This window comes from Castanea sativa, chromosome 5, assembly GCF_040712315.1.
Source record: "Castanea sativa cultivar Marrone di Chiusa Pesio chromosome 5, ASM4071231v1".
NCBI classification, from domain to species: Eukaryota; Viridiplantae; Streptophyta; class Magnoliopsida; order Fagales; family Fagaceae; genus Castanea; species Castanea sativa.
The window spans coordinates 70,205,126-70,277,214 of record NC_134017.1 but is presented as its reverse complement, the minus strand read 5'-3'; the positions used below and the strand labels follow the sequence as shown (position 1 = coordinate 70,277,214).

Genomic DNA, 72,089 nt, shown 5'->3' with positions numbered 1-72,089 from the left:
TTTCTGGGTTTCTTCTCGATAGAATCTCGACAGCTTCTCGATCCATCGAGATTTTTGGGTTCCTACTCGACAGCTTCTTCAATCCATCGAGCCAAATTTCTGTGCTCTCTATCTGCTCGATAGATTCTTGACAAATTCTCGATCCATCGAGACACTCCTTTTGCCGTTGATAGATTAGCGATAGCACCTCGACAGATTCTTTTTTGTTGAGATTTAAAGCTTAACAAATTCTCGATAGAAACCTCTATTCATCGAGCTGCGTTTTCTATTTAAAGTTGAGGCGCGATTTCATTTTTCATTCCTCGATAGATTTTCTCTCTCTCGATCGAAACACTTTTCTAACACTTAAATCTCCTCACCCATGTGATTTTTGGCCTACATCAAGCTCAAATCACTTGGTAAGCATCCTAAATCCCTTCTTTTACATGCATTCATGCATTTTAGACCTAGGTTTTGGGTTTTTGCTATATTTTTGGGGGGTTTTTGGGATTTGTTTTGTGAAATTAATGGGTTCAGGTTTGTCAAATTGATATCACATGCTCATGCATTACACTCTACATGTTTTATAACAATGTTTCATGCATTTTCTAGATGTGTGTGATTGATTACTATTGTTGAGTGCTGTTAGGTTTGGATTGGGTGTTCCCCATGATGCATTTATTTTTTCAAGTCACATGTTCATGCACTTTTCATGCAGTGCTTCTCTTTTTCTCTTTTTATGGTCTGCGATTATGTTTCTGTTCTCTCTCTCTCTCTCTCTCTCTCTCTCTCTCTCTCTCTCTCTCACAAATAGAACCTCTCTATGGCACCCAAACAGAGAAAATCCATTCTAGCACAGAACCCTCTTCAAGGTTCTGGGTCATCCTCTTCGTCTCTTCCTTTTGTTCCATCTCACATCTGGTTCCTTGATGAGAAGGCCAAGAGGGACATCTTTGAGAACTTTTAGGCATGTGGCATTCATTTGGAACGCCAGGTCATTCTGTTGGATTTCTCCGACACTACGCGACCCGATGTCATTCGGACTCAAGGATGGGAATCTCTATGTGAGAGACTCGTGCATTGTCTCGTTATGTTTATACAAGAGTTCTACTCCAACATACATGACAACAATACCTCTGTGCCTCAGTTCGCTATGCGGTTCAAGGATACACGTATTGTAGTAACCCCGGATCTTGTTGCTGAGGTACTACGAGTCCCTAGGGTAGTGCATCCTGACTACCCTGGCTGTGATCGTCTCTAGACTATGTCTATAGACGAACTCATCTCCCTTTTCTGTGGGACTCCTTCTGTTTGGGGTGGTAAGCTCAACACCCCATGCTTGGGTTTTGTAAAAGGCCAAAGATTCCTTAACATGGTGATGACATTCACTCTCACACCATTGTCTCACTATAACTCCATCATCGAGCCTTATGCTTATTTTCTTCTTTCTTTGATGGAGGATCTTACCATCGACTTTCCCTTTCACTTCATCACATCTATCATAGATGTGTATCAAGACACTACTACCCGTGATAAGCTCATCTTTCCCTCGGCTATCACGTGGACCCTTCAACACTTCTCCATTCATATTCCTCTCTTTCCTCTTTTCACCATCATGGGTGCCATCAGCACTGGTTCTATCCGGCAAAATGAGGCTCAACTTCAGTTGAAGTGGCCACAAGTAGAGACGATCGATCCTGTAGCTCCTGCAACTCCACCCTCTTCGGCTCCGTCCTCTTCCACTCCCTCTTCCTTCGCGGCTGGTGGTGTGACCCTTGAGGCCATCATGGAGCAGCTTTAGCGGATGCATGCTGACTTTAATGGTCGTTTGGACACTCTTATTGATGAGATGTGTCAAATGAACACTAGAGTAGGACACATTGCTCGTCGACAGGCTCGCATGGCTAGTCTTGCTCCTTCTCCCTCTCCTTCTCCGAAGGCCTCTCTTGATGATGAGGATGATGCTGACTCTTCCAGTGATGACGAGATAATGACCTCTCAGTGACTTGCCCTTTATCATTCGTGACAAAAAAGGGGAGTAGTTTTGGGTTTTTAAGAGTAATCTTGTACTTAGGAGGACAGTTAGTATAGGACATTTTGTTAGGGGGAGTGTATATAGCATTAAGGGATATAGTGAGGTTTATGTGTACTTTTCCTTCTTTTAATTACATTAGCCTCCTGTACCTTCGGTCTTGTGACCATTTATTTACATACAGTGTACTTTATTTTCATATATGATAATGATGTATGTTTTTCTTCACCTACCTCTACATGTGATGTTTCTTTTCTATCTTTATACACATGTTTCTTTATTTACACAATCCTTATTTATGTTTCACACATAATGCCTTGATGAGTTTTGTTTAAGTGTTTCAGAAAGATAGGTTGTGAAAGTCTATCTTGCCATGAACTCTCTTTTTGCAAAGTTTTTCAAGAGTTTGTTGTAGGGATAGATTTACTTTGTAATACAACAAGTGGTTATAAGTTTAGTGATTTGAGACTTCTCTCATGATTATTTGTTTTGTTGTGATTTTGTCACGAATTGCCAAAGGAGGAGATTGTTATGGACATATTTTATGTAATTGGTTAATCGTTTGACAAAATGCATTTTACTTGTAATTGGGTAGATTTAGGATGAGTTTAAGGCTTCAAGAAACATGTTGTTCAAGTCAAGTGTTAAAAGCCATGAAGATTTTACCAAAAAACAAGTGAAGAAGAGTTGTTCATTAAAGCTCGACAAAAATCTCAGCAGAAAGACTTCTATCAAGATTTAAAGTCGAAACTTGACAGAAGCTCGACACAAGCCGTTTTTGTCGAGACTTACGAAATCAGAAATTCCAAATCTGATTTTCGACTCATGCTTGTATATTTGTATAGAGTTTCTTTTCTCACAACCCTAGACATATATAAGGATTATTTTAAAGGCCGTCTTACATGTAGAAAGTGACCTAGTGCCTTGTTCTCTCAAAAAGAGGCGAATGCGTCTTTGCGCCATTGGGTTTTGTAACCAAGGAGCTTCTTGATCTTCATCGTTGATGAGCTGAAGAATTTTACAGCCAACATCTTCTTCAAGTTGCTAGTGTCAGTCACGTACTTGGATCCATACATCATTGGTTAGTCACGTACTGGGATTCGTGCATTGAACTGGAAGATTGCCACTAAGGTACAAGTCCAATTAGGTATTGGAGTAAGGGTTCAACTGTAAGTTGGTATTTCGGGATGGGCCAAAGGGTTTGATAAGATTTCTTATACTTGTAACCGCTTGTGATTGATAATAGTGGATTCTTGAGAGTGGTAACTTGAAAATCACCCAATGGAGTTTTTGCCTTGGATATTTTCCCCATTCATAAACAAATCACCAAGTCAAATTTGATTTCTGCTACATTTAGTTTTGTTTGTGCTACCACGTCATTGCGTGTAATTGAACCTAATCAATTAACTTGGGTAATTAATTAATTTGCAAGGAATCATACATTTCTGCCCTATCAGTATTGTTGGATCCCTTGAGTTTATACCTGGCTTCTTCAACTTCCTTATCAAAAATAATTTCTGTAGTATATGAATAATCAGGTAAAAGTCTTGGAGCAAAAGCCACCAAATAGGCACAGCATTTAGACAACTTAGTTGCCACAATGAAGTCGTTACTTTCCCTTCATTGGTTGACTAGTTCCCCTATGACAATTACTTGTGATGATAAATTGAGCTCACAAAGACCGGTAGTTATATGCCATACCATGATAAAGTGCATATGTGTCTAAAGTCTACATGCCCAAGAGAGTTCATTCTCAATCCCGTTTCGCTACAAAGAAGCTACCCCATTTGTCAATTGCTGGCCATTGGCCTTTATTGAATGAATAATTGCTTTCTTCACTTCCACAGGCCTTTGAGCTCATTTTTTTTTCTACCTTTTCTCTGCTTATCTATATAGGCTGAGGTCCAACAATTGTAGAGCAATACGCAAGGGTTATAATTAAAAGATTCAAGAAGAGAATATTGTCCAAGTTTTCTATCCGAAGGTTTTAAATAATGGTTTCCTATGGCATATGACTTGTATCATGATGATCTCTACGCATATGACTTGTTTCAAGGTATTTACTTTGAGAAACTTTGTGTTTCATTATTTAATCATTCTTGTCATATAATATTATTGTTATTGAAAATGAAATTTACATTTCTCCCACCCCCATTAATTATGCTACTTATTGGGATTTAGCTCATCCCACTCTCCAACAATGTTTTAGATAAATTTGCTATACCTTGGGCATGGAGCTTGTTTTATTGGTAGTGATTGGAGCGTTATGCTAATTGAGAGATTTATGCTATGATTGGTTGGTGACTCAATCTTGCAAAGTTTAACGAGATCATAATTAATTCTATTAGAGGTTGGATACTTGAGGTTTGTTAGCCTTAGGCTTTGTAGGCCTAACTTCAATGTTGAGGTTGCGTATTCTAGAAGGGATTGTGGTTTTGTGTTATCCATTTGGAGCTTTGAAATATATTCATGCATTATTTGGAGGCACATGACTTGAGTTATTATTTGTAAATGTGTTATAGAGCTCTGACTTGTAATATGAAGATTTTAGTATGGTTATTTATTCTTATCATGTGTTGAGGAGAGGAAAAGAAGAGAAAAAAAATCTCCTACATTCTCGCTCTTAATGGTTCTTCTCTCATGCTTTGGATCCTTTTGGGTTTGGGGCATGACACCCATCTTGGCAAGCAATGTTCTAAACTAATTTACACCTAAAGTCTTTGTCAATAAATCTGTCAATTGAGACTGTTCTAACACGAAGGAGTGAGATGATTCTAGCTTGTACATTTTCTCTTGCCACATGACAATCAATCTCTATATTCTTGGTATGCTCATAAAACACTGGGTTAGCACCAATGTGATTAGCCGCTGGGCTATCAGTGAATAATATATAGAGTTGATTGACTATGAGAAACACCTAAATCTCAGAGTAGAGCTAAAAGCCATGTGACTTCACAAACTGCAATTGCCATGGATCTATACTTTGCCTTGGCTAAAGATCTGGAAATAGTTAGTTGTTTCTTACACTTCAATGAAATCAACGAACCACCTAAGAAGGTGCAATATCTAGTGACTGAGATCTTCATGAATCTGGACACGATGCCCAATCGAAGTCTACAAAATATTTGATATGTAACGAAGAATTGACTGAAAAGAACAACCCTTGTCCAAGAACTTCTTTGATGTATTGCAAGATTCTATAAGCTACCTTGAGGTGAGGTTTCCTTGGCTGAGACATATATTGACTAAGCTTATGAATTATAAAAGTGAGGTCAGGACTTGTAATCGTCAAAGGGAAAACTTTATTTCACACACTAAAATACACACATTCAGTTTTTTGAACTAAAATCTTGACTTCATGTCACCATTTTTGTGCAAAATTGATAAGTATGTGTACTGTGTGTGTGTGTGAGTGTGAAATAGACATTGTCCATACATGCCTAGTTGCCTACATACTCATGTAACTCTCCTTTATCCTTGCTTAGCTTCAAGTTGATTTCCATGGGGGGTTTTCACAACCAGTCATTCTCGTATCAATAATGACCGCTAGTGCCAGGGATGGAGCCAAGCTTGGAGTATGGGGTGCAATGCATCCCCCCCCCCCCCTCCTCCCCATAAAAAAATTGCTTTATAAGAAAATATTAGCGTGTGTATATATATTAATTTTAGCAATTTTATTTTATTAAATTGCACTTTATTCCCTTATTATTAATTCTTTTAAGGTAATGCTATAGTCACAAACTTTTCTATCATATTTTTACAAATTGTTGAGATAGCAAAAATTCTTATTGGTTCGCATTTGAGTCCACTACTTGAATCACTTTTTTTCTTGTCAATAACTACTCACCACATCAGCAATTCATAAAAAAGTTTGTAACTCTAATATTTTCGTCATTTTAAAGGCCATAAAAAATTTATAGATCTAAAATCTAAAACAAAATATACAAGCCCAAAAACAATTAGCCTAATAACAAAAATTACTAATAGCAAAAGTAAAAAAAAAAAAAAAAAAAATTAAGGCCAACCAACAAATTTTATCCAAACAAACAACCCAGCCCTTTAAAAAATTCTAAACAAAATAATTTTATATTTATCCAATAGTAAACACACGCATCAAAGACACAAAAAAATAAATATAAAAATTCTCAGCGGCTAAGCAGCAACAAAGCTACCCCTTAATTCTAGGTCCAAGTTCCATCCCTAGCTAGTGCATACATGTTCCTTTGACAAATAAAAATCCCCTTCTCTGACTTTCCAATCCCAAGAAAAGTTATATATATTTGATTGATAACACACTAATTTATAAGACTTATATAGTAAAATTGGTAATATTCCAAACATCTAAATATAAAAATCTTTTCTTACCCAAATCTCAAGTTGGAGTACATGGGACATCTACCAACAATTGTTTTTAACACTCTTTTCTTCTCTTCCCTTCATTCTTACATTTTGTAGCCCACCTATTGAATCATACAAAAGTTGTAACACCCCAAGCCTTATTTTAAAGAAATTTTACATATGAATAATATCTCAAGTGAATTTTATTTTTTCATTAAGGGTGTTAATTATTTTGTAGAGGTCTTTGGAATATTCAAAGCACGTTATGGCATTTATGTGATTTGTGGGTGTGGGATAAGTGAAAATTAAGGAAGTGAAGAAACTTAAGGTTAAAATGGTAAATGCCTTCTCAAGATATTTGTAATTAGTGATCTAAAATCAGTACAACCCTCCTTGGATCCATACGGTTCTCTCCCTCTTTTTAATGGTTCTTCTCTCATGCTTTGGACTCATTTGGATTTGGGGCGTGACAAAAGTAGAAACTATCATAATGCTTTCCCTACCGAAATCGGTATATAGATAGACTATAAACAAGTTAAGGAAGTAATGACAAGGTTAAAGAAAGCAAATTAAGGAAATGCCAGAACATCAAACACAAATCAAACAAAATACACAACTTTTTACATATTTTTGCTAGTAAATACACACCACGTTAAGATACAACCATACTGACACACTTCTATTATACAAACGCAAATGGAAATGGTCGTTTGAGAAAACACACAGTATCATACATACATGCATGCGTAGAGAAAACACACAGGGATCAATGCAATATTAGTCAGACATCTTGAGCTGGGTCTTGTTTGAGTATGCCTGCATGAGAGAGTAATGCCCACAAGTGAGTCACAAACTCTCCTCCTATAGCTAGGTGCTCTGCATAGGCAGTTTCATCATTGGAGGGAGCCACAAATAACATCAACTCTGCCCAGAACTCTGCCAAAATTTTCCATTTCAACCTATTATCTTCTATTCTATCTGCTTTGCAAGAACAACACCCCTTTCAATAATTTCTTCAGTTCCCTCATGATCATCTTTGCCTAAACTAAACATCTTTTCGCAAATTCTTTTCATGTGATTGTCTTTGCAAGTCAACATCTTTTGGCAAATATTGTTGTTGGATCCCTTGAGTTTATACCTGGCTTCTTCAACTACCTTATCAAAAATAATTTTTGTGGTATATACATGATCAGGTAAAAGTCTTCGAGCAAAAGCTACCAAATAGGCACAATATTTAGACAACATAGTTGCCACAATGAAGTCGTTGCTTTCCCTTCGTTGGTTGACTTATTCCCCTATGGCAGTTACTTGTGATGATAAATAAAGCTCACAAAAAGTGGTAGCTATATGCCAGACCATGATAACATGCGTATGTGTGTCTCAAGTCTACATGCCCAAGAGAGTTGGTTCTCAACCTCGTTTCACTGCAGAGAAGTTATCCCATTTGCCCTCGTTTCACTGCGTATGAATAATGGCTTTCTTCACTTCCACAGGCAATGTGCTTCAAGCACTTTGTTTTTGACCCTTTCTTTGCATATCTATAAAAGCAGAGGCCCAACAATTGTAGAGCAATACGAAAGGGTTATGATGAAAAGTTTCAAGAAGAGAATATTGGCCATGTTTTCTATCCCAAGGTTTTAACAGTTTCCCATGGCATATAACTTGTATGATGATCTCTATGCATTTATTATTCTGCCACGAGGGTTTTATAGCATAATAGCAAAGCCACTGTACCTTAGCCTGAAAAGCATGGTCTTGTCTCGGAGAAGTTGTGAACTAATATGTGCAAAAGTTCCATGAAAAGCATAGCAACTCTAACTATACCTGACACAAGAACTAAAACGTCATGGTCTTGTCTCATATGTTTGTATCTTAGAGTGGGTAATACAAAATAACTACCAATGATGAGAACAAGGATCTCAAGATTTCTTAACCACGGAAATCCATTGGCAAAGAAGACGGGATATATATGTTGTGTAGAAGAGATCCTAAAGAAATGAAAGCTCCAGCTCAATGACTCTGAATGCTCTCTCATGATCATCACCTTGGAAAGCAGCCCATATCTAACAAAATTCCATGCCTTCAACTGGGAGCTTCAAAGAAGGGATATTTTGCAAATCTGCGATAAAGAAGCCTATATAATGCATACGAAAGGCAAATATCCTTTGTAAAGATACTAAGAGCAAGGTTAGAGCAGTGGATCATAGTGAAGTAAGAAGCAATTGATGCAACAAGTGAAGTGGTGCTGCAACAGTGAAGTGCTAGTGTATGAAGCAAGTGACAATGCAATGTATAAACGACATAAGAAGCTATGCTACCTGTAGTTTAGACTGTATTAGCTATTTATGTAATTCACACGTGGGTGATACATGCTATAACTGATGTAACTACCTTGCGCATAGTTTGGAAAATTAGTTTTTCTTCTGTTAGTATATATGTAGGATCTTAGTATAGTTACAATCAATTCAATTCCAGTAATAACAAAAAATTTCTAGAAGCTCTCACTCTCTCTCTCTCTCAGCTTTCGTAGCACTCTGTTCTTCTTTCTATTACTCTCTGTTTTCCACTCTTTCATGGTATCAAAGCTTGAATCGCTTTCAATGGCATCCAATTCTCAACAAGCTTCATCTTCAACCTCACAGCGTGAGCTTTCACCAATGCAGGATCCTCGTAGCCCGTTCTTTCTACATCACGGTGAATCACCTAGTGCGATCTTGGTTTCACAACCATTAACAGAGGATAATTATCCTAACTGGGCACGTGCTTGAAGATGGAATTGGATGCCAAAAGCAAACTCGGTTTTGTTAATGGATCAATTACTGCTTCAATGGTAGTTACTCCTCTAGAGAAGTAGGCATGGTCTAAGTGCAATTCAATGATTTCCTCTTGGATCTTGAATTATGTCTCGCCTCACATTAATGCTAGTGTGATCTATAGGAACACAACTCTTGAGGTTTGGAATGCACTCAAGAATTGTTTCTCTCAGGCTAATGGACCATGAATTTCATAGTTACAGAAGAAAATTTCTACTGTGATGCAAGGTGGTTCAACAATCACTTCTTATTTCACAGGGCTTCTAGCTTCGTGGGATCAATTGCTCAATTTTAGACCTTTGCCTAGCTAATCTTGTGGTGTGAATGATAAGATTACCACTCTTCAGCATCAAGATTCAATGATGCGGTTTCTCAATGGATTCAATAATGCTTATTCCCAAGTGCAAACTCAAATTCTCATGATGGAACTTGCTCCTTCTATAGACAAGGCTTTCTCTTTGGTGATTCAAGAAGAGAGGCAAAGATCCTTAGGTTTCAATCTGGGCTCATCAATTGAAACAACTACTCTTGCTATTAAAAATCAAAGCTTTACTCATGGCTCTGGTTTTGCAAGCATTCTAGCAAGAACTTCAAAGGCAATGCTGGGAAAGGAAGGCCTATGTGCAGTTATTGTGGCAAACTTGGTCACATCAAGGAGAAGTGTTACAAATTGGTTGGTTTTTCACCAGGTTATAAGCAAAAAGGCAAGGCTCCAATGGCCAATCCGATCACTCTTGAGGGAGATCAATCTCAGACTGGAGAAGCACAGCTAAGCAGTGGCAATTTTCCATTTATTTCCGACCGATGCCAATAGTTGATTTCTTTACTCAACACTCATGCCTTCTCATCTGATTCATGTGAAGGTGTTCATTCAGCCAATTCTGCAATCACTCCTATTGCTGCTTCAAGTAACTTATCATTTGTTTCAAGATTGTATGTCTTTAAGAATGCAACATTCTATATTTGCTGTCAATCTTGCGCACAAAACAGCTTTCAATGGTGAGACTTGGGTTATTAATACTGGTGCTACATATCACATAATTCATTCTATCATTTTATTCACCAAAATCAGTAGTTCCATATCCACCTTTGTTCAATTGCCTAATGGTGAGAAAGTTACTATCACTCACATAGGAACAATTCAAATCACATCTACCTTAACTCTTGAAAATGTTCTTTGTGTTCCCTCTTTTTCTTTTAACCTAATCTTTGTTAGCAAATTAACAAAATGTCTATCTTGTTGTCTTGTTTTCCTTTCAAACTTTTGTTTCATACAGGACCTGTCATGTTGGAAAACAATTGTAGTAGGTAAATTGCACAACAATCTTTACTTGCTACAAGTTTCACCAGATTGCACATCCATATCAGGAGCTTCTTCCATTTTGCAATCTGTTTTTCATTCACTTGTACATTTTGTTTCCACTATTCTTGTTGTTTCTAAGCCATATCTTTGGCATCTTAGACTTGGGCATGTATCTAATAATAAGCTCAATACTTTGCACAATCATCTTCCTAATGTAATTCAATTTCAAAGTAATAAAGATTGTGTTCTATGTCCTATTGCTAAGCAGAAAAAGCTACCATTTCCATCTTTTAATCATATTTCTCCCAATGCTTTTGATATTGTCCATTGTGATGTTTGGGGTCCTTTTGTTAAATCTAAATAAGAAGGTTACAAATACTTTCTTACTCTTATTGATGATGCTACTAGATCTACAGGGGTCTATCTAATGAAACACAAGTCAGATACTAGGCCTTTGCTTGTTTCTTTTTACAACATGATATGTACTCAATTTCACACTAAAATCAAAGTGGTTAGGACTAACAATGCTCCTGAATTTTTCTTGAAAGAATTCTTTTCTGCAAATGGTATTATACACCAGCATTCTTGTGTTGCCACTCCACAAAAAAATTCAGTTGTGGAGAGGAAACACCAACATATCTTGAGCATGGCTAGGGCCTTGAAATTTCAGTCTAATGTACCTCTTTATCTTTGGGTTGAGTGTGTGTTAATTGCTGTACATATCATTAACAGGCTGCCTTCTCCTATTTTGAACAATAAGTCTCCTTTTGAGAAATTATATGGCAAACTCCCTTCTTATGAGCATCTCAAGGTCTTTGGGTGTCTTTGTTTTGCTTCAACTCTAGTTCATCATAGGTCTAAGTTTGATCCTAGGTTTGTCCTTTGTGTTTTTCTTGGATACCCCTTTGGTGTTAAAGGTTACAAGCTTCTTAACTTGTTTTCTAAAAGGATTTTCATTTCAAGGGATGTGACCTTTCATGAAACAATTTTTCCTTTTGTGTTAGATCCTTATTCTTCTTCCCATTCCAACATTCCTCTACCTCATTTGTTTCCTTCAGTGGCTTCACCTCATGATCCTTTGATTTCTTTTCCATCTTCTGATCTTATCACAGATACTATTCCTGCACAGGTTCAGGTCAATCCATCTACATTTGAACCTATTTCTACTACTCCAATTCTTGATCCTATTTCTTCCCATTCTTCCTCTCTTCCTGTCCTAGAACAATCACCAACTGAGGTTGTTTCTATACCTACTTTTGATCATGTTATTGGTACTCTTCCTTTTCCAATTGCTATTGCTGATATTGCTCCACACTAAGATATTGTTCCTCCATCTCCATCTTTAAGAAGGTCACAAAGGGTTTCTAAGCCTCCTGCCTATATGCAATCCTACAAATGCAGCTCAGTTCATTGTTATAAATCTTCTCACTCCACTTCATCCATCAAGTCAGGTTCCTTATCTTCCCCTTTAGGTATCAAATACCCTTTATCTTCTTATCTGTCTACTTCTAAATTGTCACCATCTTATGCCAATTTTTGTTCCCTTATTACTAACATTCCTGAACCCAAGTCATACTTTGAGGCTGTCCAAAATCCTAAGTGGCAAGAGGCAATGGATGCAGAAATTGCTGCTTTAGAGTCTAACAACATCTGGACTCTCACTCCTTTACCTCCTCATAAGAAGGCTGTGGGTTGTAAATGGGTCTATAGAGTCAAATATAGGTCAAATGGCAATGTTGAGAGGTAAAAGGCTCATATGGTTGCAAAGGGGTTTACACAACAAGAGGGTCTTGACTTTACTGAGACTTTCTCTCCTGTTGCCAAAATGACTACAGTCAAGACTTTGTTAGCTATTTCTACTGTTAGGGGTTGGCATTTGACTCAACTTGATGTCAATAATGCCTTACTCCATGGTGATTTACATAAAGATGTATATATGCATCTTCCACAAGGGTTTCACTGCAAGGGGGGCATGGTATGTAAGCTCAATAAGTCATTATATGGACTTAAAGCAAGCTTCCAGACAATGGTACTCCAAGTTTTCATCCACAATCTTGCAGTATGGTTTCAAACAATCCAAATTAGACTACTCTTTGTTTACTAAGAAGTCTCACAAGTCTTTTTTGGCCTTATTAGTTTATGTTGATGACATTCTCATTGCCAACAATGATGTTAAGGCAGTGGAAGATCTTAAAGTGTTTTTAGATCAAAAGTTCAAGCTTAAAGATCTTCGAAGTTTGAAATATTTTCTTGGTCTTGAAGTATCTAGATAAGAAAAAGGAATAACCTTGTGCCAAAGAAAGTATGCCCTTGAGATACTTAAAAATGCAGGGATGACAGCTTGTAAGCCTTGCAAGATTCCAATGGACCAAAATTTGAAGTTAAGTAAGTATCATGGAAAATTACTAGCTGATCCTGGAGTCTATAGAAGATTAGTTGGTAGATTACTATATCTCACTATTACCAGACCAGATTTGGCATATTCAGTACATAAGCTTAGCCAATTCATTTCTAAGCATAGAAAACCTCATTTGGATGCAGCCTATAAGGTGTTGCAGTACATCAAGGGCTGTCCTGGTCAAGGGATTCTATTGTCCTCAAGGTTTGATTTCCATTTAAAAAGGTATATTGATGCAGATTGGGTTGCATGTGTGGACACTAGAAGATCAACAACTGGATATTGCATCTTCCTAGGTGATTCTTTGGTGTCATGGAAGTCTAAAAAGTAGTCCATTGTGTCCAGATCTTCTGCAGAGGCAGAGTATAGGGCAATGGCTGTGACAGTATGTGAGATAACCTAGTTGCTAGCATTGTTGAAGGATCTTGAGGTCTATCATCCACAACCAGCTTTGCTTTTCTGTGATAATCAAGCTGCTATATACATAGGGGAGAATCCTGTGTTCCATGAATGTACGAAACACATTGAAATAGACTATCACTTGGTTAGAGACAAAGTGCAAGATCAAGTGATCAAGTTATTTTATACTCCAACTCATACACAGTTAGCAGACTTATTGACAAAGGCACTTAATGCTCAACAATTGCTTTCTTTACTTGTCAAAATGAGCATAATCAATATTCATGTACCTGAAGCTAACCTTGAGGGGGGCTATAAAGATACTAAGAGCAAGGTTAGAGCATTGGATCAAAGTGAAGTAAGAAGCAATTGATGCAACAAGTGAAGTGCAGTGCTAGTGTATGAAGCAAGTGACAATGTAATGTATAAACAACATAAGAAGCTATGCTACCTGTAGTTTAGTTTGTATAAGTTATTTATGTTCACACGTGGGTGATACACGTGCTATAACTGATGTAACTACCTTGCACATAGTTTGGAAAATTAGTTTTTCTTCTGTTAGTATATATGTAGGATCTTTGTACAATTACAATCAATTCAATTCCAGTAATAACAAAAAATTTCTAGAAGCTCTCTCTCTCTCTCTCTCTCAGCTTTCGTAGCACTCTGTTCTTCTTTCTGTTACTCTATGTTTTCCACTCTTTCATCCATTAGTCATCCATCTGGATCTCCAATGGAGCTTAAGAGTCTCCCTTTGCATTGCCAGATCATATCAATGGTAACGACTTCATTATCATTTGTAGTCTCCAACTGCATTTGGTAGTGTGGCATTTAACTGCTTCTACTGTTTACATTTGCCTTCTTTTCTCCTTTCACCAAATACTTGTAGCCTTTCTAGGATCTACTTTATCTTCTTTGCTCTCATTTTCCATTATATCTGCAATCAGTTTGGTGTTTCTCACCAAACCATATGATCTGCTAGCCATGGTCCAAGATTTGCTTCTTTCTCGTGTCCTGAAGATAGACAAAGCAAGGAGGACAATGAGTGATGCCAGTAATCTACTTTCAAGAAAAGTAGTACCTACAGTGGTGGAGCCAAAATTTTGGTTAGGGGGCAAAATTAAGATAAAACTATTGACAAAATTAATTTAAAAAATTATTAATATAAGAAAAAAATTAATTTAGTAAACAAAATATTTGACTAACATAGAAAATTTAATGTAAATTAATTAAAGTTTTAATTTGTTCTTTAATTTCACACTTGGTGTTATTTTATATTTTGACCCTAGTATATATGAGTTAATATGGTACATTGTTATGCTTAAGCTACTTGATAAATTAAACTGACTATAAATGTATATTTCAAAAAAGTAAAAAATAAAAATAAAAATCAATAAATAGTCATTAATATATAGCTTTAAATGATTAATCTAAATATAAGATATTCAAACAAATATTATGAGTAAAATGAAAAATTAGAATAACTTTAAAATATTAACAAAATAATCATATACTCAAAACTTTTAAATATTCTATGTATGGCTTGATTTGTTAAAGATGTTGTGATGTTTTTATTCTGAGTTTATTTAAAAGTATCAATATTTTTTTGGCTAATTTGCAAATTACATTCTTGAAGTTTGGAGTTATTTGGATTTTACACCCCAACATTTCAAAATTTTGATTTTACACCCTAAAATTTGGTTCCGTTAGCAATTTACTCCTCACAATTAGTTTTTACCGTTAAATGACATATGTGCATGCTGATGTATTTTATTTTTGCCAAATCAGCACTAAACAGTATTGTTTTAGTGAAGATCAAGAGCAGACTTATCACTATCCAAACAATAATGTTTTGCCCAATGTTAAAGCACAAGACTCCAATCCTAAACAACACCGTTTCAGCCAAATTCTTAAATCAAAATAACTTGTATTAGCTACTTCCAAATTGCAAAGCAGGAACTCAATGTGAACCCGTCCTCCTGAAAACTTCTGGCTCATCATGAACCCATTAGCCCGGCAGTAGCCAAGGCCACAACCACTGATATGGAGAGCAACGTCAAAGAAGCCCAAAGAAGGAAGATTATGGAAAGAGGATAGACTGTTTAATAATGACTTAAAAATTAGACCTAATCAGTAAAATCGATTAAATAATTAAAGAAAAGAACGAACACCGAAGGAAGAACTGCTTCACTAGAATGAATACAGCTTCAATTTCACCTGATTCTTATCACCACTTGGTCCACTTCCACTTCCACTTCCACTTTTCTAATCCATAATAAAAAAATAAAAATAAAATTCACAATTAATTTTACAAAACAAAAACACGATATATACAGTGATTGGGAGTGGTAGGCTAGCATACCATTAAATCCATCCAACAGTGTTTTGGTTTTGTGAATTTGAATTTTATTACAGCACTTGCAAATCAGCGCGCCGTTAGTTTGGATTGATAGATAGATAAAGATAAACGGTCATATCCTCTTTCCATAATCTTCCATCTTCGAGTTTCTCTATTGTAGCTCGCCATATCTGTGGCCATTGTTGGGCTAGCTGATGGGTTCACATCATGATGAGCGTTTTCAAGCGGATGGGTTCACAAATGATTTTGATTTTAGAATTTGGCTGAAACGGTATAGTTTAGGTATAGTTTAGGATTTGAGTTTTGTATTTTTACACTGCAAAACGTTACTGTTTGGATAGTGCTAAGTCTGGTCTTGGTCTTCACTAAAACGGTACTGTTTGTTGATGATTTGGCAAAAACAAAACATGTCAGCATGCATATGTGTTACTTAATGGCAAAAACTAACCGTAGGGTGTAAATTGCTAACGGAGCCAAACTTCAAGGTGTAAAATCAAATTTCTAAAACGTCGGTGTAAAATCCAAACAACACCAAACTTCAGGTATGTAATTTGCAATTTCTCCTTTTTTTTTTCTTTTTTTTTTTTCTATTTTAGTTTTCATTTCCCTAATATTAAGGAGTGAGTTGATTGTAAAATACCTTAAAAAAGTATATTGCATTGCATTTAGAAAAACAAAAACCATATAAAATTTGGCATATTGGTTAGAAGATATTGCAATAATATACTATTTTAAGAATTTCTTCATCTTTGACTAGAGTAATTAAGAGATATTTTCAAGGAGAAGTTTTTTTTTTTTTTGAAGTCGGAATCAAATGACTTTCATTAAATCAAAAGACTGGAATCCAAATACAAAGCATCCACTGTTGGGAGAGGATCCTCCCCCATCCATACAATTTCATTATCAAATAACCTAGCAAATCTTGTCAAAGCATGAGCAACACTATTGGCACTACGCCTAACACAGCTAACTGAGATGGCTCTAAAACCTGCAGCCAAGCACCAAATATCTTCATAGATTAATCCAAGTCGAGAGAAATTTGGTTGAGCCTGTGACACTGTCTTCATCACCAGAGCATTATCACCTTCTAGAATCACCTCCATAAAACCAGTGTCTATAGCAAATTCTAGAGCTTTGTGACAAGCCATCACTTCCACCTCTTCACTATCCCTCACAGCACCACCCTTGGCAGATATAGCAGCCATAACCTCACCATTCCCATTAGGAATGACAGCACCATAGCTTGAAGTTGCACCATTATCAAAACAAGCTCGATCAAAATTCAGCTTAAAGAACTCTCCTTGCAGAGGTTGCCATACTTGACTTGCTGGGACATGGACAGAAACAGGTACACTTAGATGGTCCTATGCATCAACAAACTCTCTCAAATAATCTGAAGCCCGTTGGTAAGACCGTGATGGATGTTGGAAGGCACCCCCATACAAAACTGTGTTCCTCTGTAACCAAATTTGTCAACAGATCACCCAAAATAAATCCCTCTCCTCTAATGACAACTTTGGTATGAGACTAGCTACCAATTGCCTAAAATCCACTTGCTCAGTCCCAAAATTTTGAAATCTAATAGCACTACCCGCCCACACATCCTGTGCAGCCCCACGCTCCTAAAGCACATGCAATACCGATTCTGTAGCTCTATGACAGAAGCAACAACTCGCATCATCCATCACCCTTTTTTGAACCAAATTATCTCGTGTAGGCAGAATGTTTTGACATGCTCTCTAGGAAAAGATTTTCACCTTATTGGGAACCCCTGCTTTCCAAACACATGACCATAAGGAAGTGCTTGCTCTATGCCCCGAAGCCTCTCCAGAAGAATTCTCCACCATCCTCCATTGCTTAGCTACATGGTACCCGGACTTCACACTATATCTGCCATTCTTTGTAAACAACCATACCAAGGAGTCCTGCACAACTCGCCTGCTCAAAGGAACCTGAAGAATAGCTTCAGCATCAAACTGATGGAAAAGTGCCTGAACTCGTACTCTATCCCACTGGTGGTTCTGCCAATCAATCAAGTCAAAAACCCTCCACTCCCAAACTTCCTCTTTGGGTTGGAACAAAATTCTTCCAATGAGAAGTTTTAAGTTTGACATTTATTTAAATTTCTGGAATTTTGAATATTAATATAGTTATTAAAGATGGACCGAAAACTGTTCACTCGACACCTAAATGGCTAGACCGGTCTAAGTATTTAATTGGACTATTTCTAAATAAGAGCCAATCAAACCCAATTGGTACGAACTAACCAACCCGGATGGGTTTTAAACACTAGGTTGGGTTTATAAAATTTGTAAAATTATATCTGTATGTACATTTTATTAACTTCTTTAATATATGATAATATAATAATTTAAAGTAGAAAAAAAAAACTTAAATAATTTGTTTTTTAAAATGCACGCCTGTGCATCATTTTCTTTGCTCCTGGCCTAACCCCTTTTCACTTTCAATCATAGCATTTAGGTGTGTATTACTATATTAGTCTATATTTCACAACTCCCCATTTTTTAGGCTTCAAGTTTAAGGCTTTAGCTTTTTCTCCTTTTTGTATTTTTGGGTTTTGTTTTTGTTTTTGTTTTTATGTTTTTGTCTTATAGTGTGACCCTTGTTTCTTCTTTTGAATATTTTTTTATGTTTAACTTTACTACTTTTTATGTATAAAATAAAGCTATAATCATTTTTGTGCTATTTTATTTAGTAAAGATTTGTTGCAATCTTATGACATCCTTTCATTTTGTTTGTGAATGTTAAAGAATTTTTAGTGCTATTATTTGTAAAACTTTAATTTTGAATTATAATAGCCAATTTAATTTACGTTTTTTTTTTTAATTTACATATGTTATAATTTCTCAAAATTCTTCTTGTTGTTGTTGTTTTTTTTTTTTTTTTGACTCTGCAATCTGACCTCATGACCTAGTTTATAGACATAGTCAATATCCAAGCCAAGTTTAATAACTAGAAATTTAATATATATATATATATATATATATATATATATATAAAATGTATAATCTTTTTGTTTTCTTAAATCCCCTCGACCCCATTGCTCCGCTCTTCCGTACCTAGAAGCTGCCAGACCACAGCACCACATTGAAACAAAACTCGCAAGTAGTATCTAAGGCCGTAGCTAGCTTTAGACTAGGGGTGACAATGGCCCCCTAAATTGTTTAATAAAAATAAATAAATAAAAAAATTATTATTATTATTTATTTATTTTTTATTATTATATGTGTGTATTAATTTTAGCAATTTTATTTTATAAAATTACATTTTTTTTCCTTACACAACATTATTGATTCTTTTAAAAGTAATATCATATTCACAAACTTTTTACATGATATTTTTACAAATTTTTTTAGTAACAAATTCTTATTGGTTCGCACATGGATCCACTACTCATATTATTTTTTTTACTTACTAGTAAGCACTTATTATATTAACAATTTATATTAAAAAGATAGTTTGTAGCGCTAGTATTTTTCTCATTTTAGTGACTATAAAAAAAATTTATAAATCTAAAATTTAAAACAAAATATACAAGTCCAAAAAAAAAAAATTTAACAACAAAAATTACCAATAATAAAACTTAAAAAAAAAAAAAAGCTCAATGAACCAATTTTATTTAAAATAAATAACCTTATCATTTAAAAAATTATAAACAAAAATAATTTTGTCCTTATAGACACCAAAAAAAAAAAATTGAGCAATTAAGTAGCAGCAGAGTCAAATATTAAAACTGCTGCACAAATTCAATAGTAAAGTCACCCCTTAATTCAAACCTCTTGGCTCCGTCCTGGTTGTATCTCTTCCGAGTCGCATTATCTTCAAGGCTTTAGGCGGAGATGGAATCAGCACTTTCAAGGGAAATGAGCAAAAACGTCGCCCTAATCGCAAACAATTCATCATGGCAACTTCCCGACTCCACCAGACCCGTGCCGTAGTTCATAATGAACGTAGACAAAAGATAAGATGCCCATATTGAATATTTGAGCATCAAACTGTGGCTTCGACGCCTCCATGATCCGAACACTATAAGAAAGGCTATTTGGACTGTTGTGTAACAGACACATGCTATCGTTCCCATACTTTTTCTGTCCATTATTAAGAACCAGAGTAGCATTTTCCACTTGGCTTCCACAGTGTCTAGTACTCCTAATACCACAATTTATGAATGAATACTTTTAGAAAACACTACATTCTTCTTGAATTAGAAAGCTGAAGAGCTAGAGAGCTAGAGTGATATATAAATATTAGAGCATCCAGAGTTCATCCTACTGAAAAAAATATGGAGATAAAGCCTAGTCTGACGTCTGAATGAAGAGATCGTGGCGCAGTAGAATAAAGAAAGGGGTGATAAAGAGAGGAGAACGCGTGCAAGGAGAAAAAACGATATTAAGTGGAGACTGCCATTATCAAAATGGCTGCATGCGCAGAAGCACTAAAGCGAAATCCACAAATTTATATTTGATGGGTGAAAAATGAAAGCTTGTACTATAATTGATCGCTATATATGGAAAAAAGGAATGAGCTACAACAGTGGTTAAATAGACATACAAATTATTTGTGCCACTTTTTGTATATAAGCCTTTATTGTTTGCCTATAAATGAGCCTTCAAAATAGTAATCATGATTAACATTTGACCCGTTATCAAAAGAAGAATTATACTAGCTAAATTAAAACTACAATCCTGAACTTGTCTTTTAAACAGAATAAAAATAAATAAAAAAAAAATTCTTCTGTGTGAGAAAAAGTAGAAAGACCTATTGCCAAAATAAAAAGATATTTTTTGTTTTTTTTTTTTTTTTTTTTACAATTAAAAGTAAAAATTAAAGAGAGACCGGAAGAGTTATCTTTGTGTGTGTATGCACGAGCTCACATGGAAGTTGGAAGACTAACTCACTAAATTGAGAGAGAGAGAGAGGAACGAGAGATGGAAGAATGAAAGAATAAGCTAGGGTTGTTAATTAATGAACTGAATCAACCTATTAAAGGTGGGGGCTTGTTTATTTTCTTTTATTTTGAATACGAGTTAAGCTCAAGCTTGTTCACGAGCTACTTGATTAATTTTTTTTTTTTCATACATAGTAAAATCATGACTAAATTTTTTACCTTTACATAAATCTATAATTTTTTATTAGAAATTGACTGTTTATATGTTAAATAAACTACAAATAATAATTTTATATCATATGCTTTTTTTTTTTTTTTTTTGCAAATTTATACCGTCAAATTTCAAGTTTATATAAGAAATTTTGTAGACATATAAAAGTATAATATTATATACAATTAAATTGAACCTCATGTTCATAAGTTTGGTCGCAAACCTCAAGCTACTTATAAACAACTTGGTTCAACTACAACCTAAGCTAACAATACTAAAAGAGTAATAATGAATTTTACTACATAACCTTAACAAATTGATTTAGCACCAATAAGTAGGAAATAAAAAGTAATTTTGAAATTCATTTATTATGTTTTTAAATCCACCAATCATATTTATTACTAAGTCATTTTGTAAAAAAAGATTATACATAAAGATTTGTGTGAATAATGAAAGTTGTTGCTAGACATGGCAAAACGGGCAAGTCAAGTCGGGTTCGGGTCGAGTCAATCAGGTTGCGGGTTGGGTCGGGTTGACCCGTATTTTTCACATGATTTTAAAAATAAAAATAAAACAACATGTATTTGTCATTTGGAAAGTTATGCAACAAATTATTTGATGTAAAATGCATTATTTTGACTTCACCACTTATATCAAGAATGAATTCAGTTAAACTTATTAATACTTATTCAATAATTTTAAAATTATACAAATCCTAACATTGCTATCTAAAACAAAATAGCACAAACATAAGTAAAACAAATACACTTGTTTTATTTCTACACCATATCAACATTCCAAAATATAAAACAAAATTGCAAATGAATTATTGGATAACTCATTTGATAAAGAATAAAAACATATAAGAAATTTACAATCTTAAAAATTAATTTTATAATCTATTATCAATTGTGGTTGGCACTCTATTTTAATTTGAGATATACATTAAAATTTGATTGCTTACTTATTTTTACATGGTCTCTTTTATGAATATCATATCATTGTTAAGTAACACACACTCTAAGAAATATCATAATTTATTTTGAAAAGCTGTTTATTTTGGACATAAATTGTTAAAAAATAAATATAAGCATTCATAATTTATGCTAATTTGATACTTTGGCTTCACTATTTTTACACTTGTAAATGTTTCTCACACATATCTACAATTTTAAATCTAAATTTTTAACTCTACTGTAACCATATTATCTTGGCATGTACTTTGTTATTTGATTTTTAAAAATCTTTACTCATTACAAAATGCTCAACCTTTTATCTTTCAATTAATTTGCATATGTAAATGTATCAATTGTTTCCTTAAAACTCACAATAAACAATTAAACTACTATTGTCTTAATTTTACTTTTTTTTTTCTTTTACTAAAAAAAAAAAGTTTTAAAAAAGTGATTTGGGTTCGGGTCGGGTTGACCCGCAAAAAACTCGAAAAACTCGGGTCGGGTCACGGGTCAACCCATTTTTATTTTGGGTCAAAAAATCAGGTTCGGGTCAAGTATTTTTCGAGTCGGGTCAGAAAATTTTGACCCGTTTTGCCATGTCTAGTTGTTGCCATAGTGAGTCACTAGATATGAGTGAGAGTGTATCGAATACATATGGTGAGCTACAAAAATGGTTAAAGATGACATTGTTAGGATCTCAAATAGACATTTAATTATGACCCTAACCTATAAATGGGCCTTTATAAGTCTTTATAAAAATTTATACCATCACCAATGGCCTAGTTGATCCTATACATGTGACCCATTATCAGGAAAAATTATTGCAGTAGCTAAATGAAAACTATTATCCTAGACTTGTCTTTTAAACAGAACCCAAAAAAAGAAGATTAACGTTTTTTTGTCTAAAACGGAACCATCCTTCAGTCAAAATATGAAAAAGTAAACTATTCTCATGCATGATCAAGTTATGTCTTAAAGACATGGTAAGGACAAAGCCTGTTTGGACGAATCTGGAATGGGATATGCAACATTGCAAGGATTGCATGGGCTCTACCTCTACATGTTGTGCTTGTTCTCTTGTTTGGTTGTTCAGTTGTTAGGTGATGAAATTTATCAATATTAATAAGATTCCTAGGACTAGATTGAAATTTTATCGGTTGTTAATAACAACGAATGACTATCCATTTTAGAAAATGTATAGAACACTCATTTGTTCTTATTTTTCACTTAAATATCTTTTTTAATTATATCATGTTCTTAAAACTCTTTCTAGGTGATATACATTTTCATTTATTTTTATAAATTTACATGTATCTATTTTTCTATTTATATAAATTTGCATACATGGATGTATGTAAATATTTATATTTATGTTTATATATATGTAAGAACATGTATAAGTTAGTTTATTAAGATTTCATGAAACGACACACACTCTTTGTATAAATGTAAATACAATTCAATTCCTTTTGCTCTTTGATTTTTTCCCTATAGAATATGCGATTTTCAAAAAATGACACGCCTTCTTGTGGTTTGTATACATAAGTAATAATTTTTGTTAAGAAAAAGAAAGAATGATAGGCCAAAAACGTATTGACCCTTTGTGATGGATTAATTGATTAATTAGTCAAGTTTAATTAATTAATTAATTTAACATGCAATGTATGTAGCAACACAAACAAATTACCAACTAAGTAAATATGTGGCGGAAAATAAATTGACACGGTGATTTGTTTATGAATGGAGAAAACCTCTGAGGCAAAAACCCCACCAAGTGATTTTAAGGTCACCACTCCCAAAAATTCACTATTATCAAAACAAGTGATTATAAGTAAAGGAATCCTAGTATCTTATACCAACTTACAGTTGAACCATTCCCCCAATATTCAATTGGACTTCTTCAGTAGTGACAATCTTTCATTGTATTGCACGGCTCCTAGTATGTAACTAACCAATAGATGCGTAGATCCCAGTATGCGACTTGATCACCAACCTAAGAGAGCTGTTGGCTACAAATTTTTTTTGTTCATCACACGAGGTACTGGGATAAGGTATAAGGTACTGGAATTCTTTTACTTATAACCGCTTGTTGTAATAATAGTGGATTCTCGAGAGTGGTGACCTTAAAATCACCTAGTGGAGTTTTTGCCGTATAGGTTTTCCCCATTTGAAAACTAATCACCGTGTCAACTTTATTTTCCACTGCATATTAACTTAGTTGAGATTTGTTTGTCCTACCACGCAAATTGCATATAATTAAACCTAATTAATTCACTTGGTTAATTAATTGGTTAAATCATCACAAGGGGTCAATACATTCTTGGCCTATCAGTTTGTCAACGGATACAAATAATGATTTGATTTTATACTTAAGAAGTGAAGAAGAACATTCTTTTGATTTTTAAAACAAGGATTTTAATGAGAATATTTTCCATGATAGCAAGATTGATTTTTAGATTATTATGCAGTAGTTGGGAAAAAATAATGATCATAAATATATGCTGATATGACTTACAAGGCGGATTTGAAAACCTGAATTCCTTTCTCTAGATTGTTTTCATCTCTTTACTACTTTATATTATATCTTTGCTTAGTTTAATTATTTGCTTAGTATATTTAATTGCAAACAATCAATTTTTATTAAACTTGATTAGGATTAGTTTGGTTAAGGTTTAAGTAATTTTCCTATGTTCATTCAAGTCCTTGTGGGTTCGACCTTATTCTTGCCAAACTATATTTCAGTACAGTTCGTACACTTGTGAGTACTTTAAAATTTCAAAATTATCTGCTTTCTCTTGTGATTAATATATAATTTATAAGATTTATTTTCAATTGCACAATGTCATCTGAGTCAAGTTTCAAGTGGTGGATATATGATGCCATATTTTGGCACTCCTTTCTTTCCTGAAAACCAAATGCAGGTATATTTTATCATTTATAATTCATTCTATACTATTCATTTGTTTTTTTTTTTGTTAATATATGTAATTTGATTGCAGGATCTTCCTAATCAGAGAGCAGTAACTAGTATTAACCCAACATATTTTGGCACTCCGGGAAGCAATATACACCAACTATCAGTAATTCCTTAACTTTTATTCAATGTTATGCTTAGTATATTAATTGCTTAGTATATTCAATTTTATGCTTAGTATTTTTAATGAAATTTGTATTGTAGGGTCATCCAAATAAATTTTGGGGAAATGGATGTCAAGTGCCAAATGCTGACTAGCTTAGTGTTTATGGAACACAACAACATCATATAATCAACTTTAATCATTTGGATATGCTACAAGTATTGTTACTACATTGTATATTTAATTATGTCAATTATAAGCACATTGATTTCTAAATAATTTAATGCATTTTCTTTTGTTCTTTATGTAGGCTCAACATCATGAGCATCAGTTTAAGGATCAAGAGGCTGGCAAGTTCAGTAAAAATTAAGTTTGACTTGATCAAGATGACAAACTTTTTGTTTTCCTTTTTATGTTAAACACAACATGGTTCTTCATTTATAATGGATATTATGGTATTATTTGTGTGGGGAAAAGCTTATATGTTTTTAAGCACAAATGGTGACTTACAACAAGAGGTTATTTTTATTATTATTCAACATTATTTGAGCTTTACAACTGTGGATATCTTTGTTCTTTATTTATTTGAGCTTTTTGGTTTTCTGATGTATGCAGGATGAAAAGGATGGAAATGTGAATATAATATTATTGGCTTGATTATTATTGGTTTGGTTGCTGAGAAAGTTGAGGGAAAGAGATGGAAAGTCAAAGAATTGAATTGAATTGAATCTTACTGTTTGAGTTGTTTGGTTTTGTATGTATGTGAACTAAAAAGGAGAATAAGTTTATATATTGATTAGCTAAATGATTAGAATAGGCTCACTAATCACTATATTGAATTTTCATTTGGATTGCAGTGGGGTTGCTCATATTTATCACTATTTAGTTTATTTAAAATTCATGTCCATTGGTCTTAAACAATGGTTGATCCCCAAGTACAATACTTGGATTGAAAATCCTTTAGCATATAAGTTTTGTAGCTAAAAAAATATGGAGGAATATATATAATATACAAATTTGAATCTTAGAATCTTATTTTAGCTGTTTTTGTTTCCTAAAGACTAAAAAATAACTAAATACATAAATTAAGTGCTTAATGTGGAACCACCAAAAGCTTATGTTATGTAACATAGCAAAAATTCACTACTGTGACTCTCTTATGCATAGCATCTGCAATGACTCTCTTATGCAGTGACTCTCTTAGCAGTGACTCTCTTATGCGCGGCATATATAACCACTAGCGTTCTCCAACTTCCATGCATTTGTGGTCTTCAATCATTACAACACTTTGCCAAGGAACATTAAAAGATGTCTCTTCTCTAGTTTTTGTTGAGGTAAGTCTGCAAAAATCAAGTTGTATAGCCTCAGCTAATGCCTTTTGCACAGTCAAGCATCCAGCTGCATGCCATTTGGTTGCATATGGAAGAATTGCAACAACCTGTCATCGCATGATTTTATTTTATAGCCAAAACCAACCCATCCACACCATCTCTGCTACTGTCCCTCAATTGTCAACAACATCCACAACCCTCCACAACTTGTCAAACTTTCCTTGGTACTTTCCTACAGTTACTCTGCCTGTTATGCAATACAGACTTGTGCATACTTGCAAAACAAAGCATTATCACTTCTTAAGCAAACTCTTTTTTTCAACCTTAAACATCAATCTATAAAAATTTGGATCCTCCATCCATTGAGCCAACCACTGCTTCAAAGAGCAAGGAGAAATTAACTCCGTTCCAAGGCTCAAATGTAATCCAAAGATTCCAAACAAAATAGCCTGAGCATTGCAAGGGTAAAAGACTTGTTTATATAATCTATTGGACTACCTAAACACAGAAAAAGACATGTTTACATAAAAATTCTTTGGACTGCCTAAACACAGAAAATCTCCCCATTCCATCCACATGTTTATATTATCCATTGGATTGCCTCAAGGCCATAAATAATACTCTACATCAAATTTTCATATGAATAAATTAAATAAAAAAAGAAATTTTAAGAGTGAAACAGAGTATATGTCGTTTGTCGTTACAAGGAGGGAGGCAGATGGCTTGGAAAATCCATGCTCTTGGCAGCACCGACAGCGATGTGATTGCAACACTTTTCTCAGCCATGGTTCTGGCAGCTTCTGCAACGATTCTGGCAAGTGGTGTAGCGGCGGCGTTAGTCGGCAAGAGGAAGCAGATTTCTTAAGCTTGAGTGTAAGACCGAAAAGGTAGAGGAGATGCAGTGCCGTCATGAAGCAAAGAAGCTTGAGCCCAGGGTTTTTTGCCAGATCGTTTTGTGTTTAGGATGTTGTTGGCACCGATGAGGCAAGGAGGGAGGGAGGCGCGCCATCGTGAGGCAGAGAGGTTTGTGTTGTGTCTGATACATTTTGAGTTTAGGATAGAAGTAGTTGATTTGGGTTTGGGTTTCCTTTTTGTTTTCTTAATTTCTATTTGATAATATCTTACGTGCATTTTAGTTTTATAAAAGCTAACGTGGAGCATGCCACATTAGCAATTTGTAAAATATTTGTAGAATAGTTTATATCAGTAGCATTACTAAGAGATTATACATTAAGATTTGTGTGAACAATGAAAGTTGTTAACATAGTCAGTCACTAGTTATGAGTGAGAGTCTGTCGAATATATATGGTGAGCTACAAAAATGGTTAAAGTAGACATTGCTAGGGTCTTATATAGACATTTAATTATGACCCTAGCCTCTAAATGGCCCTTTATAAGTCTTTAAAAAATATTTACACCATCACCAATGCCCCAATTGATCCTATACATGTGACCCATTATCAAGAAAAATGATTGCAATAGCTAAATGAAAACTATTATCCTAGACTTGACTTTTAAACACACACACACACACACACACACAACAAGAAGAAAAGAAAAGAAAAGAGAATTAATTTTCTTTTTCTAAAATGGAATCATCCTTCAACAAAAATATGAAAAAGTAAACTATTCTCAAGTATGATCAAGTTATGTCTTAAAGACATGGTAAGGACAAAGCCTGTCTGGACAAACCTAGAATGGGATATGCAACATTGCAAGGATTGCATGGGCTCTACCTCTACATGTTGTGCTTGTTCTCTTGCTTGGTTGTTTAGTTGTTTGGTGATAAAATTTATCAATATTGATAAAATTCCTAGGATTAGATAGAAATTTTATCGGTTGTTAATGACAATGAATAACTATCCATTTTAGAAAATGTATAGCACATTCACTTGCTCTTTATTTTTCACTTAAATATCTTTTTTTAATTATATCATGTTCTTAAATTTTTTTCAAGGTGATATACATTTTCATTTATTATTATAAATTTACATCTATCTATTTTTGTATTTATATGAATTTGCATATATGGATGTATGTAAATATTTATATTTATGTTTATGTATATGTATGAACATGTATAAGTTAGTTTATTAAGATTTTGTTAAACAACACACACTATTTGTATAAATGTAAATATAATTCAATTCCTTTTGCACTATGATTTTTTCCCTATAGAATATGTGATTTTCAAAAAATTACACGCCCTCTTGCAGTTTGTATACATAAGTAATAATTTTTTTTTATGAGAAAGAAAGAATATTCTTGATAAAATAATTATCCTTTGTGTCAGGAAAAATTCGGTGATACTGTATATTAATGATTAAAAATATATATTTTTGCTACTTCTATATAGCGCACTTGCACTTGCCTTGTTTAATTATCGAGAATCATATCCACTGTTTGTATTTTATCAAAAGCTGGTTAAAGAGATGATTTCATCTTTTTTATCAGGAATATAAGCAATTGAGGCTCCTCTCTAATATGCTAGTGAGTCTAGTAGTGGCCACCAAGATCAAAGTCAAATCCACTATGGTAGCAACTAATCAGATAGTCCAAATTAGTAGATGGATCTCAATTGATTATGTTTCTTTATATGTGTTTGTCAAAATACATTTACCTTGACACGACACAAAACGACCCGCACGCTAACCTGATATGTTACCTCTAACCTTAGGATCAATTGTAATGGAAGAATATTTTTGTATTTGTAAACTTCATGGATGGAGGGAGATGGAGGGATTCTCCCTCCATTCCAAACAAACCCTCAATCTCCGAAAATCACTCATATCATACCAATTAAAGTATTATTCTTTAACTTCAAACCAATTATAAAATACAGTTGGATGAGAAACACACACACACGCTATGAGAGGGTATGCGGTCCTTACACAAAGGTACACCAAAATGTGTCGCAACACGTTTATGTTTATGTCTATGTATAAAGTATAAATAAGCATAACAAAATGTGTGAAATGTAATTGCTATTCTGATACTTAATTTCAGTGGCATTTTGAATGGTACAATATTTAGACAATGCAGTTGCCACAATGAAGTTTTCTTTTTGCCTTTGTAGGTTTGCATGTTGACAATGAACAATTGCAACATTAGTGGGCTCTGGGTTTGATTTGAACTGTGTACTCAAGTTAGGCCAAGTGTGTGAGTGGGTTTACAAATGGAAATCTGGTTGGCTAAATGTTTTAGAGTGGGCTTGAGATATGAAACTGGATGGTTTAATTAAGGTGTTAAATAAAACTTTGTTTTTTAGTTAAGTGCATGGTTATCTTTGAAGCAGATTGGATTGTTAATTGGACTTAAATTTAGACCTGTTTTATATTTTAAGTTCTGCTTGGTTGTAGAGATGGAAAAGTGGAAAGATAGAAAATGGTGAGAGGATGAAAAAATGGGAGGATAGAAAATATTTTAATTTCCCTCATTTTTGTTTTATTGGAATGGAAAAGTGGAGGTATAAAACAAGTGAGTTTGTATAAATTTACTCATATACCCTTATTAAAAAATGATGCCCAATTAAGGACAAAATTTAGTTACAAAATTGGTTGTACCTTAAGGCTACAACCTTACTCAATATGTTTTTATTGGAGGTGAATTTTGGCAAATCCATAATTGAATTACATCTTCTTCTTATATTCTTCATGCTTGCAAAATTTCTAGAAATTTAAAGATCAATAGTGTGGGGATTGGGCTCGAATAGCCCATGCGAGCCATATAACCGGAGCCTAACATAGGATCCAAGGCCGGTTAAAGGAACTAATCACAGCACGTATGGAGGGAGTTAACCCTGAGCATTATTGCAATAATCCCAACCTTAAGATCGAGATGACAAGCCAAAGGTTCGACTCCTCTAGGAAGTTTCAAGCAGTCGACTTAAACATAAACCAACAAATAGGGAAGTAGGCGTAGTACGCGTACGTGGTGAGGCCAATAATCGAGGGTTGGTAGTGCCTTTGGGGAGGCTGACTGCTGAGAACTCTCTAGCATTTGGAACAAGTTCCAAGCGAATCCTTTAAAGTCATTAGGATCCCTTAGGATTCTAATGAACGTGGGAATATGTGTGAAGTGGGAGAGTAATGATGATCACTCCACTAACAAGAGACTATAAAAGGAGAAAGTGGGTAAGGGAAAGGGGGTTAGAAAAATTCTAGGGAGAGAGAGAGAGAGAGAAACACAGGGGAACGATGGGAATTAAAGGACACAAGAGAGAGAGGACCATGGATTTTGGCTTGGAAAAGACGAACCAGGCCAAGTTTAGAGCCCAATTGGTAGGATAATGATATAGCCCACAAAGAAATTAGTTGGGGGCCCAAATACCATCACTTAGGTAGTATTCGGTGCCCATAATTGGCACCGTCTATGGGAATCCTACTCCACTCTAGGCTTTGAACAAGCTTGGTGCTACCCAACCATAGAGGGTCTGCATGTCAGTGAGGGATTTGTGGGAGGAAATCAATCAAGGACCTCCTCGAGGGGCCATAAGAGGCAGGAGAGGGAGCGTAGAAAGGAATAGTAGCACAGAAATGTCATAAGCCGAGCGTAGAAAGGAATACTAATGCGGCTTTAGATGCCATAAGCCGAGCGTTGAGGAGAGCTGCAGATCACCTTTTTTAGAAGAGATAGAGCACACAGAAATGCCAAGGCGATTCGCCTGCCCTTCTTTCGCTATCTATGACAGAAAAACAGACCCAATAGAACATGTAAGCCACTTCATCCAAATGATGTCACTGTACTCATAGAACGACGATTTGATGTGCAAAGTGTTCCCATCTAGCCTCGAACCAACTACTATGAGATGGTTTAATGGTTTAAGGAAAGGGTTAATTCGAATCTTTACGGAGCTGATGTAGGCGTTCGAAGCACGATTTATAAAGTGTAGCGCGCAAGGTTCCTCAACTGATAGATGCGTTGTTGTCCATGAGGATGAGGGGCGGCGAAACCCTCTGGTCTTATACTAACAGGTATTAGGAGTTTTACATCGAGATCACTGGCGAGAATGAGCAGGTAGTAGCCAGTAATTTCCAACTAGGACCTCCTCAAGAGTTAGAGTTAAGAGACTCTCTAACCATGCAACCCCCCGAAAACATGCATCAGCTATAAAGAGGATAGAGGAGTACAAGAGATTGGAATATGACTGATTGCAGGGCAAAGATAAAGCCCTAGCTACATCCCAGTATCGCAAAGAGTATCGACCCGAAAAGTTCCAACAAAGGACTAGGAGAGAGTCGTGGGCTCCTAGGGAGGGGATAGCACAACGCGCTAAAAAGGTCAATGTGATGTTAAGGAGCCCGTCTACAGAATCCTAAAGCGCATTAAGAACGAGCCATACTTTCGGTGGCTGAGGAAATGGGCAGGGACCCGGCTAGGAGGAACCAGAGTTTGTATCGTACTTACCATAGGGAGAAAGCTCATACCACCAAGCAGTGTCAAGTATTGAAGGACCATTTAGACCAACTTATGAAAGAGAGGCATCTGAAAGAATTTGTAGTAGGTCAAGAAAGGGGGAGCGTGGGTCAAAGCTCAAGTAGTTAGGCTAACAACGTGCTCCTATCGCCCTTAAGGGTTATCGAAGTTGTTCATGCAGTTTCTAGAGGAGTCAACACGAGTCAGTGAAAAGGCGTCTTGAATGTTGTGATCCCGCCAGAGGTAACTGACATGTGCCGACTCTAGAAAAAGCTCAGACAGATCAACCCCGACCCCGATCATGTTTAGTGAAGAAGAATTAGAGGGAACATTTTAACCTCATGACAAGGCTTTAGTGGTGATGTCAATGATCGGCTAATTAAGAGGGTGTTAGTGGATCAAGGCAGTGGGGCAAAAAGTATGTATCCTGACCTCTATAAAGAATTAGGTTTGAAGCTAGAGAATTTAAGCAAGTATGATACCCCTTTGGTTGGGTTTGACAGGAAGATAGTGATACCCAAAGGACAGATAAGACTACCATTAGTAACCGAAGGGAAGGAAGTTGAAGTGAATTTTATTGTTGTCAACACTTTTTTGCTGTACATCACGATCCTGGGACGACCTTAGATTCATGTTATGGAAGCGGCACATTCTACACTACACCAGAAGATCAAGTTCCCGTTTGAAAATTGGGTGGCAATGGTGTGCATCGACCAGAAAGTAGCAAGATAGTGCTTAGTAGTTGCCATAAACCATGAGTTCAAGTAAAAGGATCAGGTTGAAGCCAAAAGCTAATAGCAATTACAAGATGCCAAGGGCCACTCAAGAGCAAACAGTCCCGGGGAATTATTTCGGGTTTGAGTTTTGCCATACACTGATAGGTGCTTTCAGATGGGAAAAAATATGCAATTGAAGGATCAGGTGGAAGTTGAGTGGAAATGGAAAGCAAGGTCTTTGAAATCTCTTTTTTCCAGCAACAAACTAAGTGGGCAGTCCTACCAAAGGGCCCAAACAGAGAGGGCAAAGTCACAAGTTATTAAGCTATGTGATAAACACTCAGCTTCCTCATCATAGACCGGGCAAGTATAGTTGGTGCAAAGACCTCGTATTTGCATATTGTCCAAGGTTGGTAGGCCATTTAAACAAGCTCTCTAGGCAAAGATTTTGACTTTCTCTAGGAGCTTTAGCTTCCATAGACTCTTCCACAGGGGGGTATTAGGGTCACCAAAGGAGCACTCACCTTTTATAGACGATTCAATGAGATTTGCTGCAATGAAATAAGCACTTTTGACAGAAAAATTCACCTTTTTTATTCCCAGTCCAGATAATCTTGTCTTCGGGTAGATTGTAGCTCAAAGGAATCTTAAGAATAGTGTCTGCTTCAAAGGGTAGGAAGAGAGCTCTTATGGTGTTGACCTTCCACCACCTGGTGTTTAGATCCATGAGAGAGAAGACCATGGCATAGTCTTCAGTAATCCGAGGGGGGGTAATAACTTTAAAGGTTGAGGGGGTAGGGAGCCATTTATCATCCTAAATATGAATCCTTCAATCGTTCCCGACTCTCCAACAGGAGCCTTTTCTAAGGACCTCAAGGCTATTATGGATACTCCTCCAGATAGAGGAAGGGTTACTGCCCAAGTTAGCATTAAACACATCACAATAGGGAAAGTATTTTTCTTTGAGAATGCGTCTACTAGTGAGCTTGGATTTGTGAGAATTCTCCAAGCTTGCTTAGCTAGAAGGGCAAGATTTAAGGCTTGCAAATTTCGAAACCCCAAACCCCCAAGAGATTTTGGCTTGCACATCTTTCTCCAACTAATCTAGGGAATTTTCGATTCTTGATTTTTCTGCCCCCACCAAAAATTCCTCATCATTCTTTCAAGCTCATCACAAAAGCTTTTCGGAAGTTGGAAGCAGTTCATTGTGTAGGTGGGGATGGCTTGGGTCACCGCCTTAATGAGGATCTCCTTTCCACCTGAAGAGAGCAATTTTCCTTTCCAACCAACCAATTTCAACCCCACCCTTTCTTTGATTTCCACAAAGACTTGTTTCTTAGAACTTCCAATGATGGAAGGGAGCCCTAGGTATTTTGTGTGCCTTGAGTCCTGCATAGGCCCCAAAATATTAAAGATTGCTTCCTTTAGATCTAGAGAGGTGTTTGGGCTGAGGTAAATTGAAGACTTATCTAAATTTACCTTTTGACCAGATGCTGCCTTATATTTTTCAAGGATCTCCTTAAGCTTCCTACATTCTTCACTATTGGCTTTACAAAAAAGGAAGTTGTCATCGGTAAAGAAAAGATGAGTGATCTTTGGGCACCCTCTACTTATAGATATGCTGTTCAAGAGTTGATTTCTTGCAGCTTCATAGAGAAGGGCTGAAAGGCCCTCAACACAAACAAGAAAAAGGTAGGGGGAAAGGGCTGCCTTGCCTGAGATCTCTGGAAGGAACAATGTTTCCAAAAGTATCGCCATTGATAATGACAGATTATGAAACAAAGGAGATACATCTCATAACCAAGTTAATCCACCCCTCATTAAAACCCAACTTCCTCATGACCCCTTCAATGAAGCCCTACTTAATCTTGTCAAAGGCTTTGCTCATATTGAGCTTTGCTTCCATAAAGCAATCTTTCCCCTCTATTTTATGCTTTAGGTAGTGCATTAACTCATAAGCTATAAGAATGTTATCTGTGATAAGCCTATCAGCAATAAATGCACTCTAATTTTCAGTGATAATAAGAGGAAGAAAAACTTTAAGGCAATTAGCTAAGGTTTTTGAAATAAGCTTATAAATCACATTACACAGGCTAATCGGTCTGAAGTCAGTCATTATTTTAGGCTTGTTTGTATTAGGGATGAGGGAAATATTGATTTTATTAATAGCAGCTAAAGACACACCAGAGTTAAGAACATTTAGGACCATATTTGAGACATTAGCACCAACAATATTCCAATATTTTTGAAAGAAGATAGTTGACATAACGTCGAGCCCTGGGGATTTTGTGGGATGGATCTATTTGAGAGCAGTCACAACTTCCTCTGTGGTGAAGTTCTTAGTCAGCTCCATGTTCATTTCATTAGTCACCCTGGTAGGAATAGTTGCTATAACCTCCTCAATCAGACTTGGATTAGAGGTGGAGTAAATGTCTTTAAAGTAAGCAATTGCACCATTGGCAATACTGCTCCTTTCCTCACACCATCTCCCATACTTGTCCCAAATCCCAGAAATTATGTTTTGCTTCCATCTTTCAGACACTCTGGCATGAAAAAATTTCATGTTTCCGTCACCCTCTCTAAGCCGATACACCTTGGAACGCTGCCTCCAGTAAATCTCTTCATCGTCTAATAGTCCATTTATCTCTTTCTTGACCTTATTAATCTCCTCCCAAAGAGAACCATCTTTGTCTTGCTGTGACAAGCTAGAGAGCATTTTCCTTTTCTCCTGAATCAGCTTTGGAATCTGTCTAAAGGTAGAAGAATTCCATAATGCAAGCTCAGCGGCACATAACTTCAGACCACAACCATGCCTTCTGGAGTGTTCATGTCACTTGTAGAACGCCAGACAGAATCAATAATACCTCTGCAATCCCCTTTCTTTGTCCATATGGCCTCAAAATGGAAGTGTCGGTATCAGGGCCTTTTGATGGCTAGGGGTCAAAAATGAATAGAGCACAGTGGTCCAAGGTGGAGTAAACCAAATGGTGAACTTGACTTCACCAAATTTTTCAATCCAGTCACACGTGGCTAGTGCCCTATCTAACCTTATGAAAACCCTTTTATCCCCTTCCTGCATGTTGTACCAAGTATAATTCGGTCCACTGAAACCCAAGTATTTGAATCCACATGAGTTGATGACATTACGTAAGCCCTCCATTTGACTCTATGATCTAATTGCACCCCCCTTTTTTCTTCCATAGATACAATCTCATTAAAATCTCCAAAACAAAACCAAGGGAGATGCATTTGGTTACTGAGAAGTGTGAGTAAATTCCATGATTCATGACGCAAGTGAGTTTGAGGATTACTGTAAAACCCACTGATTCTCCATTCTAGGCTTGAGTTTGCCTCAGTGACTGTTGCATCAATATGATGATTGCTGAAACTTTTTATACTTAGGTTTATGATCCTCATCCATAGTAGGGCCAAACCACCACTGTAACCTCGGCTTGGCATAATAAATCCATTCGCAAAACCCAATCTTTTTCTAACTCTTTCCACATGCCTTACCTTAAGCTTAGTCTCCAAGAGAAAAACTATCCTAGGATCCCATCGTCGCACCATATCATGCAACGCACGAACTGACTGGGGGTTCCCAAGCCCCCGGCAGTTCCAGCTTAACGAATTCATGGCTCTCAGCGGTGCTGCCTAACAGCCACCGCCGATAAATTTTGATCACTTGAAACTCCAATAAAGCCTCCACATTGCTTCTTGTGAGCTATGAACTCTTCATCCTCTGTAAAAACCACAGTACTTTGGCATTTGGACCCCAGAATTTGGTTTTGGCTCTCCACCCCTTGGACCTTGGCTTGTCCTTTTTCTCTGGCTACCTTTTTTAAACGCCCCTTACCTTTTTGCAATTTTCTTTGCTCGTGGGCCTAATTATGATCCTTCTCTATAATACCTGCTTGAGATCCTTTCTTGGGCTTGTGTGGGCTATTTACTTCAAGAGGATTTTCGGTGTCATGGAAAGTAAGGCCCACTTTAAAGAAAGCATCATTCACAACTCTCTCTACACTCTCTTCGGGTCCATTTTCAAAGTTGTGTACTGTCATATCTTCATAGTGGCTAAACCCCAATTTCAAATGCTGATCAACTTTTTCAGACTTGTCCCATCTAACCCTTTTTCCTCTATCTGGCACGCTTGGGCGTCAGAAGTGTCACCTTCCCGCGTGCGACTGGTGTTTTTTGAATTTTGAATGTTGCTGCTACCTACACTACCTCCGTCGCCCTCCATCGCGGCCATGTGAAGGTTCCTTGCCATTGTCTGGCCATTTCCTTTGGTGATATCATCATTTACCTCTTCATGACTATCTCTATGAGTGCTTCATTGTCCACCTGAGTTTCCTTTGAAAGCACCCCTTGCCTTAAGCCATTCACCATACTGCTTAGAGGTGTTCTGCCAATTCGGAAAATCAAGGTAGTGCTTGTCGTCATGGCTAAGCTTGCCGCATAGAATGCAGAATGTGGAAAGCCTCTCATATTTAAAATTGACCCAAAACTTTTCACCATCAAGACTCACCACATTCCTCCCCCCCCCCTCCTACGAAGAGGTTTGTCAATTGGAAGCTCCACTCTTATGCACATAAACAAAGCCTGATCAGACTAGCATGCTCCTTTGTCCATTTCTATAAAACGCCCCAATATATTTCCAACATCTCTGCCTACTTCCTCACACATATGTTCAAAGGGTAAGCCCCAAAGTTGTATCCAAAGGGAGAATGAGTAAAGACCATATTTGCTATGGAGAGCCCCTTCCTCCATCGACAAGGAGAAGCAGGTTGTTCTCAAAATTCCAAGGTCCACTGTTCTCCACCCACTCCATTTGGTATCTTGAACTGAACTCAAATTGAAGAATACTATTTCCTACATCCACTATTTTCAATTCCGAGCCTATCTTCCATGCGGACCTCAGTGTGTTCTTTAGTGCCCTTTGGTTTTGCTGTCTGTCTGAGAGTAGACGACCAAACAGACTTAAAGAGAATTCCTCCAAGAGATCAGATTTACCTATTGCTGCGATGGACATTTGTACTTCCTCTTCTTTAGTGAGACATAGATTTTGCAACCCATCAATCATTTCTTGTTCCATAGCAACCTAAGAGAAAGATACTTGAAGTTTAGAGAAGGTAATAAGAGTGGACTTCACAGGGAAGCCCCACAGAGGGTAGGAGGGAGGATCTCTTCTTTAGGGAGAGAGGGAAGGTGCTCTTACTAGAGGGAGAGGGAAGGCTCCTACAAGGGAGAGTCGATGTTTCTTGGTTTTGTCATGGCTCTTATTTCTATGACAAGCCACTATATGTGAGTCAATTGGAGAATTAGCATAACAATTTTAAAATTTAAACAGGTTAAAACTTCACTCATTGATTCCCCTCTGTTAGATTTAAAATTCTAGTTATGGACAAATATTAATTTTTACAAAACCTTCCTCTCTTTTTTTTTTTTACTTTTAAATAGACTTTCAACTTATAACGTCCGCTCCTAATAATAACTTTTTATCATCAGTTCAAGACAACAATTGGCTTTTAGTGTAAGCGGGGATTAAAAACCCTTTCTTTTTTTTTTTTATCTTGCCTTTGTATTTTTTTTTTAAGAAGGGAGAGACATAAAAGTAGATCAAAATTACATATTTAACCCTATTTTTAATGAAGGTGGGTTATGAAACTATAACTAAGCTAACCTGAAGTAGGTAAAATGTTAAATTTCAAATTACAGATAGATAATTTAAATTTGGGTCAATCTAAATTGAATATTTCTTTTAGTTTTCTCTTAACTTTTCCATAAATTTTTTTATGGTAACTGTTGATTTGTTTAGACCCCTTAAAGCACAATTGGATTAACCTAGTTAACAAGCCAAGTTATTACTTAGTCCAAATTTCAGATCTAGGTTAACACAATCATATAATCATATCAATGTACAGTGTAGAATATAAAAATACAAAGATATGATGACTCAGGAAAACCAAACTGGTAAAAAACCTGGGGAGGATTTAACCTAGCTATCCTCAAGGTAAACCTGAATCCACTATGAAAGAATCGAAATTGTACAATAGCGACTTAGACCACTAACATCCTATTGCTACCCACTAGTAGAAAACTTACTGACACGACCACGTGCAAGCTCTGAGATTACGGACTCCTTCTTTCTTGGATTCTCCAAGCACTTCTGCTTGTGTATCTCTAAGCTCTTATGGCAGCAACTGAATGATCATCAAGCTCTAGAAGAAATCTCCTTCTTGATGATCCCAAGCTTGTGTGAAGGCAAGCACATCTCAAATCTCACAAGAGATTCACACAAATAGCAATATGAGCAACCTAAAAAATGTGACTAAGGTTTGCCTTTTATACCTAGGGCAAAACATAAAACCCTACACGTCATATGGGCTTAGGGCTGAGTTGGAAATTCTGTAGAAAAAAAAAATATGCAAGACTTTCGATCAGTCGAGTGTAATTCTCGATCGATCGAGCCAGGTAAAAATGCAAAGTAAATTCTGCAGTTAACTCGATTCCAACTTTACACAAATAACACACTTTGAGCAAGTCTAAACATAAGTAGACACCTGTTTTGATCATGGTTTGCCAACAATACACATTAGAGTTCTAATACATTAGTTCCTAAGTACTTAGAACCTAACAGTAACTTTCCTGAATGAATAACTATACTATATCTATGATTTTCTATACTATCGTTGCAACTGAACTAGTCCAGCCTAGCTTGTCTCCAAATTATTTAATTAAATAATTTTACAAGTAATTCACTTCCAAGTTTTGGGGCTACACCAATAAAAATATGAGCAATGTTTATTACACTAATAATTTTGATTTAGTTATGATTTCAAACTTTGAAATTATAACTTCAAGTTACGATTTTAGTTATTTTTTCCGGTGTGTAACAACTTTTCCTAGCAAAAAAATTTGTTACATACTTACATAAAGAAGCTGATTGCATTAAGGCCGTGCTTGAAGAATGTCTCTAATAATATACATACATTCAAACTCTTGTAAAAACAATATTTCCACAACATTACAAATTTTTGGATATGGTTTCTTGGTAAGTTTCTCGTGAGGAGCCTACGTTAAAGGTATGAAGTAATGAGAAAACAAACAGATCTCTCTCTCTCTCTCTCTCTCTCTCTCAATTAGCTTTTAAAAGAAGGCTTGAGGAAGCCAAATATACGTCAAACTCTCTCTCTCTCTCTCCCAATAGCTAAAAAAAGAAGGCTTGAGGAAGTGAAATATACACCTAATTCAATGAAAGATCATGTTTTCTTTAAAATACATCAAGGTACGTTTGAGGTAATAAATAATAAAAAAACAAATCTGTCTCTCTCAATTAGCTAAAAAAAAGAAGGCTTGAGGAAGTGAAATATACATCAATTTCAACCCAAGATAATGTTTTCTTTAAAGTACATCACGGTATGAGGTAATAAATAAAAAAACAAATTTGTCTCTCTCAATTAGCTTAGAAAAAGAAGGCTTGATGAAGTCAAAAATACATCAAATTCAATCCAAGATCATGTTTTCTTTAATAATTTCCATAATGAGCACGTAGATGTCTCTTTCCCACAACTACAGTATTTCTGTTGGTATTGTTTTTTTAAGAAAATGAAATTGTGGATTTTTTATGAAAAAAATTGAAAGTGCTTTAATTGGTTTTTTTGTTAAATATTTTGTTCATTTTTTGTTCTTTGGGCTATTTTTTCTGTTATTTAATTAATTTTTGTTTTTATTATTTGGGCTATTTTTACTGTTATTTAGATTAATTTTTTATATTTATTGTTGTTTTATTTTTCCTATTTTTGGATTTAAGGGGTTAAAAATTATGTTTGAGAGGACAAAATTATTTTTATTGAACCCAAACTTTTAGGATTCTTGAGTCAGGGTGTTCAATATATATTTTTTCAAGACACACAAAACAAATTAGTTTTAATATATATATATATATATATAACTTATTTTTTGCAAGTATAAATGTATGTTCTTTGTAAATCAAGGTGTGTGAATAACCAGGCTTGCATTTGGAGTCGGCACTGCTGGGCATAACCCAATATCACAACAATTTCACAATATTTCTAAATAGTCTACCCCACTTTGGACTGTTCTTCCTAGCGAGATCAGTTACTGCGAAAAACTCCTACAAGCACCGTAAGGAAGAAGAAATATCTCTCAAAACACACCCCTTCCCCCCCCCCCCCAAAAAAAAAGAAAAAGACTTGGAATTAGGAAGGTGTGTTCCACTTCCACATGTCCTCTGTTATATCGATGGCTTGGCTTTAGTGAAAGACTTTTTGGCCAATTAAGTAGTCCTAATTTAGAGTAAAAGAATAATTATCCAACCTGTGTGGAGAATCTGTAAACTTTTGTTTATTTTTGGAAGTGCATAGTATTATTATTTTTTTTAAATGTAACTTTTTGTAAGTTTATGTTAATGTATAACCGAAAAAAAAAATAGCTTATTGATAATAAAACAAAAACCAAAAAATTAGATTATTAGAAAAAAGAATTTTGAGACAAAAAGAAAAAAACTGTACCAAATTACCATTTCTCTTTTATTACCATTTCTATTGCAAGAACTTTTTTTTTTCCTTTTATATCCAAATTTCGTTTTCAATGGTTGTCAAAGTATTTTGCTTGTAAAAGAGGTTCTTGACTTGACTTGTAATTCGAGTCGATGAAGGTCTAGGTACGGCATGGCTTTGCAGATGAATAATATATAGATTGAGACTTAGAGTTCGATTGAAAACGGCTTATTTAATTAAAATTGAAAACTTTTTACTTAAAGTAATGTAAATAAAGCTAAAAATTAACTTAAATAGTACAGTAAAACTCATGACTAGTTTTCATAAATAGACTCATGAAAACTATCACCTAAAGAGTTACCACTAGTACTTTTTTAACTGGAGATATTCTTTTATTTTAAATATACAATGATAAGTAATAGTAGATTTTAATCTCCACCTTTCATTTAGTTAGTGGGTAATATGACAGTTTCACATCAAAACAAAAAGATATTCAAGTTAGAAAGCATTAGAAGTAAGCTAAACTCATTTGAATATATATCATAATGGTTACTACTATAGGGCTTTTTTTACAGAGTCGGTGGGGCAGTTGCCCCCTCTCACCCCCTACTAGCTTTGCCCATGATTCTAAGATTTGGGTGTTCCCTTCTCACCTATAAATAGTAGGTCTTATCATGAATGTAATTAGTGTGATAAACTATTAAGTGCAACGATAATATATCATTCTTAAACTGTTGAATAATTTATTCTAAGGATTTGATTGTGATTAAATATTTATTTTAAATATTTTAATTTAGTCACTCATTTGAGTTATTTTAGTTTGAAAGTAAAGTTTATTCCTTAACAAAAACTAAAATTGAAGGCTATGCTCCTTTAGTTGAGCTCAAGCTCATCACCAAGTTTGAACGTGTAATTTTGTTTGGTGATGAACTCAAATTTGAGCTCAACTCATGTATGAAATAAAATTAAATGAATATATCTAAAATTTTAATACTTGACTTGAGTTGACTTTTTACAGCCCTAAGAGGTGTCAATGAGCTATGATGTTCCTGGCAACATAATTCTATAATATGTTATAAAAATCAACTCATTCAACATTTAATAAAATTAGAATATATATATATATAGACACGCACACACAATTAACTTCTTGGCAGCATATTTCTATAATATTATAAAAATCAACTTATTTGACATTTAATACAATTAGAATATATATATATATATATATATATATACAATTAACTTCTTCGCAACTTTTTAGTTGTGATTTCAAGTAAAATACATTAAAAATTAATGAAGGAGATGGTGTTTCCTATATTTATTCATTCACTTACTTAGTCAAAAATAAAAGTATGTATTATCTCATATATTTTATTCTACGTTAAAATAAATTATTTTTCTTTATTTTCAAAATATAATATGCATGCATACATATTATATATGAGAATCTATATAATATTTAAAAATTAGAGAATATTATTTATTATTACTATATTCTTGTTGAACCATATTAACATACGATTTTAGTCTAATTCAGTCTAGTATAGCAATGCTTTGAGAGGAGATGTTTGTATAAAAGGAGGAGCTACTTCATTGACAACTATACGTTGTTGATAATATATATATATATATATATATATATAATGTTTATTAAGGTCTTGTATATTCTTTTGTAATATAAATATGAGTTTGCTTACATTTGCTTCATCTTTAGGCTATTCAAGATGAATAAAGAGTGAATCATTTATAAGGAGAATTAGAAAAAAATTTCAACCATGCATTATATTATTTACAAAATATTGTGTCTTATATAATAATTGAATGTAAAATGTATTATGTCTTCTTGAAAAAAAAAATGAGATAATTTAAATAATTTCAAATAGCAAATATATACGGTCTAATTTAGAAAGTCTTGTATATATATATTGCATCAAGTATATATACTTTGTTAGAAAATACCCATTTCATTTTAACAAGAATTTAAGATTAATACTTATAAGCTACGTACAAGATTTTAATTTTTTAGTTAACGAAATAAACAAATAGTTAAATTTTTACTTACATGTTGCAAAAGTGTGTGACCAGTTAAGTCTAATCATTAAAATTTTACTTCATACTTATGATATTTGAAATGGTCAAGCTAATACTTTAATGTTACACGTTTAGGAAAAAAATTTATAAAAAGACCAAAGGATAGGCCATCTATTCTTCAGGAGGGGGAAATAGTGGGAAGAAAAGGGACCTTCCAAATAACCACAACTCTGTTAGAGCATCCAGATACGTAACTTGAATATTTCTTTTACTTTTCTCTAAACTTTTCCATAATTTTTTTATACGGTAGCTTTCCTGAATGAATAACTATACTATATCTATGATTTTCTATACTATCATTGCAACTGAACCAGTTCAGCCTAGCTTGTCTCCAAATTATTTAATTAAATAATTTTACAAGTAATTCACTTCCAAGTTTTGGGGCTACACCAATAAAAATATGAGCAATGTTTATTACACTAATAATTGTGATTTAGTTATGATTGCAAACTTTGAAATTATAACTTCAAGTTAAAATTTTAGTTTTTTTTTTTAGTGTGTAGCAACTTTTCCTAGCAAAAAAAATTGTTACATACTTACATAGAGAAGCTGATTGCATTAAGGCCGTGCTTGAAGAATGTCTAATAAATACATACATTCAAACTCTTGTAAAAACAATATTTCCACGACATTACAAATTTTTGGATATGGTTTCTTGGTAAGTTTCTCGTGAGGAGCCTACGTTGATGGTATGAAGTAATGAAAAAACAAACAGATCTCTCTATCTATCTCTCTCTCTCTCTCTCTCTCTCTCTCTCTCTCAATTAGCTTAAAAAAGAAGGCTTGAGGAAGTCAAATATACGTCAAACTCTCTCTCTCTTTCTCTCAATAGCTTAGAAAAAAGAAGGCTTGAGGAAGTGAAATATACACCTAATTCAATGAAAGATCATGTTTTCTTTAAAATACATCAAGGTACGTTTGAGGTAATAAATAATAAAAAACAAATCTGTCTCTCTCAGTTAGCTTAAAAAAAGAAGGCTTGAGGAAGTGAAATATACATCAATTTCAATCCAAGATCATGTTTTCTTTAAAGTACATCACGGTATGAGGTAATAAATAAATAAATAAATAAAACAAATTTGTCTCTCTCAATTAGCTTAAAACAAAGAAGGCTTGATGAAGTCAAATATACATCAAATTCAATCCAAGATCACGTTTTCTTTAATAATTTCCATAATGAGCACGTAGATGTCTCTTTCCCACAACTACAGTATTTCTTTTGGTATTGTTTTTTTAAGAAAATGAAATTGTGGAATTTTTAATGAAACAAATTGAAGGAGTTTTAATGGGTTTTTTTGTTAAATATTTTGTTCATTTATTGTTGTTGGACTATTTTTGCTGTTATTTGATTAATTTTTTATTTTACTGTTTGAGCTATTTTTATTGTTATTTAGACTAATTTTTTATTTTTATTGTTGTTGTTGTTTTTTTTTTTTTTTCCTTTTTTTGGATTTAAGGGGTTAAAAATTATGTTTGGGAGGACAAAATTATTTTTATTGAACCCAAACTTTTAGGATTCTTGAGTCGGGGTGTTCAATATATATTTTTTCAAGACACACAAAACAAATTAGTTTTTTTTTTTAAAAAAAAAAAATATATATATATATATATAACTTATTTTTTGCAAGTATAAATGAATGTTCTTTGCAAATCAAGGTGTGTGAATAACTTGGCTTGCATTTGGAGTCGCCACTGCTAGGCATACCGAATGTCACAACAATTTCACAATATTTCTATATAAGCATGCTAACTCACACATGAACCATTCATAATAACTAATTTAAATTTTTTTGTATGCGAATTTAGAAATGTTTTGAAATTATTATTACATTTTGTATTCCTAGCATTACTCATAAAATAATCTTGTCTCTGCATATAACATTTTTGTATTTCAATTTCTATTCCTGTTTAGTTTTAGACCCCTGAAAAATACAATATGTTTAACCTAATTTATTAATCTAGTTGTTACTTAGGTCAATTGGAAAAATCTATGTTAAATGTGTTAAGGACATATTTTATGTTGTTGGCTAATTTTTTGACAAAATGCACTTTACTTGTATTTACGTAAATCTAGGATGTGTTTAATACTTCAAGGAATATGTTGTTGAAATCTAGTATTAAAGCCATAAAGATTGGACCAAGAAACAAGTGAAGAAAAGCTGTTCACTAAAACTGGACAGATAGCTCGACAGTTGCTCGAAAAATAGCTATCTATCGGGGTTTAATGAGGCTCGACAGATACCATCTATCGAGGTATCTATCGAGGTTACAGAAATTTAGATTTTCAGATATGATTTCCGGCCCATGCTTATGTATTTGTGTAGGGTTTTTTTTTCTCATAACCCTAGACATATATAAGGCTTATTTTAGAAGTCGTCACACAAGAGAATACAAGGAGAACATATGCAAAAGGTAACCGATGCCTTATTCTCTCTGAAAGAAGTTACTGCGTCTTTGCGCCTTAGGGTTTTGTAACCAAGTGCTTTTTTATCTTCATTGTTGATGAAGTGAAGAACTTTGCAGTCAACATTCTTCTTTCTCAAGTTGGTGAGTGAGCCACGTACTGGGATTCGTGCAAAAGAGTTAGTCACGTACTGAAATCCGTGCATCAAAGGGTAGCGTTCATATATTGAAGAGTTCAGAGGTTCTGCAGCAGTAAAAAGTTTCTGCTGTGAGTTCATTTACGGAGATTGTAAAGTCTAAGGACAAAGGTTTTGTACTAGATCTGGAACTTTTCTTTACTATAGTGAATTACTTTTCGGGAAGGCTTCCCTCCAGGTTTTTTACTGTGAAACTAGTTTGTTTCATTGGTTTTACTGGGTCATCATATCTTGTCTTATTTACTTTTTCGCTGCATATATATTTGACATGATATTGATGTTTATTTGTTTTAACAAGTTTTATTCATAATAAATCTAATTAACAACTTGGGTTTAAAAAAGAATTTGAAAAAAGACTAGCTTATTGATAATAAAATAAAAACCAAAAAATTAGATTATTTGAAAAAAGAATTTTGAGACAAAAAGAAAAAAACTGTACCAAATTACCATTTTCCTTTTATTACCATTTCTATTGCAAGAACTTTTTTTTTCCTTTTATATCCAAATTTCGTTTACAAAGGTTGTCAAAGTATTTTGCTTGTAAAAGAGGTTCTTGACTTGACTTGTAATTCGAGTCGATGAAGGTCAAGGTGGGGCATGGCTTTGTATATGAATGATATATAGATTGAGACTTAGAGTTCATTTGAAAATAATTTATTTAACTGAAATTAAATTTTTTTTGTTGAAAGTAATGTAGATAAAGCTAAAAGTTAGCTAAAATAGTACAATGAGACTCATGAATAGTATCAAAAAATGCAATGAGACCCATGATTAGTAGCAAAAATAAGCTAAATAGTAGCAAAAATAAGCTAAACAGTAAAAAATATGTCTTTTCAGCCAATATTGAATGCAACTTTAGTGTGTTGTAGAGTTTTGGAGCAATTATGTTAGTTTTAATTGCTAAAGACTCTACTTGTGTGATCAACGGCAAGAGCATGATCTTTCCAACTCTGACAAACAACTAATAGTGGATTTGGTTCCTTCCTTTCTCAAATACAAATCTTCTGTACTATATTTTACGTTTCACTTTAGGTTCCATCAATCACAATTTATCATGTGTTTATTTTTTTTTTCTATTTTAAACTTTGGTTATTTTATAAAAAAGTCAAACAAATACATGACAAGTTATGATTAATAAAACATAAAATGAAACATAAAAAATAGTACACAAAATTTGGTATTCTATTTTCTCTCCTAGACTCTTAGCTAGGTGTCTCTCTAAAGTCGGCTGGAAAGTCAAAACAATTGAATTAGGTAAATTTTATTTTCCATGTGCCTATACCTTGGTTTACCATGCACACTGCGCGCGCACACACTAAAAAAAAAAAAAAAAAAAGTCACTCTCCTCTTTTGAAAAAGATTTTTATCTGCCCTCCTTTTTTCCCCCTATATATACTAGTACTACACCACGATCTCTTCACCTCAGACTTCAGACTAGACTCGATCTCCGTTCTTTTTACTCTCTTTACTCTTCCGGCTCTTCTTTTTTATTTTCCTGATTCCTGTTCTCACTTTCGTTTTTCTTTTTTAGTGGGAGGAACTCTAGCTACTCTAATAGAGTTGTGGCTACCTTAAGAGGTCCTTTTTCTTCCCATTATTTCCCCCTCTTGTCTTTTGGACAACAGATGGCCTATATTACTCTCACTCTTCAGCCTGATAATTTAAGAATGTAGGGCTTCTACAAATATCCATTCATATATTTTGGTATTAGGAGTGTACTGGAACAAAATGGTAGTTGGAAAAGATAACCTGGTTGTTAACAATGCCACTAATGCTCCAAATTGTGTGGTCAACAAACCTCTGGAAACGCTGAAGTATATTGAATCATATGTCCTTTTGACAACGCTCCTGGTAGCCTTTCTCACAGTCTTCGGATCATGGAGGCGTCGTAGCCACAGTTTGAAGCTCAAATATTCGATATGGGCATCTTATCTTTTGTCTACATTCCTGATAAACTACATCATGGGCCTGATGAAGTCAATAGAAATCCGTCATGAATTGTTTGCTATTTGGGCGACGTTTTTGATTGTGTTTCTTGGAAGCGCTGATTGCATCTCCGCCTACAGCCCTGCAGAAGCACCTCAGCCTATGGCATGTCAAAACCCTGTGGAAACGCTATTGTATATTGAATCATATGTCCTTTTGACAACGCTCCTGATAGCCTTTCTTACAGTCTTCGGATCATGGAGGCGTCGAAGCCACAGTTTGAAGCTCAAATATTCGATATGGGCATCTTATCTTTTGTCTACATTCCTGATAAACTACACCATGGGCCTGATGAAGTCAGCAAAATTCCGTGATGAATTGTTTGCTGTTTGGGCGACGTTTTTTATCATTTTCCTTGGAAGTGCTGATTGCATCTCCGCCTACAGCCTTGAAGACAGTGAGAATCGGAAGAGATATAACTTGGAACTATTTGTTCAGTATTTTTGGCTAGGCTGGCTGATAGGTTTGTATGCTAACCAACCCAAATTTACGATAACGCTCTATCTCCTCTATGTTTTGTCTGTGAGAAGGACAGGAGGCAGAGCCGAAGCTTTGGAGTTAGCAAGCAAATCATATGGTTTGGTGAGAAACACCAAACTGGTTGCAGATTTCATGGAAGATGAGACCAATAAAGAAGGCGATGAAGCAGATCCTACTTGCATGAAAGGCTACAAGTATTTGGTGAAAGGCGAAAAGAAGGCAAAGGTGATAGTCAAAGCACCACACTATCATATGCAGATTGAAACTACAGATGATCATAAAGTCATTACCATTGATATGATCTGGCAATGCAAAGGGAGACTCTTAAGCTCCACCGGAGATCCAGACGGGCGACTCAAGGATATCTGCCTCTCCTACGCATTGTATAGGCTTCTCTGTCGTAGATTTGCAAAATATTCCTTCTCTGAAAGTTCCCAGCTGAAGACATGGGATTTTGTTCGTTATGGGCTTCTTTCCAAAGATGGTGATGATCATGAGAGAGCATTTAGAGTAATTGAGGTAGAGCTCGGATTTCTTTATGATCTCTTTTACACAAAATATCCCGTCTTTTTTGCCAGGGGATTTCCATTATCAAGAAATTTTGAGTTCATTATCGTCGTAATTGGTTGTTGGGTTGTGGCTCCTGTTCTAGCCAAGTACCAAGCAAGCAACGGTGATTCTGATTTACACCTCATGACAAGAAATGGACGTAACCTTGATGCTCTTCTCACAGGTGTAGTTTTAGTCGCTATGCTTTTCATGGAAGTTGTGCAATTTTTCGTTGTCAACTTCTCCGATTGGTCAAAGGTACAGTGGCTTTGCTATTATGTTGAAAAACCCTCGTGGCATAATAAATGCATGGAGATGATCATACGAGTTATATGTCATAGGAATTTGTTAAAACCTTGGGATAGAAAACTTGGCCAATATTCTCTTCTTGAATCTTTTAATTATAACCCTCCTGTATTGCTCTACAATTATTGGACTTCGCCTTATATAGATAAGCCGAGAAATGGTCTAAAACAAAGTGCTCACGTCACATTGCCAATGGAAGTGAAGAAAGCAATTATTCACTCTCTAAAGACCAATGGGCAGCGATTGACAAATGGGGCAGCTTCTCTGGAGCGAAACGGGGTTGAGAATGAACTCTCTTGGGCATGCAGACTTCAGACACAAACACATGTTATCTTAGTCTGGCACATTGCAACCAGTCTTTGCGAGCTCAATTTGTCAACACAAGTAATTGCCACAGGGGGACAGGTCAACCAACAAAGGGAAAGCAACGACTTTATTGTGGCAACTAAGGTGCGGTTTGGATGCAGCGTCCACGTTTTGCGTCCAAGTTTTGCCTCTTTTTTTTTTTTTTTTTTTTAGCCGCAAGTGTTGACTCAATCCTCTGTGAACAGTGCATTCGTGCACTGTTCACGGACCCACAAATTTCACTTTTCAGCAACTTTTTCATTAAAAATGGGTCCCGCAGTACTATTCACACATTTTAAAATTATTTTGCTACAGTGTTTTCAGTTTTCAGTTTTCAGTTTTCAGCAATAAGTTCTATCCAAACGGACCCTAAGTTATCTAAATATTGTGCTTATTTGGTGGCTTTTGCTCCAAGACTTTTACCTGATCATAAATATACTACAGAAATTATTATTGATCAGGTAGTTGTTGAAGCCAGGTATAAACTCAAGGGATGTGAGAAAAGTATTTGCCAAAAGATGTTCACTTTTTGCAAAGACGATCGCGAGAAAAGAATTTCTGAAAAGACGTTCAATTTAGGCATAGAGGATGATGAAGGAATTGAAGAAATTATTGAAAAGGGTGCTGTTCTTGCGAAGCAGCTGATAGAAAAAATACAAGATAATGGGCTGAGATGGAAAATTCTGGCTGAGTTATGGGCAGAGATGATGTTGTTCGTGGCTCCCTCCAATGATGAAACTGCCCATGCAGAGCACCTAGCCATAGGAGGAGAGTTTGTGACTCACTTGTGGGCATTACTTTCTCATGCAGGCATACTCAAGCGAGACTCAGCTCAGGATGTCTAACCAGTCATGTGTTGGTCCTAGACTCCCAGTGTTTTCTCTTTCCTAGCTTGTTTGGTATTGAGTGATTTCTCATGCATTTCTATTTGTGTAATGTGTACTGTATTTGGTTTGCTACTTTGCTTAGTGTTTGTTGTTGTATTATTTCCTTTGATTTGTTGTCTTGAACCTTGTCATTGCTTCGACAACGTGTTTTAATTTCAATAGTTGATCTGTTTACTGATTTCTGTAGTGGAGATATTTACTATTTTTGTGATTCAGTATGTGATTGCTCTTAAATTTAATGTGGTTGTGTCTGTCCTTGATTGGATCGATGGAGTGATGTGATTGGTAGGATTTTGCTCTTAATCTCTTACCGGATTGATCAATAATTTGCTTCTCCATGGTCGATTGTTGTTTGGAATTCTTCAAACTTCTTGTAATAGGGGCATTAAATCTAATCATTGAAATTATATAGAAAAATACAAATACATAAAATATAAAGTAAAAATGCAAGATTATAGTAAGAATATGAAATTATTGATGTTTAGTATGAATATCAGAAAACATGGAACTAGAAGTGTCCATTTGGTTAGAGCTTTTTAGGCGAAAATCACATTGGCAAATTCAAATCATTACTTTTAGGCATTTGGTAAAATTTTGAAAGTGTTTTTCAGTCTTATAAATACAAGTTTGTGCTTTTGCATTGTATTTCGTAAACAACAATGGCAAACTGTTACTTTTTCAAAAAGTCCGAAATAAATGAGTTAAAACCAAACTCACCCGAAATGTACCCAAAAAGTTTCATTGTCGTTGTATTTTGCCATTTCAAGCTGATCCAAAACCCACAACAATAATTTTCATTGGCATGGTGGTGTGTGACCAAGGCACGAGACAGTTGGTTGGATACATGGATCACGTATACTGGCTCAATTCAAGACACATGTATTCATTTTCGTATAAGACCTGTGGGGAGTAAAAGGACCCGAGCAGGTATTTGGGCCTTTGGGCTCTGATAAGAAGGGTCAGTTCGTTTTTAACTAAAGGCCTTTAGGACTGCAAATCGGCCCACATGCCGAGGGTTCGAGGATGCATCCGAAGAAGAATCTCTCCTTGGATAGACCCGGGATAACTTGGAGATTCGCCAGAAAAATCAAAACAGAGTTCCGGAAAGACTGTTGGTTAAGAGGGGGATCCCTGTATCCTTTAGATGCACCGGTGTTAGAGAAATATCTTAGGAAAATGCTGCCACTTCCGCATTAAAGATCCTACACCTACCTCCATGGCCGCATTAATGGGGAAGTGACCCCTGAACAGTAGAATTGAACCTTCTGGTTACTATTTAAACACTTGAAGAATGTGGTGTCAAAGGAAGAGGATAAGATTTGTGCAACACGTGGATAAAGCACCAAGAGAAGAAGTATTTAAGAAGAGTAGAGGCCAAAGAAAAGGGGGATTGATTAGTTAGCAAAATAGGGACTCAGAATTGTAACCTTCAAAGGAAAAAGAGAAATAATACAGAAATTATCCTCGGCCTACGTCCGAGGAAGTTCCTTTGTCATAATCATTCATTATTTGCAAATACTTTAACAACTTAGCTTGTTTATCAAGTTTCTAGCATCCTTAAACTAGATTTCAAATCCACACTCTACAAATTTCATTGTTTAAGGCTCATTGGGCCTGAGCCCACAGTTGTCTTTTGGTCCAGGTGCAATTGTGCACTTACCATTGGCGCCGTCTGTAGGGAATCTAGTCTGGAAGGAGTTGGAATACTATGGCGGGCTTAGGCTCACATCACACAGAGTCTCAAGGATCATAACCTGAGGATCTTTTCGAGCGTCTTAAGCGTCGGAGGGATTGAGAGGGAAGTGTTCACACTGAATACCCTAGAGCGAGCCATACTCATGGCGGAGGCAACACCACCCATGAGGATGGTGCTAAGGCCATGCAGAAGGAGATTAATAATCTTAAAAGGAAACTGCGCCGCGTTAGACGAAAGCGTTCACCATCCTCATCTAATCCTTTTTCAGGGGAGGCCCGGGGAAGTAGCTACAGCTCGAGGTCATGATCGCCCCCCAGCGCAACGTCCTCTTGTGAGGAGGACGACCCACCAGCTCATAGGCGCAAAAAGCTCCCTTCTAGGGGCTTGGGGAATGATGCTATGAGCCAAGCGTTACACCAGCTCTCTAAATCGCCATTCTCACGGAGGATTGAGAATGGGAGGCTCCCCAGGAGGTTTACCCAGCCTACCTTCACCATCTACAATGGCCAGATTGATCCGGTGGAGCATATGAGTCACTTTAACCAGAGGATGGCGATGCATTCTCATAATGAGACCCTGATGTGTAAAGTCTTCCCCTCTAGCTTAGGACTCATCGCTATAAGGTGGTTCAACTGCCTTAAATCGAGGTCTGTAGGTTCGTTTGGGGAGCTTACTAGAACATTTGCGTTGCGATTTATCACATGTAGCAAAGTTCATCGACCATTGGACTCATTGTTATCTATGGCCATGAGGGAGGGTGAGACGTTGAAAGCATACTCCGACCGGTATTAGGAGATGTTTAACAAGATAGATGGTGATTTTAATGAGGTGGCAATCAATACCTTTAAGGTAGGCCTTCCTACTGATTATGACTTGAGGAAGTCCTTGACCAAAAAGCCCATCTGCAGCGTACGTCGCCTCATGGATCGTATTGATGAATACAAAAGGGTAGAGGAAGACCAACAGCAAGGAAAGGGTAAGGCGAAGGTTATCCCGCAGGAGAGAAGGGATTTTAGGTCGGACAGATATCACAATAACAAGCCGAGAAGAGATTACACCGGGCAGTCTGGCTCGGCAGCACCTCAGACCATAAATACTGTGTTCCAATAACCAGTACACCAACTACTAGAGAAAATCCGTAAGGAGCCCTACTTCAAGTAGCCTAGTAAGATGGCGGGGGACCCTGCGAAGAGGAATCAGAATCTCTTTTGTCAGTACCATCAGGACGTGGGTCATACTACCGAGAACTGTCGGACCCTCTAGAACCACTTGGAGCAGCTTGTTAGTGAAGGAAAACTGAAACAGCACCTTTATCAACCTAACGGGCAGGGCAGTCAGTCCGGCTCAAATAATTAGAAGAATAATTCATCTCGACCAGCATTGGGAACGATTAACGTTATCTTCGCTGCACCTGGCAGGACCGACTCATGTCCTACCAGGGTGATGGCAGTTTCGCATTCTCAGGCCGAAGAGGCAGGCTGCAAGCCGAAGAGGTTGAAGGTGAATTTGCCCGTCTTGGGATTTTCAGAGGAGGATAAGGTTGGGACCATCCAACCCCATGACGACGCTCTTGTGGTCACTCTGAGAATAGGGAATTACGACGTAAAAAGGGTAATGATTGATCAGGGCAACAGCGCAGATATCATGTACCCTGATTTATTCAAGGGACTAAGGTTGAAGCTGGAGGATCTTACTCCTTATGACTCGTCACTTATAAGCTTTGAAGGTAAAGCTGTTGTACCAAAGGGACAGATTCGTTTGCCCATTCAATCTGGCTCAGAAACGATTGAGGTGGATTTTATTGTGGTTAACGCATATTCCCCATATACAGCCATCCTTACCAGGCCGTGGCTGCACGCTTTGGGTGCTGTCTCCTCTATCTTGGATGTTAAGGTCAAATTCCTATCAGGGGAATACGTTGAAGAGATTCTCGGCAGCCAATCAGTGGCCAGGCAATGCATATCGGCTGCAGTGCTGCATCAGGCCGAAACCGAGTCCTCGACTTTGATCATCAAAGACTTATAGCAATTAACAGCTCTGGATGCGCCCGATGCAGTGACAGGAGAGGAAGCCCTATGTGAGGATTTGGAGAAGCTTTTGATAGCGGATGACCCTGAAAGATTCTTTCAAGTTGGCATACGTTTGCCACACCAGGAGAAGATGGATTTGTCGGAGTTTCTGAAAGACAACATTGATGTTTTTGCATGGGATCCTTATGAGGCTCCGGGCGTAGACCCAAGCTTCATTTTTCATCATTTGAATGTCAACCCCGCCTTTGTTTCGAGAAGGCAGCCACCTCGGCGTTCCTCCAAGGAACACTCCGAGGCTATCAAAGAGGAAGTGCTCAAGCTCAAGAGGGCTGGGGCTATTAAAGAAGTTTTCTACCCCGAATGGTTGGCGCATACGGTCGTAGTTAAAAAGAATAATGGGACGTGGAGAGTATGTGTGGACTTCACGGATTTAAACAAGGCCTGCCCAAAGGATTCGTTCCCGATGCCACGTATTGATTAGCTTGTGGACGCCACGGTCGGACATCCACGGATGAATTTTTTGGATGCCTTCCAGGGTTACCACCAAATTCCATTGGCATTGGAGGATCAAGAGAAAACTGCTTTTACCACTCCAACTGGGAACTGCCACTATAAGGTCATGCCGTTTGGGTTGAAGAATGCTGGGGCTACTTATCAAAGAATGATGACCAGAATATTTGAACTGCAACTTGGGAAGACCATTGAGGTATACGTGGATGATATGGTGGTGAAGAGTAAAACAATACATTCGTACGTTAAAGATCTGGACGACACCTTTCAAGTGCTTAGGAAGTACAAGCTGCGCCTTAACGCCTCAAAGTGTTCTTTTGGTGTGGGTTCTGGAAAGTTCTTGGGTTATATGGTTACTCATAGATGGATAGAGGTAAAGCCGGCACAGGTCAGAGCTATTCAGGACTTACAGCTACCTCGGAATCCAAAAGAAGTCCAGAGGTTGACCAGAATGATCGCTGCTCTTAGCATATTTATCTCTCGGTCAGCTGACCGGTGCCGTCCCTTCTTCCAATTGTTGAATAAATGGAAAGGATTTCAATGGACCGAGGACTGCGTGGTAGCCTTCCAACAGCTTAAGCAATATCTTTCTCGGCCACCCATTTTGTCTCGGCTCGAAGTGGACGAGGTCCTGTTTGCGTATCTGGCAGTGGCCGTCCACGCAGTTAGCCTGGTCCTCATAAGGGACGAAGGTGGGGTGAAGAGACCGATCTACTACGTCAGTAAGTCCTTGAATGAGGCCGAGGTGCATAATCTACTTTTGGAGAAAGCACTGCTGGCCGTAGTTCATGCCACGCAGAAGCTTCCTCACTATTTCCAGTCCCACACCGTGGTGGTTCTGACCCAACTACCCCTCAAGTCAGTGTTACGCAGTGCCGATTACTCCGGGAGGGTGGCTAAATGGGAAACCATTTTGGGAGCCTTTGATATCAAATACATGCCGCGCACCTCGGTGAAAGGCCAGGTTCTTGCGGATTTGGTGGCAGAGTTTACCGAACCATTGTTAGAAGAAACTCTGAAGGAATCACACATGGATGAAAAATCAGTTGGTGTGATTACAGGCACAGCACCTCCGACTTGGAAAGTGTCTGTTGATGGGGCAGTTAATCAGAGAGGGTCTGATGTTGGACTTGTCCAGATGTCCTCTGAGGGAATTGTTTTCGAAAAATCTCTGAGATTGGCGTTCTCGGCTACTAATAATGAGGCCGAGTACGAAGCAGTCTTGGTAGGCATGAGCATGGTACATAGGATGGGCGGAAAGGAAGTTCATATGTTCTCGGATTCTCAGTTAGTGGTCAGCCAGGTCACGGGGACCATGGAGGCTAGGGATCCAAGAATGCAAGAATACTTGGCCCAGGTCAAACGTCTGCAAGCTAAATTTGATTCTTTTGTCCTATCTCATGTTTCTAGAAGTGGAAACACACATGCAGATTCTTTGGTCACATTAGCGACATCCTCGGCTTAGTGTTTGCCCAATATTATCCTTGTAGAGGATTTGCTAGAGCCAACTCTTACCACTATCAGTGCAGCCCATATCCATCTAATAAGGCCTGGACCTAGTTCGATTGACCCGGTGATATCTTTTCTGAAAAACGACATCATTCCTAAGGACAAGTCTGAAGCAGATAAGATTCGTCGAAAGGCGCCGCGTTTCTGGTTTTTCGAGGATCAGAAACTGTAAAAACGATCATTCTCCGAACCATACTTGTTATGTGTACACCCTGAATCAACGGAGACGCTTTTAGAAGAACTGCATGAAGGGATTTGTGGGAGCCACACTAGGGGAAGGTCCTTAGCCCATAGAGCCCTGACTCAGGGATATTGGTGGCCCAATATACAGAGAGAAACTCAGGACTATGCAAGAAAGTACGACCAGTGCCAGAAGTTCGCCCTTAACATTCATCAACCTGGAGGGGTTCTCAATCCTCTCTCCAGTCCTTGGCCTTTCGCTCAATGGGGATTGGACATAGTGGGGCCATTTTCGAGGGCTGCAGGAAACAAAAGGTGGCTGCTCGTGGAGACCGACTACTTCACTAAATGGGTCGAGGCTGAGCCCTTAGCAAATATTAGGGACGTTGATTCCAAGAAGTTTATCTGGAAAAACATCGTTACCAGATTTGGTGTACCACACACACTTATTTCGGATAATGGCGTTTAATTCGATAGTAGGGCTTTTAGGAAATATTGTGGTGACATAGGCATCATAAATAGATACTCCACTCCAGCTTATCCTCAAGGAAATGGGCAAGCCGAGGCCGTTAACAAGGTCATAGTCAGTGGGCTCAAGAAAAAGTTGGACGATGCGAAAGGCAGATGGGTAGAAGAACTACCCCATGTTTTGTGGACGTATCGAACTACGCCGCGTAGGTCCATTGGAGAAACTCCATTATCTATGACTTATGGAGCCGAGGCGGTGATACCTCTTGAATCTGGTTTCCCCACGCTAAGGACAAGTTCTTTTAGCCCAGAAAACAACAATGGCCTCTTGGAGAAAGGCCTGGACTTAGTTGAGGAACGGCGGGAGGCAGCTATGGTCCAAATGGCTTATTATCAGATGAAGCTTAAACGGAGGTATAACGCCCATGTGAAGCTAAAGCCACTCGCGCCTGGGGATCTCGTACTAAGAAAGGTTGTGGGCACTGCTAAGAACCCAGCTTGGGGTAAGCTAGGACCAAACTGGGAAGGACCTTATCGCATTGTTTCTGTAGCAAGCATAGGGTCGTATCGGCTAGCTGACCTAGATGAAAAAATTGTACAACGCCCATGGAATGTAAACAACCTTCGAAGGTATTATTATTAATAAAAGATGCTTTTGTTGATTCGCAATTCAAAATTATGAATGCATAGGGGCTTACAAATACTGTTCTTATATATCAAATAGAAACTTGGTTAAGTATGGTCCTTGGACCCCACACCTTGTGGAAATTGATATCCTATTATTTGTTAAACAGAACCTTAGTTATGCCGGGTCATCGGGCCTTCTACTTTGGGGAAATTAACATCTTAAGTTACTGTTCTTATATATCAAGCAGAAACTTGGTTAAGTATGGTCCTCGGACCACACACCTTGTGAAAATTGATATCTTATAATTTGTTAAACAGAACCTTAATTATGTCGGGTCCTCGGGCCTTCTACTTTGGAGAAATTAACATCTTAAGTTACTGTTCTTATATATCAAACAGAAACTTGATTAAGTATGGTCCTCGGACCACACACCTTGTGGAAATTGATATCTTATAATTTATTAAACAGAACCTTAGTTATGCTGGGTCCTCGGGCCTTCTACTTTGGAGAAATTAACATCTTAAGTTACTGTTCTTATATATCAAACAGAAACTTGGTTAAGTATGGTCCTCAGACCACACACCTTGTGGAAATTGATATCTTATAATTTGTTAAACAGAACCTTAGTTATGCCGAGTCCTCGGGCCTTCTACGTTGGGAAAATTAACATCTTAAGTTACTGTTCTTATATATCAAACAGAAACTTGGTTAAGTATGGTCCTCGAACCACACACCTTGTGGAAATTGATATCCTATTATTTGTTAAACAAAACCTTAGTTATGCCGGGTCCTCGGGCCTTCTACTTTAGGGAAATTAACATCTTAAGTTACTGTTCTTATATATCAAACAGAAACTTGCTTAAGTATGGTCCTCGGACCACACACCTTGTGGAAATTGATATCTTATAATTTGTTCAACGGAACCTTAATTATGCCGGGTCCTCGGGCCTTCTACTTTGGAGAAATTAACATCTTAAGTTACTGTTCTTATATATCAAACAAAAACTTGGTTAAGTATGGTCCTCGGACCACACACCTTGTGGAAATTGATATCTTATCATCTATTAAATTGAATCTTAAGTTGTACATCTTTAAGTGTTAAGCAAAAATTTGGTAAGGTTTGGTCCTTGGACCTCACACTTTACTAAAATTAGTGTCTCAGGTTACAAAGTTTAACTATCACATGGGCTTCCAAAGTAAGGCACTGTTTACCATCTAAACTAAGTTAGTTCTTGTTAGGTTCTTGAACGTTTTACTTTGCAAGGCAAGTATGTGCATAGCTGTTTAAAGTTGTAATTGTTCAACTGTTGAAATTGGACTTATTTATCTCGTTCTTTCTTTCGCTATTTGCTAGTGAGAACCTTCATGGCAAGCATAAAAATGACAAGGTAAAATAAACACAACTCAGATGAAAATAAAATAAAGCTGTTTTTCATTAATCATCTGGGTATACGTCATTACATGGAAAATTTGAAGTACAGAGGGAAAGAAGCCCTAAGCTTGGCCCTAAGCTTTTGGAGGGGGGTCTTGATGGGAAGTACTGCCAGCCTCGGTGCTTTTCAACTCCAACTCAAAGGTAGACAAGACTTGTTTCCCTTTGTCTATTGTAGTTGTTGGAGGAATGATGGGCTCCACACTTTGGCTTTGTTCCTTCTCGGCACCTTCACACCCATCCTTCTCTTTATTGGAACCTTCAGGTTCTGTAGGATCAGGAATGAGTTCTGGCATCACGGGAGGAAGAGCAGGAAGAGCTGCCTCAGGAGGAGAAGCAACAACAGGAGTCTCCTCTATCTCCTGTATGTCAAGGGGAAGCCAAACGTTCTCGGGCTTCCTCAGCTCGAAAGCTAAAGGAACCCCTGCTACGTTTAAAGCCTCCCCTCAAACCTGCTGACAGTATTCTCAGCATACGGCCGCGAAAGCTTCTGTCAGCTGGTCCTATGTTGTGGCTACCCCTTCTTTATAGCTCGCCTGCTTCGCAGCCTCTAGTGAATGCTTGAAGGTGCGCGCTTCCTCCTTCATCCGCGTAAGCTCCTTCTCCAAGTCAGAGCGTTCCTTTTGGGCTTGGGAAAGCTCATCATCCTTTTGGTGAAGAAGCTTACGTTGCCCCTCCACTTGATTCCTCATCGTTCTCAGGCTGGCTTCGGCACCGTCTTTTTCTTTTTTTAGGTCGGCCAGCTGAGAGGTGAGTTTCCCGTTTTCTACTAGGGCCTGGCCTAGGGACTTCTCTGTCTCTTGCCGGATCTCCTGTTCCATTCCAGCTCGCTTCCGAGAATCCTCCACGAACTTCTCGGCAGCGAAAACCTCTTGAATCGCCTGTGATAAAGTATCAGGGGGTTAAACACAGTAAAACATTTACAAATAACCAGATATTATAAGCACGAAGTGAAACTTACCAGAGCTAAGTCCTCTTTTCAAAGAAAGGAACAGCTGAGGCTGGCTCATCTTTTCCAAGGCTTCCATATCCTTGGGCAGCAGAAGGGGACGTTCCAACGCATCGGCCAGGTGGAGGGCATGGCCTTGTTGGAACGCCCTGATGTTGGACTGGAGGGGAATTGGCGCTCCGTCCAGTCTCAGTTCGGGAGACCACATAGCCGGTGCTCGGCGCACCTCGGCCACGTCTTTGATTTCCCTACTTTCAACTAAACGAGCACGCCCCTTGCCCTTGTCCAGACTCTGCTGTTGTTTCAGCTTCTTCTGCTTGTCACCACCAGCCTCCTCGGCCTCCACCTTCCTCTTCTTCTTGGGCTCTTCAGCGGGAGGCTTGGGATTGGCTGGAGGAGGGGGTGGTGGCAAGGACGGGGGAACTTGAGATCCCCTCGCTCCTTTTTTGGCGACTCTCTCGCCTCTCACGATTAAAAGGCCCTTGAGCACTTCCATGTCTTTTTCAACGGAGCTGTCATCTGGATGTGCAATCACTAAACCGGCAATCCCAGAGGCCTCGGTGGGCTTTTCTTCCTCGTCGGAAAGGACGACAAACTGGTTTCCTCGGGGTCTTTGGACGTCCTCGAGCTGAAACTGGTCTATCTCCTCATCCAACGTATGCGACGAGGACACTTGCTCCTTTGGGACAACGGTTGCCTGAGAGTGCGTTGCGAGAGGGATCGCCGTGATGGGTTGCATGTATAGAATGGTATGGAGGTTGTCGGGAATGTCGTGGTCAGAAAGAAAATTTGGTCTTGCTACGTTTATTCTCCTACGCCTCTTGTCCCCTGCGACAATTGCGTTCTCTATCTCCTAGAAGTCCAAGGATATAGGGTCGTACCCTAGTATTAAGTGAGCCGCCCTAAGTTGCAAGTCCTCACTCACGAAAACCTCTGAGCGTAGTACACGGTTCAAGTCAGCGACGTTGCAGTGGCTCAGGCGTGGGCGCACGTGTTGTTTATCTGCAAGGAAAGACACCAAAACAGACAAACACAGTCAAATTTGTAATGCATGTGACAAATCAAAGTTAAACAGTTGGTACAAGTAAATAAGCATTTCAAGATTTTTTAGATGAAGTTACGGGGTTGGGAAGTTAGATCCTAAGGAGTCACACCTGGATCTCCCCATTCGACTGGACAGTAGAGGCCGTCGTGCCAGTTGCCTGAGGCGATGAGGTAGTTGTCCTTCATGCCTTTATTGGACTTGGGCAGACAGGAAATTAATCTAACTACACTAGATCGGGATTTAATATAATAGCCTACGCTTTTAAGCTTGTGGCATTCGTACATGAAGACGACGTCATGCCAAGTAAGATTTAAGTCCATCTGCTCATTTAGAGCGTTAACGCTTCCTAAGACCCTAAATACATTGGGTGCGCACTGGTCAAGACACAACCGGTGGTTGCGAAGGTATTCCCTGGTTACGTTTCCCATAGGAAGGGTCATCCCACCTTCTATGAAGGCAATCATAGGGATGATGACCTCTCCCGTTTTCCTAGACCTAACCACGGTTTCCACCGGACAGTATTTCAAGCCTACATTGCTGGGAATCTGGTATTTGGCCCTAAAACCTTCCATCCCAACGGCGGTGTCAACTAAACACTTAAATCTACCCATCTATAAGAAACGAAAGGGCGAGTTTTAAGAAGGAATGTGGTTAAGAAGGGAGCCGAGGATAGAATCCGAGGAGAAAGGAGTAAAAGAAAAAAATAGGAACTTACGAGTTTGAAGTTGTGCGAGTTTCCACGGGTTTCTGCAGAGAAAAGGCAACGACTGATGTTTTGATGTGATTAAGTTCTGAAGAAATAAATGAAGACACATATTTCCAAAGCGTTATAACGTGCGGGAAGCGGCCTAGAAATTGCATCCGTCCCGCCCAAATTTTCGGGGGGCAACAAGGACCGTTGGATGCTCATCTCACCGTTGAATGTAAGGAACAAGGTGTAACTTACGGTCATAAATGCACGCGTTTTGAAATTCAAAGCTCCAAATGGCATCTTCTAGGACACGAAACGATCTTCACACGCGTGGTGAATTACAAAATGTGTGGGGGAAGTTCTCGTCGGATCAAAACCCTATTTATCTCCTCAGATGCTGAAAAATAAAGTTTTGAGGGGCTATTGTGGGGAGTAAAAGGACCCGAGCAGGTATTTGGGCCTTTGGGCTCTGATAAGAAGGGCTAGTTCGTTCTTGACTAAAGGCCTTTAGGACTGCAAGTCAGCCCACACGCCAAGGGTCCGAGGATGCATCCGAAGAAAAATCTCTCCTCGAATAGATCCGGGATAACTTGGAGATTCGCTAAAAAGATCAAGGCAGAGTTCCGAAAAGACTGTTGGTTAAGAGGGGGATCCCTATATCCTCTAGATGCACCGGTGTTAGAGAAATATCTTAGGAAAAGGCTGCCACCTCCACATTAAAGATCCTGCACCTACCTCCCTAGCCGCATTAATGGGGAAGTGACCCCTGAACAGTAGAACTGAACATTTTAGTTACTATTTAAACACTTGAAGAAGGTGGTGTCAGAGGGAGAGGATAAGATTTGTGCAACACGTGGATAAAGCACTAAGAGAAGAAGTATTTAAGAAAAGTAGGGCCAAAGAAAAGGGGGATTGGTCAGTTAGCAAAATAAGGACTCAGAATTGTAACCTTCAAAGGAAAAAGAGAAATAATACAGAAATTGTCCTCGGCTTACGTCCGAGGAAGTTCCTTTGTCATAATCATTCATTATTTGCAAATACTTTAACAACTTAGTCTGTTTATCAAGTTTCTAGCATCCTTAAACTAGATTTCAAATTCACACTCTACAAATTTCATTGTTTAAGGCTCATTGGGCATGAGCCCACAGTTGTCTTTGAGTCCAAGTGCAATTGTGCACTTACAAGACCAATCCAAATCCAACCATTCAATTATTATGTACAAGACAGTCAATCGATAGAGTCTAGAGTGGGAACCCTAAAAGTGTTATTTGTGCTAGGATTATCTTGAACCGTCAATAGGGCCATGTCAACTTCATCAAATAATGTTGCTTAACTAATGCCAATTGCATGTTTTATATTTTCTTACTGATCATATATAAAAATAGTAAGAAACTTAGAATAACAACATGACCCATGCAAAGTTGGGTTTTCTCACAATTTTACAATACTTCTGTATGTGAAGTCAATAGAAATTCCACAATTTAACAACAAATCTTCTTTCTCCACAATTTTTATTTTTTATTTTTTGATAATAAAGGGATAGTATTTTCCACCATATTGAGACTTGGCATATTAATTGCATCTCTAGTTAAATTTGAGGTCAAACAAACTTCACATATCTTTTCCTTGGTCCATACAATAGACTATGTCCCTTCCGGATTCTCACCTTTAAATTTCTTGGCCTGTATGCATTCTTACCCTCTATAAACTTCTCGTTATGATAAATATGTGTGGTAGTTTAAATTCATTTTATTTTTTTATTTAATTACTATTACTCTCCTTGCTTTAAATTTTCATGCTTTAAAGTGTTTTCTAAAATCTTATGATATTATTAATTGAAAGTTCAATTAGTATGAAAACACTAATGTTTGTTTAAACCCTCAATTTTAAATTACAGCTTGATTGCTTTTACTCTAACTTATTTAAGTGCGGAACAAGAGTAATGCAAGCACAATAAACCAGTAACACTACTTGAAGCCATAAGCAAGTACAATGAGCAATAAATGTAAAATTTAAAGAGTAGGAAAGAGATATGCAAACGCAAGATAACACCGAGACGTGTTATTGAAGAGGAAACCGAAATACTCGGTGAAAAACCTTTCCACGGCTCTTCAAGCCGAAAGCAATCAACTAGTGAATAAGTTAGAGTACATGAATATCAAAAAAGACCCTCCAAGCCTATTCTACCTAATGTACTTGAGCCCTCCAAGCTCCTGCTACCAACGGACTTCTCGGAGTCTTGTCTTCACTAGTTATTCAAATCCTGCAATTCTGCCCAATTGCATCCACCACTCAATGGCTTATTCCAATGCTTGCCATAGGCACCAAAACTTCTCTCAACACTTGGAATGGGTGAGGTAAGTGTTTGGGCTAAGAACCTCTCAAGTGACTAGAGAAAAACCAAGAGAATTTGTGTAAATGATTGTGGCTATGACAATCTCCAACTCTCAAGGTGTTTTGCTAGGGGTTTTCTCTCTAGAAAAGAGTCCTTACAATTTTGTGGGTAATATAGGTATATATAGTTTGTGTAAAGAATTAAGGAAAACACTCTTTATTTTTGCCAAACAAAGAGTTTCGCAGGTACCTTGCAAGATGAACTTTCTCATGAAGTACTCGTGAAATGACAGGTTGGCATAACTCTTCAGCTTTTAATCATGTGCATTACACGTGACCTTTTTATGAGTACCTTTATTTGCGAGCTTCTTGCGAGCTAATCACGAAATTGCATTGATCTTCATTGCATGCTTGATTCTTCACCAATCTCTCACACTCATCTCTTACAATTAAACCCACATAAATACAGGGAAATGATCGACTGAATTACAACCAAATTTGGCATGAAATTAAAGTCAACAAAAGCTAGTTGGAAATCACAACTTTACAATCACAACTTTACAATCTCCCCCTTTAGCTATTCCATGACAAAACCCCTAATTAATCAGACTTTATACTTAAACGTGAGTTTGGGAACATCAGCAAAACTCTTTCACACTTAATAGAAAAGAATGAAAAAAAATGATATTTTACCCAAAAGAAAAAAGATAAAATATTTCTAACCAAGTGATCATAAAATACATAATCCTAAAGATTTATGGTTGCTTTATTCATGCCATATTGCCAATTGTATCGTTTTGAAATTGCTCACTACACTTAAATGTACTAACTATTATATACTTTCGATGTATTAGATACTTTCTCCTTTGACATTCATGATGTGTCTATAATAAATAAATACGAGGGATTATTATGTCAATGTACTTTGAAAAGAAAAAAAAAAATCTCTCTAAACTAAACAGAATAACAACTTGATGCAGTATAAGTTGTCGTTGCCACAATTTAACAACATTTGCATTAAGTCCTCGAAAACTTATTGAATGTGGCCTTTTTTTTGTTCTCCAATACTGCTGTTTCCATTGTGATTTTATTTTGTGTGATCATATTGTGATCAATTGGGACAAATTTTGCATGGAATGATGTCACTCAACATACTGATGATGTCATTGTTATTAAAAACTTTATTCTCCAGCGCATTGCAAATACTAATCTCTCCTTTTTCCCCTTACTATACATTATGGACAATCGGACCCTTACCCTTCTTGTCTAGAAATATTTTTATTTTATGAGTAGCGTTTATTATAAACACTCTGTTGCATACACATTATCATATTTTGAAGTCACAATTTTTAGGTTGTAAATCATCATATCTGCTTTTTCAAATTTTTATTATTAATATTTTTGTAATAAAAAAAATTTTATGTTACGAAAATTATCTATGGCAATTAATTTCCTATTTTTTAAGAATAATACTATTACTAATGTTCTGAGCCTGAGTGTCGGAATGATACTTTTTGGACAAAATTTTACAAGATATAACTAAGCCAAAAAAAATTTAAATTTTGAAAAAGTCTAGTGAATTTTGTAATGGTGAAGGTTTTTGTAGAAAGATTGAATATGGAAACACTAGTCTATATATATATATATATATATATATATATATATCAAAGGCCGACTGAGGCCATGATATTACAAATATGAAAATATGATAGTGCCATCTGATTACAATGCTAAGGGTTGTAAAAAGGAGGCAAAGCTGAGAAAGATAAACTCTTGGCTGGAAGAGGAGGGAATTTTGGAGTTGCTGAAGTTTCTCCCAAAATTGGACCTGCCTCAGAATGGAGAAATGGCTTCCTTAAATAGGCTGGAGGAGGCCTTGGATGCTGGCTGGAGATTGCTGAAATTACGGAGAGTAAATTGCTTTTACTGAGGTGAAAGTTGATTCCACTGAAAGCAACAGTAACTCTGGATGATTGTGTCGGTGAACAGTAAAACTTTCACTGTTCATGCTACAGTGATTTGTCCCCTTGCTTTTCCGGATTCGGTCACTGTTGAAATAGTAACTTGTCGGGGAATCTGCTGGGTGCGGATACTGTTGATAATGCGGGTACTGTTCATATCAGTGGCTGTGCTGATTTTGAATAGTAACCGGACTGTGATCTTATCCTGATTTGCTAGGTCAGAATGCTTTAGTCAGTATCAGGAGCATCTGATGGATATCCATCATAAGGATCCCATGGGGAATCGTTATCGCAATCGTGCTCGTGATATCTGGCATAGGTGTTGCAGAGTCCACAGTAGAGAAGTGGTTCATGGACAGGCTTTTTCCCTGTAAGAAACTCTTTGGGACTATCAGGACCAAGTTTTTTAAGATTTCTAATGGCGGAGTCGTATGGCCGTCTCCCAAAAATATAGATCCTGTCTGTAAAGCCTATAAAATGGTAGTCCTTCCAAAGCTCTTAGCTGATATCAATGATTTGGTTGTTGAAGTAATTCCTCCAGCGCTCTGCTAGAGCATTAGGGTATTTGTATGAAATATATGTGTCTCCTTCATACCATGGGCCCTGATAAGAGAAACCATTAATGAGGACAAGGTGCTTTGAGGGATGAACTTCCATCCAATTGTTTTTGTCCCATTCTGGTAAAGTACTCCAACATCTGATAGAAACAAAGGGGTTGTTGACTTGCTTAACGGCATTTTGGATGATCTCGGGAAGCTGGCTAATTTGGTCATGACTTGTAAGTTTGATAAGTCCGATCAACAGGTTTATGCCTATCTGTGGTGGCTTTGAAGGGAGAGGCAATTATCTCTATTTTGCGATGGTTGAAGGTTATGGCTTCAAGGGGTGGATGACTAGACCTTACAATATCTTTGGTTGCATTGGCTCCTTCTATGGTCCAGGCTCTGGCGAGGACACAAAACTGCTTGTGCTGGCCAAAATACCTTTCGAAGTATATGAAAAAGGGGACATTACGGGATATTTCCCTCATGAATGCCGTCCATGCTTCAAATACTTTTTCTTTTTGGTCTCTGGTATAATTAGCTTTGTAGGCTTCTCTCTTGGTCCTGTTTTCCTCAGAACTGAACTCCTTACCTAATTCTTCTAGGTCAGGAACGAATTCTCTGTTTAGGACCAAAATGTTCAAAGATTCTTCTTGCTGATCTGGAGACTGTTCCATATCAGTTCCAGATGGGGATAGGGGGGATTGCTCACGATCATCTTCCTCATTGACAATCGAATCCTGTTTGGCTGTGTAGCAAGGTGTGGTGAGTTGGGAATTGGTTCTAACTCCCTGAAGCTGAACACCTAAATCTCTCCTAGACGTAGGGAAAGGTGATCCTAGAGGTCTGGTTGAGCTACACTGGGATGCATGTCTATCTCTAAGGTAGATAGGTGACTGCCTACGGGGCTGATGTAGATCGGTTGGAGATCTAAACCGGGATGTGTCCAGAGGTTGCCTACACTCATAATCTAGAGGTGTGCTGAGCCTAGATCTGTCGAAACTTAACCTAACCGTGCCGTCGGCTAGTTGTTGGACAAATTCTAGATCTGGATTCTGGGCAGGGTTTTGGATCTGTAGAGTATGGTTCTTATTCTCTAAAGTCCAATTGGCTGGGAAAGTGATTTCGGACCATTTAAGGGTTCTAGGAATCCTAATTTTGGCGCTAGGGTCAGTGGTCTGGATGAGGGTTGTCTCACCTTTTTGTCTCCTATCAAGTGCTCCAACATTCATGTTCGTTCTCATGCACTTGTAGTAAACTCTGTATATCAAGGCGATCTGACTGGTTCCCTGTGTCATGAGGGTTCCATGGGTCTTGATATTGAGTGTGAGAGCTTTGATAACTGTGCTGTCATGGAGAAAGATGCTAAAATCTGGGAAACAGTTAAAATGGATAGGTCCGTTGCTAAGACTGGTTTCTATGGTTCCTAGGAGGCTATCGTCGAATCTGATGTGACGAGCATCTCTAAGGGCCATGAGGATTGAGCTGTTCAAACCTCTTCTGGTGAGTGGTTTCACTCCAACTTGGACTAATCCTATGTGTAGGAAGTTGTGTCCTTTGTCTTTATGCTTCTGGATAGCTGAGGGAGATAACAAGTAGCACGTTTCGTACTCCTTGTTGATTCCATAGACTTGTTCTATGGTCTTAACATGATAGTCTATTTTGAAAGCTATTTTCAAAGACCATGAAGACTTATAAAATTGGCTGGTGGCTACTTTTGGGATATTCCAATCTCCTATGTCTAGATCTAGATCGAATAGCTCATAAGACTTCGAATTAATTGCTCCTACGTCTGCTGGGATATCAGGAATGGATGTGGGTTGAGAACATCTACTACTGGTGGAAGAGTAACTTCTAAACAACCTATTCATGATTCTGGGGTTACAAGTTTAAATCAACGATCACAACCTAGTCACCTTTATCCTCAAATTTCTGGATCAAACCTTTAGATCTGAAGCAAGTGCCGGCCATAGTTATCCAGATTATTTTGGCATTATAATTATTTTGAATTATTTTCATGGATATATCTCCCATACCCCATATTTTGTTTTACATCTATTTCATGATAACTCTTCCATTCCCTTTTATTTATTTCTTCGTCTGCTATTATTTCATCATTTTCTATTACATCTGCAAATGGTAGGCTGAGCCTCCTTCTAACCATTCTATTTGTTATTCTGTGATTATTTGTTCAGATTAACCTTTGCTTCCCTGTTATCCCTATTCATCCTATTTTTGTGTTTAGCCCTAAAATTTGTTGCAAATTTATACCTGTGAGATTTGTTACCAAAGTCTTTGTGGATCTCCAAGCCCTAAGATGACCGAAAATCTTCCTAAGTTTGGTTTGGTCAGCCCGTGTGAAGTCGAGAGAAGGCGTGTAAGGGTGGTCCCCATTATTGGAGGAGAGTCCGGTAGGTAGGAGTTCACAGATCAGGTGTCTATCCCATAGCTGTATTTTTTGCTTCAGATCTAAAGGTTTGATCCAGAAATTTGAGGATAAAGGTGACTAGGTTGTGATCATTGATTTAAACTTGTAACCCCAGAATCATGAATAGGTTGTTTAGAAGTTACTCTTCCACCAGTAGTAGATGTTCTTAACCCACATCCATTCCTGATATCCCAGCAGACGTAGGAGCAATTAATTCGGAGTCTTATGAGCTATCCGATCTAGATCTAGACATAGGAGATTAGAATATCCCAAAAGTAGCCACCAGCCAATTCTATAAGTCTTCATGGTCTTTGAAAACAGCTTTCAAAACAGACTATCATGTTAAGACCATAGAACAAGTCTATGGAATCAACAAGGAGTACGAAACGTGCTACTTGTTATCTCCCTCAGCTATCCAGAAGCATAAAGACAAAGGACACAACTTCCTACACATAGGATTAGTCCAAGTTGGAGTGAAACCACTCACCAGAAGAGGTTTGAACAGCTCAATCCTCATGGCCCTTAGAGATGCTCGTCACATCAGATTCGACGATAGCCTCCTAGGAACCATAGAAACCAGTCTTAGCAACGGACCTATCCATTTTAACTGTTTCCCAGATTTTAGCATCTTTCTCCATGACAGCACAGTTATCAAAGCTCTCACACTCAATATCAAGACCCATGGAATCCTCATGACACAGGGAACCAGTCAGATCGCCTTGATAGGAGACAAAAAGGTGAGACAACCCTCATCCAGACCACTGACCCTAGTGCCAAAATTAGGATTCCTAGAACCCTTAAATGGTCTGAAATCACTTTCCCAGCCAATTGGACTTTAGAGAATGAGAACCATACTCTACAGATCCAAAACCCTGCCCAAAATCCAGATCTAGAATTTGTCCAACAACTAGCCGACGGCACGGTTAGGTTAAGTTTCGACAGATCTAGGCTCAGCACACCTCTAGATTATGAGTGTAGGCAACCTCTGGACACATCCCGGTTTAGATCTCCAACCGATCTACATCAGCCCCGTAGGCAGTCACCTATCTACCTTAGAGATAGACATGCATCCCAGTGTAGCTCAACCAGACCTCTAGGATCACCTTTCCCTACGTCTAGGAGAGATTTAGGTGTTCAGCTTCAGGGAGTTAGAACCAATTCCCAACTCACCACACCTTGCTACATAGCCAAACAGGATTCGATTGTCAATGAGGAAGACGATCGTGAGCAATCCCCCCCATCCCCATCTGGAACTGATATGGAACAGCCTCCAGATCAGCAAGAAGAATCTTTGAACATTTTGGTCCTAAACAGAGAATTCGTTCCTGACCTAGAAGAATTAGGTAAGGAGTTCAGTTCTGAGGAAAACAGGACCAAGAGAGAAGCCTACAAAGCTAATTATACCAGAGACCAAAAAGAAAAAGTATTTGAAGCATGGACGGCATTCATGAGGGAAATATCCCGTAATGTCCCCTTTTTCATATACTTCGAAAGGTATTTTGGCCAACACAAGCAGTTTTGTGTCCTCACCAGAGCCTAGACCATAGAAGGACCCAATGCAACCAAAGATATTGTAAGGTCTAGTCATCCACCCCTTGAAGCCATAACCTTCAACCATCGCAAAATAGAGATAATTGCCTCTCCCTTCAAAGCCACCACGGATAGGCATCAACCTATTGACAAGGTTATTGAGCAAAACAACTATACCAACTAGTGTCTAAATGTCATAGGAAAACAGCTTGACAGGATAGAAGATAGGATCGATAACAAGGTCATCCTCTAGCCAGGAAGCTCTAGTAAGCCAATCCAAGCCCTAGAAAAACCTTTAGTCAAGTTACCCACAACTAGACACACCAGTCTTAATTATCCTAAGGATAAGACAGCCTTAGAAATAGTTGCCCAGAAGCTAGAAGAACTAGTAAAGAAGGAACCAGCCACCCCTTTATCTATGAATGTTCTAGATATCCAAGCAGCCTCTAGCAGTTCTAGCCAAGCCTCTGACCAGGAGTTTGAACAATTAGAAAACCAATTTCAGGATTTAGAGGTAAAACGGCTTTACCATCCCGATCCAACCAGCTCAACCAAGAATTGGTACCCTAGACCTTCACCCCCTGACCTCCGGTATGAGGAAAGGAATGTTGGTAATCAATTCTCAGTATCCTCTGGTAGACTCTATGAATGGAACATAGATGGATTATCAGAACAGGAAATCCTAAACAAAATCCAGCATATGACTATGGTAGCCAACAACTACCTGGACGAAGGCCGTCCCCATACGGAAGTCATTGAAATGATGGCATTAGGTTTTACAGGAAAACTCCAGCAATGGTGGAACAATTGCCTTACTGAAGTGTCTAAAGAAGACATCAAGTACGCCATCCAGAAAGATGAGGAAGGAAACCCCATCATTAATGAAATAGAACAAGGAATTCCCGATGGAGTCAATACCCTGATTTATACAATCATGAAACACTTCATAGGAAAACCCAGCAATATCACAGCTAGGATTAATGAGCAGCTGAGTAACCTTAGGTGTAAAACCCTAGGAGATTACAAGTGGTATGAAGACGTCTTTACCACTAGGGTCATACACAGAAGAGATTGTAATTCTCCATTCTGGAAGGAGAAATTTATTAATGGTTTACCAACCCTCTTCAACCAGAAGGTCAAGGAAACCCTTTGCAGCCCCTCAGGTGTCATAGATTATGATAACCTAACCTATGGAGACATCTCTAGCACCATTCGAAGTGAAGGAATGAAGATGTGCAGGGATCTCAAAATCCAAAGCCATATCAACAAGAACAAAGCCAAGTACGAAATAGGACATTTCTGCACACAGTATGGCTTACCCTCTGTCAAACCTTCCAAGAGGAAATCCAAGCACAAAGGAAAGGAATCCTTTGAGAAATCCTATAGGAAGAAAGCAACCAAGTATTAAGGAAAACCTAAGGAACCCATTCCACAAGCATCAGGCAAATGCTACAACTATGGAAAGAAAGGTCATTTCAAGAACGAGTGTAGAGCTAAAGCCAAATCCCTTATCAATACCCTCATTAGTGACCAACCCAGCAAAAATGAGATCTTCAAGTTACTTGAACTTGACCACTCAGACAGCGAGTCATTCAGCAGTGCTAGTAACAGTGAGCTTAGGCAGATATATAGGTCATCCTCTGATTCCTCTAGTACCAGTACCTCTAGTGGCCCGGATGAACCCACACCATGCAAAGATGGTTGTTGTAGGAACAAAACCATCAATGTATTGAACAGGCAAGAAGAACTTCTTTTAGACCTCATAGAGGCTATAGAAGATCCTGTCATCAAAGCTCAAAAGCTTACCCTTTTCCATCAGACGTTAGTAAAAGAAACTAGCAAGCCTACCCTTAAGATCCAGCAACCCAAGGTAGATTTAGAGCAAATCTACAATAGGTTTACCCAATCCAAGAAGGAAGTTACAGTCAACGACCTTCAAAGAGAAATTAAGGAAACCAAATCAGAAGTTAGAACCCTAAAGCAAGATTTAACCATTCTTAGGGTCGATTATGATCTCCTTAATTGTAGAATCCAACTTTTGGAAAACTCTTCTCATCAAAGCAATGAGGAAAATCCCTCAGAAGAAGAAGACGATCAAACTGTTAACCCTACAGCTGACCTTATCCAGGAACCTAGCAAAGAGTTGTTCTTAGA

General features: G+C 37.3%; 3 protein-coding genes across 3 annotated transcripts; 1 reads left to right on the top strand and 2 right to left on the bottom strand.

Moving 5' to 3' along the window:
* Positions 1–16,445: 16,445 nt before the first annotated feature.
* LOC142635700 (uncharacterized) lies at positions 16,446–17,735 on the bottom strand. The gene is made up of 3 exons (XM_075809820.1): positions 17,379–17,735; positions 17,106–17,243; positions 16,446–16,985 (listed from the first exon to the last, which is right to left on the bottom strand). The coding sequence occupies exons 1-3, from the start codon at positions 17,733–17,735 to the stop codon at positions 16,446–16,448; spliced, it is 1,035 nt and encodes a 344-aa protein (XP_075665935.1).
* Positions 17,736–34,535: 16,800 nt separating this feature from the next.
* Positions 34,536–36,676, bottom strand: LOC142635699 (uncharacterized). Its single transcript, XM_075809819.1, has 2 exons — positions 36,540–36,676; positions 34,536–35,052 (listed from the first exon to the last, which is right to left on the bottom strand). The coding sequence occupies exons 1-2, from the start codon at positions 36,674–36,676 to the stop codon at positions 34,536–34,538; spliced, it is 654 nt and encodes a 217-aa protein (XP_075665934.1).
* Positions 36,677–47,177: 10,501 nt separating this feature from the next.
* Positions 47,178–50,086, top strand: LOC142635698 (uncharacterized). Its single transcript, XM_075809818.1, has 2 exons — positions 47,178–49,220; positions 49,490–50,086. The coding sequence occupies exons 1-2, from the start codon at positions 47,178–47,180 to the stop codon at positions 49,958–49,960; spliced, it is 2,514 nt and encodes an 837-aa protein (XP_075665933.1). The 3' UTR covers positions 49,961–50,086.
* The last annotated feature ends 22,003 nt before the right edge of the window (positions 50,087–72,089 follow it).

Excerpts from the sequence above, each read along its gene's own strand:
- LOC142635699 (XM_075809819.1), bottom strand. The coding sequence starts at position 36,676 with ATGACGACAAGCACTACCTTGATTTTCCGAATTGGCAGAACACCTCTA. Across the intron at positions 35,053-36,539 it reads ATAGAGATAGTCATGAAGAG|AAGGCATGGTTGTGGTCTGA; the intron begins GTAAATGATGAT and ends TGAACACTCCAG.
- LOC142635698 (XM_075809818.1), top strand. The coding sequence starts at position 47,178 with ATGGTAGTTGGAAAAGATAACCTGGTTGTTAACAATGCCACTAATGCT. Across the intron at positions 49,221-49,489 it reads ACTTTATTGTGGCAACTAAG|TTATCTAAATATTGTGCTTA; the intron begins GTGCGGTTTGGA and ends ACGGACCCTAAG.
- LOC142635700 (XM_075809820.1), bottom strand. The coding sequence starts at position 17,735 with ATGTCAAACTTAAAACTTCTCATTGGAAGAATTTTGTTCCAACCCAAA. Across the intron at positions 17,244-17,378 it reads AAGCAGGGGTTCCCAATAAG|GAGCGTGGGGCTGCACAGGA; the intron begins GTGAAAATCTTT and ends CATGTGCTTTAG. Across the intron at positions 16,986-17,105 it reads AGGAGAGGGATTTATTTTGG|GACCATCTAAGTGTACCTGT; the intron begins GTGATCTGTTGA and ends GTTGATGCATAG.